This window comes from Nicotiana tabacum, chromosome 2 (assembly GCF_000715075.1).
Source record: "Nicotiana tabacum cultivar K326 chromosome 2, ASM71507v2, whole genome shotgun sequence".
Taxonomy (NCBI): domain Eukaryota; kingdom Viridiplantae; phylum Streptophyta; class Magnoliopsida; order Solanales; family Solanaceae; genus Nicotiana; species Nicotiana tabacum.
The window spans coordinates 98,690,648-98,762,736 of record NC_134081.1 but is presented as its reverse complement, the minus strand read 5'-3'; the positions used below and the strand labels follow the sequence as shown (position 1 = coordinate 98,762,736).

The 72,089-nt window shown below is 38.8% G+C and overlaps 4 protein-coding genes across 4 annotated transcripts; 1 reads left to right on the top strand and 3 right to left on the bottom strand.

Moving 5' to 3' along the window:
• Nucleotides 1-19,243: 19,243 nt before the first annotated feature.
• On the bottom strand, nt 19,244-21,853 carry LOC107816720 (F-box protein At3g07870-like). The gene is made up of 2 exons (XM_016642465.2): nt 19,940-21,853; nt 19,244-19,623 (listed from the first exon to the last, which is right to left on the bottom strand). Exons 1-2 carry the CDS (start codon nt 20,635-20,637, stop codon nt 19,593-19,595), a joined length of 729 nt encoding a protein of 242 aa, XP_016497951.1. The 5' UTR covers nt 20,638-21,853; the 3' UTR covers nt 19,244-19,592.
• Nucleotides 21,854-32,508: 10,655 nt separating this feature from the next.
• Nucleotides 32,509-37,655, bottom strand: LOC107826468 (cytochrome P450 CYP72A219-like). The gene is made up of 5 exons (NM_001326167.1): nt 37,272-37,655; nt 35,387-35,604; nt 34,943-35,187; nt 34,403-34,787; nt 32,509-33,086 (listed from the first exon to the last, which is right to left on the bottom strand). Exons 1-5 carry the CDS (start codon nt 37,552-37,554, stop codon nt 32,661-32,663), a joined length of 1,557 nt encoding a protein of 518 aa, NP_001313096.1. The 5' UTR covers nt 37,555-37,655; the 3' UTR covers nt 32,509-32,660.
• Nucleotides 37,656-45,995: 8,340 nt separating this feature from the next.
• LOC142167778 (uncharacterized) lies at nt 45,996-47,731 on the top strand. Its single transcript, XM_075227629.1, has 3 exons — nt 45,996-46,313; nt 46,669-46,728; nt 47,663-47,731. The coding sequence occupies exons 1-3, from the start codon at nt 45,996-45,998 to the stop codon at nt 47,729-47,731; spliced, it is 447 nt and encodes a 148-aa protein (XP_075083730.1).
• A 4,116-nt stretch (nt 47,732-51,847) lies between these two features.
• Nucleotides 51,848-57,139, bottom strand: LOC107797749 (cytochrome P450 CYP72A219). Its single transcript, XM_016620674.2, has 5 exons — nt 56,667-57,139; nt 53,958-54,175; nt 53,520-53,764; nt 52,985-53,369; nt 51,848-52,471 (listed from the first exon to the last, which is right to left on the bottom strand). The coding sequence occupies exons 1-5, from the start codon at nt 56,947-56,949 to the stop codon at nt 52,046-52,048; spliced, it is 1,557 nt and encodes a 518-aa protein (XP_016476160.1). The 5' UTR covers nt 56,950-57,139; the 3' UTR covers nt 51,848-52,045.
• Between the last annotated feature and the right edge of the window lie 14,950 nt (nt 57,140-72,089).

The following is a 72,089-nucleotide window of genomic DNA, read 5'->3' as shown; positions in this document are numbered from 1 at the left end:
GGCACCGGGATTTATTTATTCATAATCGTGTTATGCCCTGGGCTCTTATGATTCAAGGACTTACTGCTAAGCTTTAAGTTATGATGTTCCCCTATTTGTAACATTTGTTGTGAACTTTTTGAGCCATGTTTGAGGCTACATAGAGGTTTAATCCCTAAACGAAATTGATAAATTCTTTTAAATGACAAAATTGTCGAATTTAGCTACGATAGAACACTTTGCACATGTCTACACTTTAGCATGTCATTTATACCAGTCCAAGAGTATTTAAATTATATTTCATTCATCACAGACATGTATATTTGCTTAACTACTCATGTATGATATGTTTGGATTGGAAGCCTGTGACTATACCGGGAGGATCTATATATTGATACTATTGGCACATGAGTTGTTCGTGCAATACGTGAGTTGTCCGTACGGATCCATAAATTGTCGTACTTCCGGGTATGGTGTTTGCTGATTTTGGGAGCTTTTATCAGTTCGGAGACTATCAAGGTAGCTGCTTTGGCGTCCGCAGACCTTGAGTTTCCTCTTTTATCCTTTAGTTTTATTTTTGTTGTGTTATCTTCCTAGACAGTGTTTCAGACCAAGTTTTTGTATAGAAGCTCATGCACTTAGTGACACCCGTATTTTTGGGAAAGTTGTATTAGTATTTATGGGATTTTTCTCTTAAACATATTTTATTATGTTTTCAAATTAATGAATCGCGTGATTTATTGTGGTTGTCGACTTGCCTAGTATTGCGATAGGCGCCATCACGACATATGAGATTTTGGATCGTGACACTACTCAACAACATTAGAGTTCATACAAGCAATGCTGATGTAGTCTCTTGGCCAGCAGAATAGAATAACTTGCATTATCCAATGACTTCTTCAATGCTCATTCCAAAGTTCTTGTGTCCACTTTGTTCAATTTTTTTAAAGTTAGATTCCAACAATATACCAAGTAAATCCTCACTATTTGCCCCTCTTGCTTTCATTGCCTTCACTCTTTTCTCAATAATGCCTCTCATTGAGGCCTGAACATCATTTTCAATTTCCTTCATTCTTCTGTTCCTCTTTGTTGGCAAAAACTTATGAAATGGTTTAACAAAAAAGAAATCTAGAAAGGGAAAGCGATATGCATCAACAAGTTATCTAACATAAGAGTGAGAGTTAATCATGTTGCACTTCCTAATGAACATTGAATTGGTGTACTATGACGATACTTAAAGCAAATGAATTTACCTCCAGCCTAGGATATAAACCGAGTGCACAACTTCTATAAAATTCTGAGCTTGTTCTTTTTGAAGTTCAAATACCCTTCTACCTTCTTCATACCTACTGCCAAAAGTTGTTCGAGAGATCACGTCGCTAGTAAATTGTTGAAGGTGAGGCCATACATCTATTACAAAAATTGGCCAATTCACAAAATATTACTAATATTAGCCAATTCACTATTTGTAGCCAAAAAATGTTAAATTTTTGCTTTCTTTTGAGTGGGTGTTATTAGAATAGATTTGGTATATCTTAAGGAGCTTGAATCTCAGTTTTGAGATGATTTGATGGAGTTTTGAGGTGGTTTGAATTTAAAATTCGAAGTAGAAGATGAACATGAAAAAATAAATCTGTATCATATATGTATCATATTTGTATCAAATGTGTATCACGTATATATTCATATATACCTATATGTAAGTTACATGCGTGATACATGTTTGATACATGTGTCACAGAAGACTTTTTTGAACTCGATTTAATTACGAATTTTGATACAAAACCAGTCCAAATCACCTCCAATCTTCCTCAAATTTTGTATATTGACTCATCTATATGTTTTCAATGAATTTCAATCATACCCATTGAAAAAATATCATTTTTAGCTTAGATTTTTGGAATCCTTAATACATATTTTTCTGTATTTCATCACCCGATTTGCTACCTCATCCGTAAAATTTCATCACCTTGTTTGCTATCTCTTCCATGAAGTTTTCTTTTCGTATTGCATCTAATGTTTATGATCACGCTTAAAAATATGGAAGGAGATCTTTGTGTGTGATTCTTGGAGAGAAAGAATCTTATTTATTTGACTTTTTAAATTTTTATATGTGTTTGGCTAGTTTTGGTAAGTCTATGATTAATGGCTAGAGGTTGATAAGTTGGAACTTATTTGGGACATTTATGTAAGATTCTCATAGAAATACTACAGTCCAACCCCAATCTACGGATCCGGCCCAAGTCAACCCTGTGACTTGATTTGTTACAGATGGTTTTAGTGTGTCCTTTATAGTCTATTCACATGACTTTATATCGTAAATACATATAAAGATATTTTGTACAGAAGGTTCCATATGGTTCATATTTCTAATTACACATAATGAAATAATATCTCTCTTCGTTCTTCTCAATTTTGGGGTTCTCACCCAATTTCAATTCTCAAATTCCCTCGATTTTATATATGATGTTATCGGGATGAGGTTTGAGGAAGTGAAGAAACATGATGTGACAAGTCATATCTCTAGCATACAAGGCAAAATGCATAATTTATTTTTTGATTATTGATTAACCTATTTGGTATATCAGTAGTATTTGTTGTCTAAGATCATTACAGAAATTAAGCTTGTAAGGATCACATACATGATAGAGTTCCATGCTAAGATTGTGGAAGAAGTTGAAGCCCCAAAACAAGCACCAATTAAGTCCAGTCCAGACAAGCAGTTGAAAATCTGAAAACTAATTTGGAATTGCTATTCTATATAAGTTACCATGTTTTCTTAAAATAAGACCTATACATTTTTTGGCGCAATAAGCTTCTAATTTTATTTTTTTAGTGTATGAAAAATATTCGTTCACAAATCAATTGTCTTAGACTTGAGCTTATAAATTATTTTATTTACATATACATACACACGTTATTTGTAAGACATCAAGGCAGTTGGTAATGGAAACATAATGAACAAAAGATGTTAATAATCCAATGTGATAGTAACCATTGAGCCATGCAAGTTGATTTTTAATGGTACATTTTTCTTTAATGCAATTATTCCCCGAAGGTATACAACATACATGATAGGAACTTAGGGTCCACCAAACTATATAGAGAATTAGGTTCTCTATCAGTTTTTACAGAACGCACACACACAACAGTAAATAAATGACATAATAGAGTTTTACGTAGAAAACTCCCAGCTCACGGGATTAAAAACCACGGCCTCCGCTTGTAGGATTTCAACTTCACTACTTAGCAAACTTCAGATTACAAACTGTTGTAACCTAGGAATTAGCCTCTTAATCCCTCACTAACTTGTAACAACTCTATTACAAGCCCCTTTGTAATAACTCTATTACAAAGCTTACAACTCGACTAACTCTAGCCAAGACATAAACATATGGTTTATTATTTTACAAGGGTTTCATACACAATGCTTCTAACTAAGCTAAGTAGGAATTACAAGTACATTATTTTGACAAACATGCTACACAACTAAGGACATATGATGACTTAATGCAGGAAATTGGTCCTTCGTTATATTGCTCTTTGTTCTTGACGCCTTGAATGTCACTTGCAGGTTGGCAATACACTTTAGAGAAAGCTTGATGAATTCTAAAGTGTGCAAGTGTTGTTTTGCCTTTCCTTCATGTTAATATTACATAAGTGACATCACTTGAATGATGTAAGAATGTTTGGTACAAAAGCACTCCCCATAAAGTGACTGCTCCACTGTTTGTACTATTGTGTGTGTGCAGAGGAACAATTGCAGTCACTTTACACCTATGGGGAGTTGACTGGTACTGTCAGCAAGGAATTGATATCGATCTGTTCCATCTGTTATTTCTTGGACTCTGAAAGTTGGAGCATGTCCCAGACTTGAGACTTGTTGATCTTTGAGCACTCAGAGGATGTGGAACAGATTCCCCATCTGGTTTTTAATATTAAGTTTGTCAGATCATCAAAACATAGCACAACACATAACTTATCAATTTTTTCCTTTTTGATGATGACAAACTTGTAATTGAAATTCCCCCCTGAGCATGTGTTGTTCCTCCTCTTGTTCCCCCTAAATTAATTAATTCCCCCTAAGCATGTTCTTGTTCCCCATCAATTACTTTTCCCCATTTTGGCATCATAAAAAGATTAGGCACAAGCAATAAGAAAAAAGAAGTCTAGCCTGGTTAACTCATTCCACATGTGTGCATACGATCATGGCTAAAAACAGAGTAGAAAAGCAAGATATGCACAGCAAAAGGACAAGAAGTTCATTAATTTTGGAAATAAACAGGGAGTAGTTCCATTGTTACGCAATCACCACAAACTAAAAACAACAACAAAAAAAGGTACCAGTCAGCAAACATAACCAAACATAGGAAATAGAAATAACTTGAACTTGAACTTGACACTGGGAAGGGAATGACTCTAAGGAGCACTGGAAGAGGGAGGAAGAGAGTAAGAGGAAAGAGTTCTAAGGAGGATATCCATTCGACCATTTAAAGACCCTTGCTCATTGAGCAACCTCTCCTTCAGGTCCTCGACCTATTTCCTAAGATCAGCATTTTCTTTGGTCAGGCGAGCAACCTCTGCACTTTGTGAGCTACTGAAACCAGGTGCTTCCTGGGCCTGACTAAGCTGACCTTCAAGGATAACATTCCTTGCCTTCAACTTCCTTATCTCTTCATTAGCGATATTTTGAGCTTTAATCAGTTGAGAGATAGTGGAATTGCTACCAACCCCTCCTTTCTTATCGATGCACTCACACTCTTCCAATGTGGTTTTAGAGAAACTCTGCTTGCAAGTACCCATGGTTCCCTTTCCCAGGGGAACTTTCAAGAACTCAAAAACTTTGGTGAGAAGAAACCTATAGGGCATCCCATGATTACCATCCTTAAAATCCGCTACCTTTTTCATGTGCTCAATCATGATTCCTGGCAGATTTATAGTGGAGTATGCATCCAGAGCCTCCATGAGGAATAAATTTGCTCGTGATGTAATAGAACGTCTTTCTGCACAAGGGAGCAACACTTTGTTCACCATTTTGAATAACAGCTGGTATACTGGAAGGAGGGCCTTCTTGTGCACCCGTTCCCCCTACTAGACTGCATTATCATTCAGAATGGCATTTCTAAAGTTTGAAGAGAAAGTCCCTTCAATTGAGGATATACCATCAGTAGGCACTCCCAAGATGGTTCCCAATACAGCCGCATCAATCACAAAGTCAACCCCAATTACCTTCAAGCAGATGTTATCATTCTCAACAGTGAACAGATCGGCATAGAAACTGCGTACCTCGGCCTCATACACTTTGGGACTCTCATGTGTGAACAAAGGTGTCCACTGTTAAAATTCACAAATTTCAACCAGTTGTCGCATTCCCGTCAGGTCAAGAATGTCAGGGGCAAAGGTTCTGCCCCAAAGCACCTTCTTTTTTCTCAGATTTTCCCGTCAAACATATTTGGTCACACTAACCTTGGCCTTTTTCGAGGAACCAGGTTCCTCATTGGCGCCAGCCTTTCTCTTTACTGATTTTCTTACACTTTTTCCTTTCTCAACAGATTTCTCAGAAGCCTTCTCAGACACATTCTTCTGAGACACCTTTTCAGCACACTATTCAGCTACTTTCTCATCAGACTTGTCCACCGCAATGTTTCTAACTTCCATCATACTCACATATGACTTATTACCAGATTTTGGAACAATAGGTTTTTTGGAGGATTAACGGATCAAGGGACTGGGTTCCTCATCCACCTCATCATTAACATTTACCACAAGATATGTAGGTACTACCTCATCATATACTAACTTCCCACCCTTCATCAACCTCCCCTCTTCTTTTCTTTCTTACTTTTCTTCAGCACTAACTCAAGAGCTTCCTTCTTTTGCAGTCTAGTAGTGAGCATTTTAGGAGTGGGTGGTTGGGGAGTTTCCTTTTTACTCCTATCACTAATGAAATTCGCAATAGCCATATTATCATAGTCGTCTTCACTCCTTTTGTTTTCCTCCTTAGACAAAGATCTCATCTCGGGAGGAACAATGGCCAATGGCTCAGCATAGAAATGAGGAGAGGGAACGGGATCAGTACTGACCTGGGTTATTTAGAAGAACAGGGAGTTTCATCCCAAGTAGGAGCATAGGGCTCCTCTTGTGTGGAGGGATCAGGTCCCTCAGGAAGTTCCCCAGTAGTACTGTCTCGTGCCAGATTTTCGACAGGCACCAGTTCCCTTCCCTCCACCAGTAGACTATCACCTTCCCCCTCAGACCCATTTGTTTCAGACACACCTTCATACCTACCAACTACACAACCCTCAGCAGCATTGACAACATATTCTCTATGGCCTCTTGTTCCTGCAAACCCAAAGTAAACTCAGAAGACATAGAAAGAGCATTACCTGTAGAATCGGCGACATTCAAATCAAGGAATTGGGCAGTCTTTGCCAATTCATCATTGTTACAACCCACTCCTTGCATATCAGAACTTTCTTCCACTGGTCGACTAGAGATTTCCTGGTGTTCTTTTTCCGCCACTGTATCTACTTCTACCAATTTTTCTGACGATACACAATGAGAGGTCGCTCACACAATCTTCTTGGGATTCAAAGTTTTGCGACTCCGGTGAGAACCAGTACTTGATTAGGTTGGGGAAGAAGTAGTAGGTATGGTTGTGACTCTTTCTTAGGGAGCCTAGGGTCGTAGACTCTGTTACTATTTTGATGACAGACGAATACATAGTGGGGGCGATGCTTGGAGCATTTTTGGCTTCAATATTCTCAAACATAGTGGAGTGTAGTAAGGGTTTATAGAAGAAGAAGTTGTTTGGTTGTTGAAGAAAAAGGGAATTTTGGGATGTTAACAGTTGTAAGAATGACAGTGTTTGGATTTATTAAAAAGTGGGTGAGGGACCGGTTGGGAAAGGGTATTAAATTTTCTAGGTAGACGGGTCGTTTCGAAACGGGTATGACTATTGGGTTCCAAAAAGAAAAAAAGAGCAAGCTGACACTTTAATGACGTGGCATCCTTTTTAGCCGTTCAAAAAATTATGCATGGAGTGCAGAAGGAACCACTAACCTGTGTCACGGGAACCAGGTTCCCTGATAGATTTTGTAAATGTGAGCCTCATCCTTTTGTAAAACTGCCATATATTAGCTCCTTGTTTGCTCTGTAATTGCCATACGTGTCTACCTATAACGGTATAGAACTAAGTTAGACCTTGCCAAAAAAAACCTTTTAGCAGTTTTACCTGTACATTTCTTTCATAGCCAATTATCGAGGGACCAGGTCCTCAGCTTGACTTTATCAACCCAAGTGTAAAGCGATTCTTCTCAAAGTGCTCTCTACTTAGTGCATTGGTAAATATATCTGTAATTTGATCTTCTGTACTGTAAAACATCATGCAAATAAGCCCTTTTTCAACATTATCTCTGAGGAAATGATGTTGCACGTCAGTGTGCTTTGTTCTCTTATGTTGAACTGGATTCTTTGGCATGTTGAGAGCACTGGTATTGTCACATAGTAAGGGTACAAAATCAGAAAGCATACCAAAATCTTCAAGTTGCTGCTTGATCCACAATAGTTGAGAACATCAAGAGGCAGCCCCCACATACTCAGCTTCTGCAGTAGAAAGAGCCACTGAGTTTTTTTTTCTTGTACTCCATGAAATTAGACACGAACCCAGAAGTGTTCCATTCCATAAGTACTTTTCCTATCCACCAGATAACCAGCATAATCAGTAGCATACCCGATCAAGTCAAAATTGTCTCCTGATGGATAGTAGAGAGCCAGGTCCTGCGTTCCTTTGAGATACCCAAGGATTCTTTTGGCAGCCTTCAGATGAGATTCCTTTGGATTAGATTGAAACCTGGCAAACAGTCTCATACTGAAAATGATATATGGTCTGCTTGTTATGAGATACCATAGTGATCCAATGACACATATGTACATAGTCTTGTTCACAGGGGAACTAGGTTTATCTATATCCAAATGAGTGGTAGTGGCAATAAGAGTATCAATAATATTTGAGATTTCCATTTTAAACCTCTTCTGAAGCTCTTTGATGTACTTTTGCTGACTTATCATTGTGCCTTTAGAAGTTATCTTGACTTGCAAACCCAAGAAGAAATTCAATTCTCCCATCATGCTTATTTCAAAATCGCTTCCTATGAGGGTTGCAAACTCTTCACACAGAGAATCATTTGTTGCACCAAAGATGATGTCATCAACATAAACTTGCACAATAAGTCGGTTCCTTCCCCGTTTCTTCAGAAATAAAGTGTTGTCAATTTATCCCCCTGTAAAGCCATTTTCTAGAAGAAATTTGGACAACATTTCATACCATGCACGAGGAGCCTGCTTTAGCCTGTATAAGGCCTGGTCGAGTTTAAAAACATGCCCAGGATGCTCATGACATTCGAATCCAGGTAGTTACTTGACGAAGACTTATTCTTTTAGAAAGCCATTCAGAAAGGCAGTTTTGACATCCATTTGGAACAATTTGAATTCCATATGAGATGCAAAGGCAATAAGAATTCTGATAGCCTTCATTCGACCAACTGGAGCAAAAGTTTCATCATAGTCAATCCCTTCTTCTTTATTGTACCCTTGAACTACTAGCCTTGCCTTATTCCTTGTTGTGTTCCCAAACTTATCAAGTTTGTTTCTAAATACCCACCTAGTTCCTATGACAGTTTTGTCAGCAGGTCGAGGAACCAGGTGCCACACGTTGTTTCTCTCAAATTGATGAAGTTCATCTTGCATAGCAGTAATCCAGTCAGCATATTTCAATGCTTCCTTGATATTTTTGGGATCAACTTGAGAAAGAAATGTAGAGAAGGCTAGTGAGTTTCTTGACTTTGATCTAGTTTGAATCCCGGAGTCAAGAGGAGTGATCACATTTTGAAGAGGATGCGAACTTTTGTGATTCCATTTAGATACTTGAATCTCATTGCGAGAGGATCCAGGTACTTTTGATTGTGATCCTTGGTTGACGTGAGATCCGCTTCTCAGCTCAGCATCTGGAGTTCACTGGACAGTATCTACCATCCTGTTCTCAACTTCAGTTGTTGTGATTGAGGGACCAGGTTCCTCCACATCAGTTGGAGATACAGTTGCACCATCATCATTTGACTCTGACATGACTCATCATGTCAGCCATTCCATTTTCCATGTCAATGACTTCTCCAGGAACAGTTAACTTTTATCCGTCTTGATCCATTTTATCATGTGAATCTTTCCCACACAGGTGGTGAGATTCATTAAAGACTACATGTATGCTTTCCTCAACACATTGAGTTCTTTTGTTGTATACTTTGTAAGCTTTGCTTTGTGGTGAATAGCCTAGAAAGTTTCCTTCATCACTTTCGGCATCAAATTTTCCAAGTGCTTCCTTACCATTGTTGAGAACAAAATATTTGCAGCTAAATGTCCTCAAATGTGTTAGCTTGGGCTTCCTTCCGTTCAGTAGTTCATATGGGGTTTTGTTCATGAGGGACCTGATCATGCACCTATTCACCAAGTAACATGCAGTGTTGACTGCTTCTGCCCAGAAACTCTTCGCAATGCCACAGTCAAACAACATTGTTCTTGCCATGTCTTCAAGAGTCCTATTCTTCCTTTCCACAACACCATTTTGTTGAGGTATTCTTGGAGCTGAAAAATTAAGACTTATGCCATTTTCAACACAGAATTCGTCGCATTTGGCACTGTCAAATTCTGTGCCGTGATCAGATCTTATACACGCCACATTATGGCTCATTTTCACCTGGATCTTCTTCACAAATGCAGCAAATACTGGAAAGGTTTCATCCTTGGTTCTGAGAAATAGGGTCCAAGTGAATCTGGAGTAATCGCCCACTATAACAAAGATGTACTTCTTTCCTCCTCTACTTGGCACCCTCATAGGTCCACGCAAATCCATATGGAGGAGATCAAGTGGCCTTGAGATACTCACTTTCTTTTTGGGCTTGAAAGAAGACCTAACTTATTTTCCTTTTACACATGCATCACACATCTTGTGATCTTTGAAACTTGACATCGGCAGACCGTGAACCAAGTCCTTCCTGGCCAATTTGTTCAGCAATGTAAAGCTTGCATGGCCCAATCTTCTGTGCCATAGCTCAACATTATCATCAACAGCACTCAAACAAGTGAGATCCTTATTTTGCAAGGACTCAAAGTCTGCAACATAGATATTTTGGTATCTTTTAGCCACCAGAACCACCTCACCAGTCACAAGATTTGTGACCGTGCATGTTTTTTACACAAATTCTACTTTTTTTCCCTTGTCACAGATTTGGGAAACACTCAGCAGACTGTACTTCAAGTCGCTCACATAGTACACATTTTCAATTGAGTGAGCAAGAGACTTCCCAATCCTTCCAACTCCCAGAATGTATCGTTTTTTGCCATTTCCAAAGGACACACTCCCTCCTTGCAGGGCTTTGAGTGAAAGGAAATCATTTGTGCTTTCAGTCATGTGTTTAGAGAAGCCACTATCCATGTACCATTTTTGGCTGATTCCTTTCATTGCTTCCTGCACAAGAAAATCAAGGGTTAGATTTATGAACCCAAATAAGTTTGGGTCCCTTGTAGTGAGAAAAATGGTGAATCGGACTTCTTCTTGTCTAGGCAGGCAATATACATTTTTTAGTGGAGGGACCACGTTCCTTAGCAGTAGTTACCTTTTCAACAAACACCTTGTTTTTCTGTTGGGACTGAATTCTAGCCTTACATTTTTCTTTAAAGTGACGAGTGTTTCCACAGTGAGTACAAAGCCAGTTATCAGGGGCAGTAACATACTTGTTATGTGGATTGTAGGGAGTCTTTTCTCTTTGGAAACCGACTCTGTGCCTGTTCCCTCCATTGCTTGTATATATGGCAGCAATTGCATCAAAGGACCAGGTCCACTTCAGAGATTTTTTGAGGTCACTTTTAACTCTGCCTAGGTCTTCTTGAAGTTGCCTGTTTCTTTCAAGTCTGCACACAGACTAGATTTCACAGTTTGGAGTTCATTTTCAAGCTTAATGTGTGCCTCACTTGCAACTTCCTTTCCCTTTTGGGTGATCTCATGCCTACCTCCCCTTTTTATTTCCTCAATTGTTTCCTTTAGGTCCACGACTAGTACTAATAAGTCATCTCTCTCATGCTCTATGCTAGCAATCATTTCAGTTAGAGATTCTTTACAATTTTTTAAACACTCAATGGTCTCTTTTGAATAGACAACGACAATCACTAGATCATCCCTCTAATGTTCTATTTCTCATAATTCCACAGTTAATGTATTTTTATCATTTATAAGACTATGATAAGTATCAATTAAAATATTTGCCAAAAATATAAGCTTTTTCTAAGAGTAGGACTTCAAATTTCTTTGAACGTCTAGAAAGTTTACCTCATCATCATCATCATCTTCTTCATCATCGTTCGATTTTGCCATCAGGGCAAAGATAGAGCCATATTCAGTTGCTTCACTCTCTACTGCCATCATGGCATTGTCACCTTGTTCATCATCCTCTCCAGATTCACTAGATGAGTCTCCCCATGCAGTAAGAGCATGCTTCACAACATTGTCAGCGGCATCTTTTCTCTTGAATCGTTTGTCAGGAACCGGGTTCCTCTTGACTGTTTTGTATGTGCTGTGTTTGTAATGATATTGCTTGAGGAGGGGGAAATCCTTGATGAAATGTCCTGGCTTCCCACACTTATGACATAGGTCATAGCCTCTTGGCTTGCTAGAGCTGCCCCTTTTTGGAATACCTCCATTTCTGGGAACCATTTTCTGAAATCTCTTTGTCAGGTAAGCCATATCGGCATCCTCACCACTTGAGTCATTTTTGTCTGTCTTGAGGACTAGGTTCTTCTCCCTTTTGGGCTCTGTTCTCTCATTATCCTTCTTCTTCTTCATTTCATAAGTTTTCAGATTGCCAATGAGTTCATCAATGGTCAGCTTCTGCAGATCCTTTTCCTCTGTAATAGCATTTACTTTACTTTCCCAGGATCCAGGTAATACGCTGAGTATTTTTTTGACAAGCTTGTTTCGTGGAATGATTTCTCCCAGAGAATGGAGCTCATTGATGATAGAAGTGAAGCAAGTGTGCATGTCCTTAATGGACTCATCGTCCTTCATCCTGAATAGATCATACTTAGTGGTTAGCATATCAATCTTCGACTGTTTGACTTGAGTAGTCCTTTCGTGTGCTATTTGGAGAGCTTCTCAGATCTCCTTGGTTGATTGGCAGGCAGAAATCTGATTGTATTCATCTGGTCCAATACTACAGACGAGGATCTTTTTGGCTCGGAATTTCTTCTCTATAGCTTTTCTGTCAGCATCGTTGTATTCTTTCCTAGTCTTGGGAATTGACACTTCTGGTTCTCCAATGGTCTACATAGGAACAAAAGGACCTTCGCAGATGACATCCCAAAGTTCTGAGTCTTCATCCATGATAAAATAATGCATCCTTGTCTTCCACCATCCATAGTATTGGCCATTAAATCGTGATGGTTTGTAGGTTGATTGACCTTCTTCAAAGTTTGGTGGAGCAGCCATGAGTATCCTTTCTAGGTGTTAGCCTGATAGAAAGAACCTGCTCTGATACCAATTGATAGAAACTTAGGGTCCACTAAACTATATAGAGAACCATGTTCTCTATCAGTTTCCACAGAACGCACACACACAACAGTAAGTAAATGACACAATAGAGTTTTACGTTGAAAACTCACAACCCACGGGATTAAAAACCACGACCTACCTTTGTAGGATTTCAGCTTCACTACTAAGCAAACTTCAGATTACAAACTGTTGTAACCTAGGAATTAGCCTCTTAATCCTTCACTAACTTGTAACAACTCTATTACAAGCCCTTTTGTAATAACTCTATTACAAAGCTTACAACTCGACTAACTCTAGCCAAGACATAAGCATATGGTTTATGATTTTATAAGGGTTTCCTACACAATGCTTCTAAATAAGCTAAGTAGGAATTACAAGTACATTGTTTTGACAAAGATGCTACACAACTAAGGACATATGATGACTCAATGCAGGAAACTGGTCCTTCGTTATGTTGCTCTTTGTTCTTGATTCCTTGAATGTCACTTTCTGGTTGGCAATACACTTGAGAGAAAGCTTGTTGAATTCTGAAGTGTGCAAATGTTGTTTTGCCTTTCCTTCATGTTAATATTGCATAAGTGACATCACTTGAATGATGTAAGCATGTTTGGTACAAAGGCATTCCCCATAAAGTGACTGCTCCACTGTTTGCACTGTTGCGTATATGCAGAAGAACAATTGCAGTCACTTTACAGCTGTGAGGAATTGACTGGTATTGTCAGCAAGGGAACTGATATCGATCTATTCCCTCTGTTATTTCTTGGACTCTGAAAGTTGGAGCATGTCCCAGACTTGAGACTTGTTGATCTTTGAGCACTCAGAGGATGTGGAACAGGTTCCCCATCTGGTTCTTAACATTAAGTTTGTCAGATCATCAAAACATATCAGGACACATAACTTATCAATACATAATTGTGTTATGTAATTTTTAAACGGGCGAGTTTGGTATGTGCAGGTAGTTTTATTCCCCCGCCTGAGTAGTCCTGTAAAAGTCCCAATAGAATTAATCCCAATGAAGTCTGCAGAAGTGTATTGGTTCCAAATAAGGCACCTAAATTCTTTTTGAAATTTTTACTATGTTTATCATGAGAATTGAGGGCAATAAGCTAATGCCTAGCGGGGGCTGAAGCCTCTAAAAGAGAACCCGTTAACTAAGAAAAGTTTAGGAACAAGCTGAAATTCAGAAATCAACATAACCGAAAAGGAACTCTAGTCCAGAAGACCAGAATGTCTGCTCCTTTTCATTGCCAGATGTTTTCTAGTAAGAAAAATTCAGAGTTATTTTTTTAACTCTTTACTGTTGTGAATAAACTGTCCATCACGCCAATTCTAATGGCCAAGTTGGAGACCTAAATTCAGATAAGAAAAACATTAAAACCCTCACCTCCTACGCCGAATCATTAGCTGTGACTTAGGTTTTGGTCAGGAAAGCAGGTCAACGCTTCTTAAAACTACGTACTATAACTAGAATTCAGACAAATAGCTAGTCTGGAGTTTTAACTACTAATGCTAAACTTCAGATCAGTGGTTTTAAACTTCCAGTGAGCTTAGAATTGGGCAAATTTAGCATCCTCTTCCGTGCTCAACCAGGGGATATGTAAGCCTTGTCCAAGGGATTTCTTGGTCAAAATGTCCACAGCCTCTTGGGTCTTCTTGAGCTTTTTTGTGATGGGTTCATTTGGTGCATATAGCATATAAATTTCAAAATAAGTATAAAATCAACCCATCTTTCTACAGGACTTAAAAACATGGGCACGTAAGTGGAATCTCAATTGCGGCTTAAGAATACAACTACTTGCTGAGAGTAACTAGTATTACCACTGCTCCTGCTATTGTGTCCAATGGTGCAAATCTTCGTTATCCTACATGCTGATTCGGTATGTAAAATGCTTATATATGCTATTCATGGCATTCAGCTCCTGGTTAGATGAAGTTATCTCTGAGAACTAGCAAAATAAAAGCTATGTTAGGAGAACTGCCAAAAAAGGAAAGAAGCCTGACGAATTTCCTATTATAACAAAACAAAAAAAAAAAAATTGCTCAATGCAAATGGATGTTGATGGCAACTGGAATTAAAGTGTTCAGCCAAGACAACTAGTGGATACTACAACAAATATGACTTTTAACCACGAAATTATTAGCTACAACAAAAAAAATTATCACTAATTGTTTATTTTCTGTGACAAAAGTTACACTTCGTATACAAATACACGAGTCACATAGTTTTAGTGACGAAACGTGAATTTTGTAGCAAAGTTTTGTCTACAAAAGTTTCGAGTCCAAAAATATGTTGGCGCCATGTTTTTAGGCAACCTTTAGCTAAGAAGTAAAATTATTAATGACGAATTATATTTGTCATTGATCGACAAATTTATTAGTGACAAAAAAATTTTCAGCCTTGAAAAATAGTTACATTTAGACACGAAAATTTTTCGCCACCACCATTGTCTTTGCTAGTTCTTTCTCCAGCTTCTCCTTCTATGTGACTCAATTGATCTCTCCAGCAGTTTTATAAAATTTCCCACCTACAGTACTGTTAATCATACGTACTTTGTTTGGAGAAAAATCTGAGTGATCTTTTGCTTGTTGGTTTGGCTGATGAAATTGGATTGCGAATAATGTTGGTCTTACTGCTAGTCTTGCCATTGCAAGACTTTCCATTCCAATAAGGTAAAAAGGGTGCTTGGAGGATTTTATGAAATGAAATCAGGATTGTTAGGATTTTAAAAGTTTGTTAAAAGTAAAACTTTCAACTAGTATGACAGGTTATTGGCTATTCAAAGCTTCCAAATTAGCTCCTCAGTACATATTATGTAAGTGTCTAGTAGCTTATAATTTACTCTAGTTTTGTTATATTGTGTGATAAACCCTTTTCATTCTTCTCTTTGTTTAAAATCCCAGATTCAGCCGTTGTTCCACCTCTGGTTTATGCCTTCATGGGGGGTGGATCTACCTTACGAGGTAGGGTACCACGGCACCCGCTCGTTTCGCTAAAATTCTTACTATGTACATAATATCTCTGTGAAGAAACGTATATATGGATAGAGTAGCACCCAAAAGTCACAAAGTGGAAGCGGGTGCCATTGGTTCAGCCTTTCCCTTTGAAAGCTTTCTTTGGCCTCATGAATGCAAGTTCGATTCCTTGTTGGAGCAGCTCCTTTGATTTTTCATTTTTTTTTACTTATTAAGATTTTCTTTATTTTCAGTTGAGCCCTAGGGCCTCATCTATTTTCCTTCTTTTTCGGCTCTTTCCCTCATTTTCTTCCTTTTATTACTTGCTAAGTCTCTCTTCTTCATTTTTTAAATTTTCAGTCCTCATTTTGTTTCTATCATTATACCTTACTTTATGAACAATTATTTTTCTATAGGTAATTTGAATTGATTTTAATTAGCATATATTTTTTTTTTATTTTTAATGAAACGATATTAATTTATATATTGAAATATAATTTGAGCAATATCTTCTATTGGGTTTTGAAAAATAATTAAATGCCTTGATTGATAGTTGTTTTTTGAGTCGAATATCATAGGTTGAAGGTTTTTCTTTGAAAATAATTGTCATATAACTCAACAATTAAGATGGAAAAAAAAATAAAGAACAATACAAGTAAATTAATCTAGTCAAACAAAGAATATATAGTGTAGTTAAGCTACTCTTTAAGCAAATATTTATATTGGAGGCGCTATTTCATGAAATGTTATTTTTCTTTTGAATTTTTGTTTAGAATGTGTTTAAATTAGGCGTTAAAAATTTGAACTAAAATCGAACTTATTTGCTTTGTGAATGAAAGGCCTATTCAAATAAACCAAAAACTAAGCGAACCGACCCATTATTCATAATCTGTCTTTGTAGCTACTGACATGTATACTGTATACATAACATGGTGACACCCGCAACCTTCGAATCCTGGATCCGTCTCTGTGGGCAGCTCAAGAAAAATAGGCAGTGATTAACCTACATTGTAAGTCAATTATTCCTTATATTCACAGAAGTGTATGCTTTTCTGTGAAAAGATAGACTAATGGAATTTATGTCTTCAATACAATTAAACTGTTTTTCCATTTTATTCATTAATCTTTTTTATTTAAAAAAAAAAAAAATTTCTTTTTTTTAAAACAAAGTTCATTATTGTCATTTCAGGTCATATGCTATGATGTTCAGAAATTTGACATGTGGAAGACTTCACTATGATAAAGAGTTAGAGAAACTGTTACGCGTAATGTATCGTCTAGTATCGTAGTAGCTATTATTAGTTGTTGGACACAAAGTGACACTAGTAACTATTAGATCAGAATAGTTTAATTTTTTTTGTTGTTGATACATTTAATGAAATGTATTAGTATTATTTTTGAATGTAAATAGGCATAACTGCTTTAGAAATATTGGGAAAGTCCCTTATTCATTTTTATTGCCAATAAAAAAGTTGTTAAATATAATATTTGTCGTAGAACAGCCTTCTTTTAATAATATATTTCATTATTTGAATACGAATTAACATTGTATTTTATGACAATTGTAAGTGTCACTAATTATGACACTTTATGACGACAATTTTGTTTTGTCGCTAAAAGCAATATTTTTAGGGACGACAGGATAGTTTTCAACTACAAAATTGTAAATCATTTTTGCGAAAGCAAAGTCGTCACTCAATTAGGGACAAAATATTTTTTTGTATATAAAATATAGTCTTTAGTGGCGAAATAACATTTTTCCAGCTACGAAATACATGTAACTTTAGAGATAATTAACATTGTCACTAATTGAACTAAATAATTAGTGATAAGGTAGTTTCGTCTGTATTAATAATTTTTTTAGTGACGAAAATATATTAACACCTAAAAATTTTCAATACTTTTTCTGACAAACAAATTCGTAAATACTATGCATTTGGCGGCGAAAAAAGAGTTCCGTATTTAATCTACCTTTTTTAGCGACAACACACTTAGTTGTTTTTGTTGTATACTTTTAGCGACTCACTTTTAAGGACGAATAGTTGACAAAAAACAATTTCTTCGCAAAAAGGTTTTTCGTGACGAAATTTGATTTTTTAGTGACAGAAATAATTTGTCACTGATAACCAGGTTTGTTGTAGTGTACTCCTGGCTGTAAAGGGGAATTGAAAGGGGAAAGAACCAGAGGAGCATTAGCCAATCACACCCTATATTGCTGTAAAATCAACAAAAATATTAGATATTCTGAAAAAGCACTTGATCAAGAAAACTAAAGTCTGATCATAAAGGGGGGCCTTCAGCATTACTACTGATCATCCTACTACAGAGAAATTTGGCTAGCAACTGTAAACTAAATAATTTAGTTCTATGTTGGTGTCGGGAACTAAGGCTTTGGCATGACGAATGGGAGGAGACTCATATTTATAGAAGGAACTCACTGACCTGTTCAACTTTGCCATGAATACTGATGAAAAAGTTGCATCTCATAAATGAAAATATGGTTGATAACTAGCAATTTGAAGAATTATAGAGAATGAAAGGTAGAAATAATGTTACCACTATTGAATAGATTGGAAGGAGCACAGATCACACAAGAGATGCCTGACTCTATTAAGGGGAAGCATAAGAGGAATGGAAAATTGTTAGCTAAAAGTCAGGCTATGCAACACTTATCTATGTTGATATACTGTCACTTCCCTGGCCTTGGAAATTTAATTGGTAGAGGAAAGCCCCTTCTAAGGTGAATGGGTTGTGTCAGATTTGCAGCCCGTGGTGCTTGCTTAACGTAGTGTAATTAGGAAAAACGCAGTTTCAATATTAGCAATAGGTGGTTTTTGCATGAGAATGAAGCAGAAGATGTAGATCACCATCCCCTGCATTGACCTGACCGAACAAATCATACATGTCCATCAATCTATTTGAAACGGAATGGTTAATGCAAAAGTCAGTAAAGGAGTTACTTTGGTGTCCGCCTAGAAGGAAGCTGGTTAAATATAGAAGAAGCATGTGGTCTAGTACCACCATCCTATCTTGCCATCAAAGGTACTCTGAAGGAAGCGCGCAACATACACACGAGCTGAAACAGAAATATACACTTTTGGCTGTTTCCCCTGAAACTTTCAAATGTACATTTTTGGCTGTTTCCCCTGAAACAGTTGTCATGCTTAGTGGTGGGAAGGAAGCAGCCCTAGCCTTAGAAGTCAAATGAAACTTCCCCTGAAACATGTCATGGAAAGTTTGTTACATTACCTACATTTAAAAAGGGCCTGCACTTTTGCTTGTACGTAGTTGCACCTACTTGGTGCAGTTTCTCATCAATCAATTGCTCGACTTATCAAAACGAGAAAAATCAGCTTTGTCATACATGTTGACTCAATATTACACCTAAGTATCTGCCGTGTAAATCTCTGTCAAAAACAATTACATGCCATTCATGGCATTTAGCTAAGACTTTGTAGTAGTTTTCATAAGCGAGTGCCTTCATAAACGGCTAGCTAACGGCTAACAAAGAAAGCAACCCAACACATTTTCTATCATGAAGCAAAAATACTTCGGCAAATAGTGGTTGCAAACACTTTCTAGTATATCAAAGGAACCCAAAATGTAAATAGATGTCGATGTCAACTAGAAATGAAGGTTTCAGCTAAGACAAATAGTAAACTCCTAGTAGGAAGACGTAGAAGAGAATAGGAAGATGAAAGAATTAGCAAAGCATTAGCGAATCCTGCTTTTAAGATCAGAAAATTACAGAAGGAAGAAATTCTGACATGACATATGATCAACATCAAGAAAATAAAATTCTATTCATAAGAGTGGTCTTTAGTATCATTACTACTAAGCCTACGGCCCTACTACAACATAGAAATTTGGCAGATAATGTAATCACCAGATAGTTGCAAAAACACAAGGTCTGGAAGTATGATGAGCCCAAAAACATCTACCTACAGTAGTCAAGACAGTAGATTTACAGCCTCTATTTTAATCAAAGAGTTTTAATACCCAAGAGCATAGCAAATTGCCACGCACTCCTAGCTCCTCCAAGAAACTTTGACCTTCCAATAAATTAAAGGAGGCTCCCAATGTCAGCCTGAAACCTGCAAAACAATGTCAAGTTGCAAGAAACTAATAAGATTTTAATACAAGAAGTAGCTGCATTATGTTAAGAATATTAGCACCTAAACTTTAGTGAACTCTATCCAAAACTTTATAGGATTAAAGGAGTTGAAAAATAGTATGAGCAAAAGAATCTTTTCTAGATTTGTGTTTGTCTCATATAGAATATGCCAACTCAAAAAATAGAATCAGCCATTATGTTTGTCATGCATGTAGCAAAAACCTCAACACAGCCACAGGGTATAGATCAACTAGAACATAGCTAAGGGCTACAAGTAGACTAGGAACTGAACTTGCCTGTTCTTCCGTTTTATCATGCGCAGCCTCTTTACTTTCATTTTGGACATGTACATCAATCCACCGAATTTGAAGGGAGATAGAATACACAGTCCTCTTCTAGTGTTTCCTTTACGAACTTTCCTCCCACCCTTAGCCTCCCTCTTGCATAAATTGGATTCTTTGCAAGTGTCTCCAGTAAAATAATCTGTTCGCTTACCAAGTAAAATAAGGCTCATTTTGTAAGTATTAACATAAAGTGCATTCCGATAAGTTAAATAGTTAGCATTATGAATGCCAAGATTCTTAATTTTTTCAGCTTCAGGATCATATGAAACCAAGAGTCCATTGTCCGCTCTCCACAAAAATTCACCATTTTCCCTTGAAGCTATTGGCTTTACTAAGAAATGAGCAACCTGATGCTGACGACCATCATTTAACAACGAGAAAATTTCATCAACAACACTAATGTTGAATGACACGTCTCTTAAACTGATGCTGAACTGTTTCACCCATGATTCTGGGTCACCATACTCTTTCATCATCCAAATATCAATTGTTTTGTCATTTCCAAAGGAACTTTCAGCCAAACAAAGTGATTCATCTGAGACAAAAAGGACAAATCCCTCACCATGAAAACCAAAAAATTTCTCATTTAAACAACCCGGCACCATCATTTCCCAGAACGTCTCCTCATGCATATCAAATAGAACAATCATATATCGACCAAATCGTTTTTGTTGAGAAGCAACCCAATGACACGCTCCATTCACATAGACCCCCGGTGTCTGCCTAAAGAATTTATAAGATGGAGAAACAGGGGTAATGTCTTGCCAAACACCAGTGCTCAACTTATAAAGTTCAACATGAGGTGGAACCCTATCAACATTATCCCCAGTATGTACTATCCGTACCACCTTGTAGTCATTAGTAACACTATCGAACCCAAACCCTAACGTATGATCAAAGGGACCATGTGTCTCAAATGTAAAAATTGGTTCAGGGAGTTTTACTGACTTTCTGATAGATGGGTTCCAAATATAGTAAAGGTCCCTATAACAACTTAGGTCATCGGAAAGGCACAAAAGCCCATTACAACTATCCACAATATTAAAGTGACTGTAACTCTCAAATGGAAAATCAAACTGGGCATACTGATCAAAATTTTCATTGTCATAGAATAAAGCATAATTTTCTTTTACTGATTTTCCAGAGCAATGTCGTACTAGCAAGTAATCATCTTGGTTGTTGAGGTGTACGGAAATAAAATTAGGGCTAGTAATAAGAGAATACCATATGACTTACAAACACTTGTACACTGAATGATGGACTTGGTGGGAAGCTTTAGAAAAATTTTAATTAACACTTCTTCTGGCACATACTCAGACATAGTTGGATATCTGAAAATCACTTCTGAAAATCGGTTCGGGGAGTTTTACTGACTTTCTGATGGATGGATTCCAAATATAGTAACGGTCCCTATAACCCCACAGGTCGTCGGAAAGGCACAAAAGCCCATTACAACTACCCACAATATTAAAGTGAGTTTCACACTCAAATGGAAAATCAAATTGGGCATACTGATCAAAATTTTCATTGTCACAGAACAAAGCATAAAATTCTTTTAGTGGTTCTCCGGAGCAATGTCGTACTAGCAAGTAATCATCTTGGTAATTGAGGTAAGTGGAAATGAAATTAGGGCTAGTAATAAGAGAGTACCATGATTTGCAGACACTTGTACACTGAATGATAGACTTGGTGGGAAGCTTTAGAAAAATTTCAATCAATACTTCTTGCGGCAAATACTCAGACATGTTGAAAATCACTTCTAAAGCTTGATTTCCTTTCTCCTACTGCAGACCCCTAAAGAGCCTCAAGGCTTAGCTCAAATGTGTATTTCTAATTTCTGGTATCTGCTCTCATTCTCTGCAAAACCCTTTTTAAACCTTAGCAAGAGCTTGAATTCGTCCGCATATATGTTTTAACCCTAAAACTTTGTTTAATTCCATTATGGTACCTTGGAATTTAAAAACAACAATAACAACAACAACAACCCAGTATAATACTTATACCTACCATGAGTTAGAAAGGTTGTTTCCAATAGAAACTCGGCATCCTTCCCTCCAAGAACTCCCCACCTTGCTCTTGGGGTGACTCGAACTCACAAACTCTTTGGTTGGAAGTGAAGGTTGCTAACCATCAAAGCAACCCCTCTTGAAAGTGGGATTTAAAAACAATAAAATAAAAAAAAGCAGCACATTTGGTAATTTGGTAGATATAGAGAACGTGTACGTAGTCAATACAAAATATATAGCCAAAATTCTATTGTCCGTATCTTCTCGATTTCTCTTTGGTATGGATATAATTAGGTTAATTAATTATAATAATTTATTTTAAAACGTCAGTAAGTCACATTGCTATTAGGATGTCTTATTTGTTATGTGTATGATAATAGTAACAAATTTTAATATATAACACATAAAGTATAAATTAAGAGTATTATATGTTTATCGAGTATATACTACAAGTGCTTGTATATACTAAGGGTGTCAAACGGACCGGGCTGGCCCGGTTTTTCAGAACGGCCCTGACCGGTTTTAGATCGGACCGGCTCGGTGGTAAGGGGGTCGGACAGGGCTAGGTTGGGACGAAAATCGGTCTGTGCCAAGGAAAATTTTAATATCGGGTAACCGAACCGGTCCAACCTAGTAAGGTCTTGTCAATAGTGATCTGGTTAACCGCGCCGGTTCAACGGTTAGTTCAATTTATATTTTAATAGTCTTGATCGTTGGCAACGGTCAGCTGCCATTTTGACCGTTGACTAACGGCTAATTCGCAAGAATACACCTTTTGGGCTTTTTGTTTTCAAAAATAACACTTTTACTAATTACTAATTTAGCCCTTTGAAAAACTATAAATAGATCCCCCCGTGTTCTTCATTTCTTCACTCATTTCTCAATTCTCAAACCCAAATTCTCACTTGTCATTCTCTCATTCTTCACCTAAATTGCTATCAACTATTTGGCTCTCATTTTTTTTTGGAATTTTATCTATGGTATTGAACAATTGAAGTTTATTCGTGGTAACGTCGGAGTCGCGAAATTCAATTTCAAGACTTCAAAAATCATCAAATGTTCAATTTATTGCAGAATTCGGTGCACTCATTCCAACTCTTTCTCTTATATAATATTTTATTTGCATATTTAATTTTTATTAGTATTTAAATTTTTACAATATGTTTAATGCTGCAAAATGAGTTTGTAATAAGGTTGCTAATCAGGGTAATCAGATAAATAGAAAAAGAGGCGCTACTTCAACTTCTGGTAGTAATTTAAATGACTTTACACATGTTTCTGAAGCAACACTTGATAATAATATAGATTAGGACAAATACATACGCAGCCCCTTAAAGTTGTCACGAAATTTCACTTAGACACTTCAACTAGAACGGTTACCTTGTTGACACTTATAGTATATAAACAATGTTCCTATTGAACACAAAATTGACATTTTCAAACAAATACAAGTGTGTGCATCTCACTTTTCGGGGACTCTTTCGACGTGGCAAGTCAAACCAATTAAAAAATTATAAATCAACAAAAAAATAAGAGACGTGTCAGAAATTAAAAAGAAGGCCAACAAAGAAAAGATTTTTCCATAACCTTTCTTAGTCATCTTCTTCCTTAGGATACATACTGTATTCCCGTCAAACTCTTCTCTCCGATTGAAGCCAGCAAATTTGTTTATTGTTGGTGTTAGCATTCTTATTTTCTTAAAGAAACATTAAAATCTTTTAGAAAAATAAAAATTATCATTTCCCCTTTTCTTATCCCTTCTTCCCTGGATTTTTTTGATTGATTAGAAGTTTTCTTCTCTATCTTTTATGGAAATTAAAGCTTGGTTTAGAACTTTGTCAATCTTTAGATCTGCTGTTATACTATTTCCGAACCAGAACCTCCCTCCCCTCGTCATCTTCTTAAAGGAAAATTTAATATCTTTTGATCAAATACCAGCAAAAATCGACAATCAAATGAATCACAACAACAATAGTACCTCAACATATATTATAAATAAATTAGTAAGAAATATTTTTCACCAAAAAGATCTGAAGCCAGACCCAAATACGACTCGTCCTACCATGAACCCAACGGGTGTCTCCGGCGAAACTAGGTGGTGGGGATAACGAAAGGATACATTTTGAGTTTCAGATCAATGCCGAAAAATATTTTAATAGCTTTTTATTTTCATCCCAAAATAAGGTAGAAGGATTCATCATTGGCCATAATAAAAAGAGCTAAAGGAATCAAATAGCTCTTCTCCATTTTCTTTCTATTCGTTGTCTATTTCTCTATTAGTTCTCTTTTAAGCAGTAGAGTGGTCACGAAAGGAAGAACTTGATAGTTGGGTTTTGTTGAAAAATAACTAGGAGAAGAGAGAGAGAGAAGAGGATTCCGTTATTCACGCGCCTAGCTCAAAGTGAGAACCACTCCTTGTGCCACATATGCATGAGGTGTTCACTAAGAACATTGTTCATATACTTTAAGTGTCTAATAGGTACCACTTCTAGTTGAAGTGTCTAAGTAAAATTTCGTGATAACTTTAAGGAGCTAAGTATGTATTTGGCCTATAGATTATGAACAATTACAGGAAGATTACGGTATAGAAGATAATGAATTAGAAATTGAAGATGAGACACCACCTACACCTAGTAGTATTGGAGTTGGTAGCAGGGGTAGTGGTCGCGGCACTAGTAGTAGACCACATGTGGTTCCGACTACTAGTCATCGGAGAAGGAGAAGTAAAGCTTGGAAATATTTTTGAGGAAATAGAGAATTCTGATAGAGTTAGATGCAAAATTTATAAAGATGTTTAAAATAAGACTGGAGGAAGTTTAGGGGGGATTGGGATACTTAGTAGACATATGAGGCTCATCCCATAGAATGGGGCTCTGATTTATCTGAAAATCAAGGAACTCTATTTTCTAGTACTGGAGGACTTATAAAATATGATAAAATGAAGGATCGTGAGAAGTTAGCAAATACGATTGCTTTGGGTTGTCTCTTTTTTCTTTTGTTTCTTCATCGTCTCTTATTATATATAATCAAAGGATTTATAATCCTTTATTTAAAGGTATCCCTAGAAGTACTTGTAGATCTAATATCTTTAGACTTCATGAACAATATCATACATATATATGTTATTTATTTGATCACTTTCCTTGTAGAATTTCTCTAACTTCTGATATCGGCCATGCTGTTAATAGAAATGATTATTCGACAATTACATATCATTGGATAGATGATAATTATTATCTGCAAAAACGTATTATCGCTTTTAAATATGATAAAAATCAAAGTCATACAGATATTTTTATAAGTACTACTATTTGCGAAGTTGTTGCATTTTACAATCTTAATGAAAAAGTATTGTGTATGTCTTTTGTTAATGCTTCTAACAATAATACCGTTATTTCAATATTAAAACTGCATTTGTAACCACCACTTGAAGAACTTTTTTCATGTTAGGTGTTGATCACATCCAACTATACCTTGTAAAAAAGATTTAGCGATCGTTGTAAATATATTCCGGTTAATAAGTCCAGAGTCGAATATCATAGGGAATTAACCTATTAAACACACCTACTAGACTCTCACAAATTGACGCAATCAATCTTCAGAAATATTTAAGTAAGAAATTTGATGTTTACTAACTAAATATCACGTAATGAAAATGCAATAATTAATAACTAACTATGAAAGAGTTGTAGACAATAATTGGAATGATCTAAGGTTATGATTTCCCCTATTGTCGGAATCCTTTTGGGGTCCTATCTTTACCCTTTTGGGTTTAGGAACTTGCACTTTTGCCAAACACCTCCACACTTTAAAATAATTCAAGTTGGGCTTCCTTCCTTTCCATTTTTCATATGGAATGGATTGTGTTTTTCTATGGGGCACTCGATTTAATATTCGATTAGCCGTAAGAATGGCTTCCCCCCACAAGTTCTGTGGCAAACCAGAACTTATCAACAACGCGTTCATCATTTCCTTTAATGTGCGATTCTTTCTTTCCGCAATCCCATTAGATTGGGGCATGTAAGGGAATGTTGTTTGATGAATAATTCCATATTCTAAACATATTTCTTCAAAAGGAGATTCATATTCACCACCCCTATCACTTCTTATCATTTTTACTTTCTTGTTAAGTTGCGTTTCAACTTCATTTTTGTATTGCCTGAATGCGTCTATTGCTTAATCTTTACAATTCAGTAAGTAAACATAGCAATATCGAGTACCATCGTCAATAAAAGTTATGAAATACTTCTTTCCACCGCGAGATGGTATTGACTTCATGTCACAAATATCTGTGTGAATTAAGTCTAAAGGATTTGAATTCCTTTCAACTGACTTATAAGGATGTTTAACATACTTAGATTCCACACATGTTTGACATTTTGATTTTTCGCATTCAAACTTAGGCAGTACTTCCAAGTTAATCATTTTCCGCAAGGTTTTATAATTGACATGACCCAAACGTACATGCCATAAATTATTTGACTCAAGTAAGTAAGAAGAAGCTGAAATATTATTATTGTTTTCCACAACTATTACATTCAGATTGAAAAGGCCCTCGGTGAGGTAATATTTCCCTACAAATATTTCATTCTTACTTATTACAACCTTGTTTGACACAAAAACGCACTTAAAACCGTGCTTAACAAGAAGTCCAGTAGAGACTAAATTCTTTCTCATTTCGGGAACATGAAGGACATTGTTCAAAGTCATGACCTTGCCAGAAGTCATTTTCAGAAATATCTTTCCATATCCTTCAACTTTTGCTGTTGAAGCATTTCCCATATAAACTGTCTCTCCGGGTCCAGCAGGAGTATAAGTAGCAAAAGCTTCTCTAACTGCACAAACATGGCGAGTGGCTCCTGAATCAAACCACCACAGTTTAGGATTTCCCACCAAGTTACATTCAGAAAGCATGGCACACAAGTTATCAACATCATCATGCTTTACTACCATGTTTGCTTGACCCCTTTTCTTGTCTTTCTTCGGAGCACGACACTCCGTAGATTTGTGTCCGATTTTTCCACAGTTGTAGCAGTTTCCACTGAACCGCTTCTTGCTTGGGTTGTATTTCGGACCAGAAGCCTTCTTCCTCTTTTTGTTATCTTCAACAATATTTGCTCCCATTATTGTTGAATTTCCACGGCCTCTCCTTTCCGCAACTTTATTGTCCTCTACGATTCTCAACCGAACAATGAGATCTTCAAGGGTCATTTCCTTTCGTTTGTGTTTCAAATAATTTTTGAAGTCCTTCCACAACGGAGACAACTTCTCAATCATTGCTGCTACTTGGAATGCTTCATTGATGACAAGACCTTCAGCAAGTAGATCATGAATAATTACTTGCAATTCCTGGACTTGGGTAATAACAGACTTGCCATCTACCATTTTGTAGTCCAAAAATTTTGCGGCAACGAATTTCTTCATCCCGGCATCTTCAGTTTTATATTTCTTTTCAAGCGTATTCCACAATTATTTTGACGTCTTCACGCCACTGTATACATTATACAAATTATCATCTAGTCCGCTAAGAATATAATTCTTGCATTAAAAATCAGAATGCTTCCACGCTTCAATCCCGATAAAGCGTTCCTTCTCTGGAGTTTTATCTGGCAGATCAAGAACATCTTCCTTGATGAACTTCTGTAGACATAACGTAGTTAAGTAAAAGAACATCTTCTACTTCCAGCGCTTGAAATCAATCCCGGAAAATTTTTCGGGTTTTTCTGCCGGTGCCAATGCCAGTGTTCGACTTGTCGATGCGTTGCCAGTCACCGTCGAAACAGCTTGGTTTTCGCTTTCAGTCGTCATTTTTTCTATAAAAATAAATGACACAAACAAACGTTTAATACACGTTTTCAAACTGGAATAAAAATTACGTAGATTTTAATCTCCAACAAAACGCCACAAAGGCTTTACTCTCCAAAATGGGAGTACACAAAACCACAAAGGTTTTAGTTTGCAGAATAATAAGAATAACACAAATACAGAAATAAATATTAAATTCCTTAAGATTGTTAGTCCCGTCAATATTGCTGTATTTGTAAAAAATAATTCTGTAAAATATAATTTATCATAATGAAACAGTAATTAATTCGAGCCCACTGAATTCACAGTGTTTCCTTAAGGAATTTAATCCCCTCCAAGTACCCAAGGTTATGGATTATTTCCTCCCAGGATAGAACGAATCACACACTAGTGTAGCGGTACTCCAAACCCTAGTGTTTCAGCGAACACAAAGTTCGGTAGCAAATCACACTTACAGTTGCTTTGTTTGAAGTTAAAACAATGCAGAACAAAGGAGTAGAAACTCAGAAAAATCGTATGGAAATGCTGAGAGGAAGGAGTGCAATGTATAGCCAAAGTTGAGCGTTTTCAGTTTTGTGTTGTTGTTGTGTCTTGTTTCAACAACTGCTGCTCATATTTATAGCAGTCAGCTTTGAAGATGAACGACCCTCCACCCTCTATGGTGGAGCATGAACTAGCTTGTTTGTGGAGCAAGCACTTGGCCATGGTGGGAAGAGCATTAGGCAGCTGCTATTGCAGCTGGTGGTCAATACACGGATTGAAACATATCTGTTACAAATCTGGATAATCTTACGTTAATATTTATTATTAACAAATAAATTTGGTCCAAAAAATTAATCAATCAATCGATCATTTGACCAAATCTGAATCCGAATCCGAATCCGAATCTGAATCTGAAGCCGAAGCCAAAGCCGAAGCCGAAGCCGTAGCCGTATCCGAAGCCGAAGCCGAGCGAGCGACGACGACGACGACGGTGCGAGGCTTGCTTTCTTCTTAACTCTTTAAGAGCTACAAGAAGAGCAATTATATATATACCCACCAAAAATCTTTTTCTCTTCCAATATGGGACAATGTCTCATTGTCAAGAGGGGGAACCTTAAAACTTTACTCAAAAAATTTTTTATTTTCCCCTCCATTTCCCATTCACCCTCATTTTAAGACTATTTCATCTTAAATAACAAAAAACCTCAACAATCCCCCACATGAATGGGGAATGGCTATATCACGGAAGTGTGCATGGAAAAACTGTGTGATTTGCAAGCAAGGATTAATCGCATCTGGATAAGTAGGTTTCCCTTTGAACTTTCCGTAGTGAACTTATGTCGGATATACTCGGTCAATCGGTAGATTTGATATCTTTGAACCGTCGATCTTTGGTGTATACCTAGACAGCCATGAGTCACACAACCGACCCTTAACCGTCTTTGGCTCTCATTGTTGTGTTTGTTTCAGCCATGAACACCGCCTGGTTTCATAAGTGCGTAGAGAACTAGCCTTACAAAGTTCTCCTTGAAGCGGCTAACACTTCACACTTACATAGGTGATTCCTAAACATGTCATCCTCTAGTACACTTTTTGATATACCCCGTATCAAATTTAGAAATCATTAAAAAACCTTAATGTTTTATCCTTGGTACTGAACATTGTCTCATCACGAGAACGGACTAAAATTTTATTTGACAATGTTGAACCTTCATTAATGACTTTGTTTGATCTCCTTGAACCTAGATCTTGGGATCTCCAGTCTTCTAGATAGAGTTACCGCCACAATGACTTGTTCTCGGCCATAGCCCCATTCCCCTTGATGATTTCTCAACTACCTCTCTAGTTAGGCCTTTTGTAAGTGGATCCGACACATTATCACTTGACTTTACATAGTCAATCATGATAATTCCTCTAGAGAGTAATTGCCTAACGGTTTTATGTCTTCGTCGTATATGACGAGATTTACCGTTATACATAACGCTCCCAGCCCTTCCAATTGCTGCTTGACTATCACAATGTATGCATATTGGTGCCAACGGTTTGGGCCAAAATGGAATGTCTTCCAAGAAATTCCGGAGCCATTCAGCTTCTTCACCGGCTTTATCTAAGGCTATGAATTCAGCCTCCATTGTAGAGCGGGCAATACATGTTTGTTTAGACGACTTCCAAGATACCGCTCCTCCACCAATAGTGAATATATATCCACTCGTGGACTTAGAATTAATTGAACTGGTGATCCAATTTGTATCACAGTATCCCTCAATCACCGCAGGGAATTTACTGTAGTGCAAGTCAAAGTTTTGGGTATGTTCTAAATATCCCAAAACTCGTTTCATTGCCATCCAATGAGATTGGCCTGGATTGCTCGTATATCGACTCAGTTTACTTATAGCACAAGCTATATCTGGTCGTGTACAATTCATGATATACATTAAGCATCCCAACACACGAGCATAATCCAATTGTGATATGCTTTGGCCTTTATTCTTTGCTAATGCAAGATTCACGTCAATTGGAGTCTTTGCAACTTTAAAGCCCAAGTGCTTGAATTTTTCAAGTACTGTCTTAATATAATGAGATTGTGACAATGCCAGACCTTGAGGAGTCTTATGGATCTTAATTCCCAGAATTAAATCAGCAACTCCCAAGTCTTTCATATCAAACTTGCTATTGAGCATACGCTTAGTAGCATTTATGTTGGCAATGTCATTACTCATTATCAGCATATCATCCACATATAGGCAAACAATGACTATGTGATTTGGAACATTTTTAATGTACACACATTTATCACATTCATTTATCTTAAAACCATTTGACAATATTATTTGGTCAAATTTTGCATGCCATTGTTTGGGTGCTTATTTTAGTCCGTAAAGAGACTTAACAAGTCTGCATACTTTCTTTTCTTTACCTGGAACCACAAACCCTTCAGGTTGTTCCATGTAAATTTCTTCCTCCAACTCTCCATTTAAGAAGGTCGTCTTAACATCCATTTGATGAATTTCAAGACCATACACTGCAGCTAATGCTACTAACATCCGTATGGACGTAATTCTTGTAACTGGAGAGTATGTATCAAAGTAGTCTAGACCTTCTCGTTGTCTATACCCTTTGACTACGAGTCTTGCCTTGAATTTATCAATAGTGCCATCATCTTTGATTTTTCTCTTAAAAATCCATTTAGAACCCAAAGGTTTATTTCCAGGAGGAAGATCAACCAATTCCCATGTATGGTTGTTCAATATGGATTCTATTTCACTATTGACTGCCTCTTTCCAAAACAATAATTCCGAAGAAGTCATAGCTTGTTTAATTGTTTGAGGCTCATTCTCCAATAAGAAAGTCACAAAATCTGGTCCAAATGAGGTAGACGTTTACTACACCTTGGATCCTCCTGATTACATATACTGTCTTTTGTTTCTTCCCGAGGTCATTTAGATCCTTCACCAAACGACTCACATTCCTTTTTATACGGATATATATTTTTAAAGAACTGAGCATTATCTGATTCTATAACCGTATTATTATGAATGTCGGGATTTTCTGATTTATGAACCAGAAATCGATATGCTTTACTATTTGTCGCATATCCTATGAAAACACAATCAACGGTTTTCGGTCCTATCTTTACCCTTTTGGATTTAGGAACTTGCACTTTTGCCAAACACCCCCACACTTTAAAATAATTCAAGTTGGGCTTCCTTCCTTTCCATTTTTCATATGGAATGGATTGTGTTTTGCTATGGGGCACTCGATTTAATATTCGATTAGCCGTAAGAATGGCTTCCCCATAAGTTCTGTGGCAAACCAGAACTTATCAACAACGCGTTCATCATCTCCTTTCAACTGGTATTGACTTCATGTCACAAATATCTGTGTGAATTAAGTCTAAAGGATTTGGTCTAAAAAATTACCAAATCCGAAGCCGTAGCCGTAGCCGAAGCCGAGCGACGACAACGGCGCGAGGCTTGCTTTCTTCTTAACTCTTTAAGAGCTACAAGAAGAGCAATTATATATATACCCACCAAAAATCTTTTCCTCTTCCAATATGGGACAATGTCTCATTGTCAAGAGGGGGAACCTTAAAATTTTACTCAATTTTTTTTATTTTTCCCTCCATTTCCCATTTTAAGACTATTTCATCTTAAATAACAAAAAACCTCAACAATTTTTACATATGAGAACAATGTAGTTCCGGCCTAAAAGAAACTCCCAAAAGTTTAAGTATGAAAGCTGCAAAATGGATATAGTTTAGGAAGTTTTTGATGTATTAAATCTTCCCAAAAAGGTATTCGCTCATGAATCTTTTTGTTCCTTTTTATTCACTCATCTACAAATAGTAAAATTATTTGAAAAAGCAGATAGAAGTTGAATTGCGTAAAAGAATCATTATACTGTCTTTGCAATCTAATTGGCTATAATCAGAGTGGATGTACCATTAAAGCTACGGTTTTAGCCGAATAGCCGAACCAGGAGCTTTGGCTCAGAGTTCGTTTGTGTTAAGAAGACTATTAAATAAGTTTCGGACCCAGTAACTCAAATGAATAGTGCATTCGATTGACATTTTGAACTTATAAACGTCACACAATGAATCCGTTTCTCACTATAATAAATTAGTACTCTTTTCTAAGCTCACGATATCAAGCTTACAATAATAAGTAACTTGTCGTAAGTGTATTTCACTTGAAGATGTAAAAATTTCATACACTATACGCGCACAGATCTTAAAACTCTAAAATAAACAGTATACTTGTCCAATTACAACAATCTACAACCCACGAATGCAAATGAAGTTCCATTTGGCAGTTCTACAAGCCTTAATTAAACATTTTGGACTCTCTGACATATAACAAGACACTGCTTAAAGTAACAAACTATATTTTGTGCAGAATTAGTGGAGCACCATGTTGGGGTTGCATAGTTAATATGGACTGAGGAGCATGTGCATAAGATGGAGACAGTTCGAATGAGAAGCGTTGTAGGATCATAGCCAAAGCAGTCTTTGCTTCTAACATGGCAAAATTTTGTCCGATGCATATTCTGGGACCCCAAGTAAATGGAAAAAAAGTGACTTGACCCTTTGTTGCACTTGAGACTCCATCTCTAAATCTTTCTGGATTGAACTTCTTTGCATCTTTACCCCATATCTCTTCATCGTGGTGTAATAAGATCACTGGTAATGAGAGTAGCACACCTTCTGGCAGAGATACATTTCCTAATATAGCATCCTCATTAGGCCGCCGGATTAGTGACACTACTGGGGAGTATAGCCTTAAAGACTCATACAAGATCATTGTCACCTGCAGCAAAAGGTACTCCATCAGTTATATATATCATGAAAAAAGACTTGACATAAGATTTGTGCCCAAACTATTCCTAGTGAAGTACTCATTTAGCTCGGGACCAGCCTGCAAATGAGAAAACCACATTTCATCTCCCTTTCTTTGGGGGTGGGGTGGGGGGCGAGTTGTCCCTAATGATCATAAGAGGATCTAGAGTTTTAAGTACATGGTTGAACAGTACTACAGCACTCATTACACTTTTGTCAAAATGAGAGTGAACTTAGTTTAATTATATTTTTTTCCTATAAATTGTTTGAGTTAAAGCAGAAACAATGGATGTGGACAAACCCACTGCCTATATACTGCATCTGCGCCTGCTCATGCTTGGATGGATCCACTAACATCAAGAAAGCAAGGATATAGAGTTGATTTCCCTAGGGGAAACATCGCTATATCTATTCCACTATCAAGCATAGATTAAAATGCAATTCTTGTCTAATCAAGTCCGAAGGTCTCAAAGTGGAGATATTTTCTATGATTTGAGTTTTAGAAGAAATCTACAAGATTGGGAGGTGCCAGAGTTCCAAAACTTGATTGACTTGCTCCATAAACAAAGCATACCGCGGGATATCCACGATGAATGGAAGTGAGGAGGCGGGGAACAATGAAATATTTTCGTTAAAGTCATACTATGAGAAGCTCTTGGTTAAGGAAGAGGTTGACTTTCCACGTAACTTGATTTGGATCCCTAAAGTACCAAGGCAGCTGTGTCTTTTCACTTGGTTAGCAATAAAAGGGGTGATTTTGACGGCTGAAAAATTGAGAAAGAGGAAGGTCACTTATGTGAGTTGGTGCTACATGTGCAAGGCTAACGTGGGACATCTTCTTCTATATCGTCAGGTAGTTACAAGGCTATGGTGGGAAATCCTGAGGTGGTTTGGTATTGGATGGGTGATGCCTGACACTATAAAGGAGTTAATGTTCAGCTGGAATAGTGGAAAATGAAGGAGAAATCGTAGGGCATGGAATGTGACTCCTCTCGCACTCATGTTGGTAGTTTGGAGATACCGAAATAGGAGAGCTTTTGAGGGTGTAAAAATGAATTTTGTACGGTTGAGGAGTGGCCTCTTATCCCTTTTACTTTTTGGTGCACTCATGAGATTCCTTTGTGTATTGAAGATTGGGTGTCGTTTGTAGAAACCATCTCTTTTTGTAGGTTTTCTTCTTTTTGGTATACTAAATTTATTACTTTATAAAAAAAAGCACCATCTAATTGCAATAACAGCCATAAATCCCATGGCTGAGTAATTGAACCAACAAACGAGGACACTTACAACTTTTAGACGATTCAATCCGTCAAAATCTGGTTTCTGATTACCAAAGACTTGAAACACCTCTTCTCTGGCTCGGCTCTGCCAATCTTGATGCCTACTCAACAATATTAGAGTCCACACAAGCAACACTGATGTAGTTTCTTGGCCAGCAACATAGAATAACTTGCATTCTTGAATGACTTCTTCAATGCTCATCGCAGAATCCTTGTGTCTATGCTGTTCAGCTTCTGTAAAATTAGATTCCAACAATATACCAAGTAGATCCTCATTACTCGCCTCTCCTGCTTTCATTGCCTTCACTCTTTTATCAATAATGCCTCTTATCGAGGCCCGAACATCCTTTTCAACTTCCTTCATTCTTCTGTTCCTCTTTGTTGGCAAAAACCTGTGAAATAGTTTAATAATTAAGTAATCTGAAAAAGGGAAAGCAATATGCATCAACAAAATAATCAAACATTAGAGTGAGAGTTAACCGTGTTGCACTTCCCGATGAACTTTGAGTAGGAGTAATATGACTATTGTTAAAGCAAATCAAATTACCTCCAGCCTGGTATATAAACCGAGCGTATAGCTTCTACAAAATACTGAGCTTGTTCCTTCTGAAGTTCAAATATCCTTTTACCTTCTTCAAAGTTACTGCCAAAAGCTGTCCGAGAGATCACATCGCTACTTAATTGTTCAAGGTGAGGCCATACATCTATCTCATGTGAGCCCTTAATTGAAACAATATCTTCCCATTTGCACAGCATCTCAGTGCAGCTCAAGCAAAAAGCTGGAAGCATATGCTGTTTAAGAAATGGTTAAGAGAAAAAACTCAATGAACGGACAGTTCTTCAAAATGTATCGACTTTGTAATCAGGAACACAAGATGGTTCCAAAAACATACCTCAAAAAAGAATCATAATTAAGTTGCTGTTTCAATGAAAAGAAGAGTAAAGAAAACATAAAAATACAACTTAAACCGAATCCATTGCAGTTACAAACCTTTAGCTTCTCTAGATGGAAAGCTGGATTGATGATTTTTCTATGTTTGGCCCATTTGTCTTCCTCTAGGCTTACTAGTCCTTGTACTAATAGCTTGGTAACTGGATTTCCATGAGGCTTTTGATACAGATAGTATTTGGAAAATATTTCCTTTATAAGCTCAGGGTCCATGATAAGAACCAGTGGTTTCGGACCTAACCATACAAAGGATTTTTTACCTGCAAGCAGATGTTTCCATATTAACTACTCCAAACTGAAGATGAATATCTATCCAACATAAAAATGAAACTATCAGGGCTTTTGAAAGATTAAAAAAGCGAGCAGGACAGAAGAAGGCACAATGCAAGATCTTCAAAATCCATGTTCCAAAACCTAACCTTGCAATTAAAATAAGGGCCAGTTTAATTGGTTACACTCCTCTTATGATGTCTTATAGCGATCTTTATAGCTTCTCTTTTGAATGCACTCACTGGTATAACAATGTTGGGAAGGAAGCAATTGCTGCGTCAATAATAGGAGGCTTTGTTTTTATCAGGAAATACCAAGAGTGGCTCTTTTGTTAAAAGATTAGTGAACCTAAATGCAGAAGAAGAAGATCAAGCTAATGTGGAAAATGCAACATAACTGGATCTTCTCAGTTGGCTCATGTTACATAGAGTTAAACAAGGTCCCCGGAAGCAATCATACTTGGCCTTGGAAGCAACTATGAAAAACTAAAGCACCCTATTAGTTAGCATGTTTCATGTGGCTGCTTACACATGAAGACACGCCTAACCCAATGTAATCTACAACGAAGGGGGATGATGATTTGCAGTAAGTGCTACTTGTCTAATATGGTCGAGGAGAGCAGCAATCATTTCTTTCCGCAGTGCACGATGGCTAGTCAATTCTGGAACTTATTTTTCAATTTGTTCAATCTTTCGTTTGTCATGCCTAATACAATGACAGATTTACTGATCAGGGGATTAAAAAGTCAGTGAAGATAACATGGAACACAGTACCAGCTTGCATAGGATCAGAGTTCAGTTAATCATGCAATTGTTTATCTTCTTTTAAGTTTAGTGCCTAAGAACAAAGTTGAGGTGGGTTGTACCGACTAAACCCCCATACTTTGGGGATTCAAGATCCAACTTCATGTCTTCAGCAAGTAAGACAGAGAATGTGATAAGTAGAATTAGTGGAGGGATAAACAAATTGAAATCTTGACACAACTGGTCTTTATCTATTTCAGCTGGACAATTTTATAAGAGATTCAAGTTATTCAGTCAACTAAGTGGTTATGAGTAAAGCATCCAAGAAGTGGATTGAGAACCATGCAGTCTCATGCTCAAATCGCAGCAGAGACAAAAATGCTATGTGACTTATTACCCGATACAGGTACCCTGTGAAATTGGGAAAAAATCAGAAATAGCTTGATTTACAATTGGTAACTGAAAAATAGTCACAGTTTTAAAAGTAATCGAAATTTAGCCATTTTTTCATATAAAGATAAATGTGAACAAAAATATCCTTAAAAATAGGAAAAAATTCCAGTATATTATACTGCAATTTCGAATTTTTTACATATGAGATTACAAATGTGCTAGAATTCCAACATAATATACTACAAGTTTATAAGCAAGAGCTCCATAATTTAGCACATTATGCTGTAACTTTCCGTGTTTCAACAAGGGTATTTTTGTCTAGATTTTATCTCCGCATAAAATAATGGCTATTTTTTCAATGACTTTGCAAACGCTAGCTATTTTTCGATTACTCACTCCGAAAACTGGTTAACCTATGTAAAATTAGACGAGAGGCGCACAAACTGTCCCGAACAATATGGTTAGAAAATAAAAGAGTGGTCATGAGTGAAGAAAATGAACGAGGGATTTGTGAAACATACCATATTTCTTGATGGTGTCAAGAAAGAAAGGCACCAATCTTGGTGCAATATCATCAGAAAGATTCATGGGTTTGGAATTAGCTTCCTTAATCATACCAGAAAGCTCCTTCATATCCCCATACAAAATCTTGTAGGAGTTGCCTTTGAGACCTTGTTTCCTCAATAGTTTTTCCAGCTTCTTTGGTCTGAACCAAACCCAATTCAGTACTCTCCAAATACACACCACTAGAGTAATTATTATGGCAGCACAAGATGCTGTTATTATGATTTGAACAGTCTCCATTTTCACTCACTATTTGTGCCCCAGTATAGAATAGCTACTTGATTTTTTTTTTCTCTTTCTACAACTTGCATATTATATATTACTCCCGCATCCACTGATTGTTTGGTTCTGACAACTTTGAAAAGAAAGTTATAATTCTTTCTTAATATCTGAAAAAAAATTAAATATTGTGAACCACAAACAAAACCAAAAAATCGATCGAAGGGAGTATCTACCAAGTTCGTGAATCATGTGGGATAAAACCAAAAGGTCTCCATCAATGACTAGCAAATCCGACAAAATAACAGAATTCAACCACTACCTCTATTTAATTTTATGTGAATGTGAACCTCATTTATGAAAAGATAAAAAGATAATGAAATTATGATCTTAAATACTTTTGTAGTTATAAAATTATGATATTAACAGTAAAATAAAATTTTAAAATAAATTATTTCTAACTATAACAGTATCTTTTTTTCTCCACAAATTTACAAAAGGGATGTTAATTGCGATGTGGTACACTGGGAGAAAAGAAGAAGAAAAGTAAGAGGAAAAAACTTTAGTAGATATGAAGAGCGTGTCTGTAGTCTGTAGAAGATCTTTTTCTTTTTTCCCTTTTGAGGTTCATACTAGTTAGAGAGTTAGTAAACTAAGTGAAATTTTTTTATAGAAGAAATTCAAGACACGAACACTTTTTTGGGGCTCAATTTCTTACTAAATGAAGAAATTTTTAAAATGCCCAAAAGAGTTAATACATCAAAATTCTCCTATACATACATGTTTTGCAATTTTCATACTTAAACTATGGAGAATTTCTTAAACTATGGAGAGTTTCTATTACCCATGAATTACATTGTTCTTTATTAACATAGCAGACAAGGTGAGATGCTCTGATGGTAAGCACCCTCCACTTCCAACCAAGAGGTTGTGAGTTCGATTCATTCCAAGAGCAAGGTGGGGAGTTCTTGGAGGGAAGGATGCCGAGTTTCTATTGAAAACAGCCTCTCTACCCCAGGGTAGGGGTAAGGTCTGCGTACACACTACCCTCTCTAGACCCCACTAGTGGAATTATACTGGGAGGAAAGGATGCCGAGTTTCTATTGGAAACAGCCTCTCTACCCCAGGGTAGGGGTAAGGTCTGCGTATACACTACCCTCTCCAGACCCCACTAGTGAAATTATACTGGGTTGTTATTGTTGTTGTTGTTGTTTATTAACATAGCCCCCCACCCCCAAGGAAAATGATGTGTTGTCTGCAGGGGCGGATCCACCTCTCAACCTACGGGTTCACGTGAACCTAGTAAATTTTGTTCAAACAATGTAAATGTGTTCGAAAAATTTACTAAATATTTATAAATAATTGAATGTGTACCCAGTTACTATTAAAAATTTAATCGGAATCGTTGCAGAAACCCATAAGCATTAAATCTTGGATCTGTCTCTAGTTGCATGAGTCTCACCCTCCAAAAATCCCTTTTAAAACTGCCATGTGGCAATACACTTGAAATAAAGCTTCTTTTTTTTAAACATATGAGAACAATGTAGTATAGAGGATTATAGAAGCCTCCATAGTTTAAGTATGAAACTTGCAAAACGAGCACATTTAGGAGAGTTTTGGTATATTAACTCTTCCCAAAAAGAATTTGCTCATGAATCTTTTTCTACCTTTTATTCCATTTTATGCACTTATCTACTAGTAGTAAAATTATTTGAAAAAGTAGATGAAGCTGAATTTTGTAAAGAATTATTATACTATCTTTGCAATTTATTTGGTATAATGAGGGACGGATGCACCATTAAAGCTACGGGTTTAGCTGAATCAATAGTTTTGGCTCAGACTCTATATAAGTATTAAAAAATCTACTAAATTACCAGTTACTCAAATAATTAGTGCATTCACTTACATTTTGAACTCATAAACTTCAAATAATATATCCACCTCTGGCTATAATAAGTTGGTACTCTTTTTCTAAGCTCATAATATCGAGCTTACTGATGTGTGGCTATAATTCCATAATTTCGTACATTATGTGCCTTGCATTTTACATGCTTTAATGATAAATTATACTTTATTTGCGCATAATGGAGTCTATTTTATGTGTAGGTGAATTGGAGATGAAAGTAGAGCAAAAGGGATACTTAAACGTTGAAAGTGTGCTCGAGAACAGTAAAAAGGAAAGACCTGGCGAGGCCAGCCAAAGGCCAGGCTGAACTAGGTTTTAGCCTGGCGAGGCCAGCCAAATTCCAGGCGTTAGGCTGGCCACGCCAGGCCTGAGGCCAGGTCTAGTCCGAGTTTTGAAGACTTAATTCGTTCCGGGTTTGACTAGGACTTGGCCTACACGTTTAGGGTTTCTTCTACACATATAAATAGACCTAAAAACACTACTTGGAGGGACGTTTTTGGCAGCCAAAGGCAAGAATAGCTGGTGGAATCACCCTTTGGGAGTTAGAATCATCATTTCTACATCTTTTCATCGTTACTCTGTATTTTAATTATGTAAAATATTTGGGATATCGTTACTATGAGTATGAGTAGCTAAATTCCTAATCTAGGATTTTGATGGAACCTATTGAAGGATAATTTTCTTGTTACGTTAATATAGATTTGCCGTAGTATTTTCTCTATTTGTTCAACTATATTATTCTTGTGGTTGATTGAAGGGCCCTCAATTAGCTGTGCCTATTTAGTATGTATTACTCAGGAGAGAGTGCATATTTAGGTAGTTGTTGAATAACATCACTCCTAAACGTATATGAGGGATCAATACGGAGGTTTAAAAGTGGGTTTAGGGATAACAAAACCTTGATGCGATCTGAGTGAGCTGTACTTAATGCCAGCTAGCGTAATTCGGGAGAATATACCTAGTAAATTTTGGTAATTACTCTGGAGAGAGTTACGACAATTAGAGTGCTCATGGTCGATAGAGAAGACTTAGGCAAATTTATAGAAAACGTAGCAGAAAAGATTCCGACAATAGGGAAAATCACAACCTTAGATCATTTCAATTCTTGTTTACAACCCATTCGTAGTTAGTTGTTAATTATTACATTTTCATTACGTAATATTTAGTTAATAAAACCCAATCTGTTACTTAAATATTTTTGAAGATTGATTGTGTGAATTTGTGCGAGTCTAGTAGCTGTGTTTGATAGGTTAATTCCTTGTGGGATTCGACTCCGGACTTATTAGTCGGAATATATTTGCAATGACCGCTTAGTCCTTTATATAAGGCATAGTTGGGCGTGATCAAATTTTGGCGCCATTGCCGGGGAATTAACGGTGTTATTAATTGCAACTAAAAGAAGTGCTAGAATTCTTAGTGTAGTCAATTTTCTCCATTCTAAACCAAATACATTGAAATTTTAACATTTGTAGTCTTGGGTGTTACAGGTGCATGCCTAGGAACTCCTCAAGAACTGGTGAATTGCTTGAAGCGTTATCAGATCCCGAGAAAGTTTTCAAGGCACTAAATCGTGCAAACAAGAAAAGCAAACAGCAACGAAACTCGACAGAACAAATCGAACCAAACATGGCTGACGGAATAGAAAATCCAATCAACATCAGAAACAATGAGAATGAACCAAACATTCGGGGTGTGGTGCCTCTTGTACCAGAAACAACATTATACGATTGGGCACAGCCCACTGCTGCCAATCTGGCAACCGCAATTGCAGTCCCTCAGATACAAGCAGAACCATTTCAAATCACAAATAACATGCTATATTTGTTGCAGAACAAGGGACTGTTCTCAGGGTCACACATTGAAGATCCTCAGCAGCACTTGATGAATTTACTGTCAATATGTTTAACGCAAAGGCAACCTAACGTAACACCATACGCAATAAAGCTTTTGTTGTTCCCATTCTCGCTGACAGGAGAAGCTCAGACTTGGCTTAATTCACTCCCCATAAATTCCATCACTACTTGGGAGGAATTAGTCAAGAAATTTTTGAACAAATTCTATCCACCAAATAAAACTGCCCAACAGATTGATGATATATTGAGCTACAGGCAGAGACCAACAGAATCACTAAAAGAAATGTGGGAGAGGTTCAAGGGCATGCTGGTTAAGTGTCCACATCATGGTATTCCAGATCAGATGTTGGGGCAGAGATTCTACATGGGACTGGCTGACAGCTTAAAGGCTAATGTTGATGCTTCAGCAGGTAGAGCATTTCTGAGTAAAACATTCGCAGAATGCAAGATCCTACTTGATAAGATGGCACAAAACTCTGGACGGATGACAAGAGCCTCCACGATCACTCCGGTAGTTCACTCAGTGGCGTTGGACCCAAACAACTCCATAGCTGAGAATGTGGCCACTCTAATGACACAAATGAGTATCCTCACCAAAAAGATTGATGAATCAGGCCAGAAGCAGCAGGTTCACATAGTTGACACAACTAATGGGGGCTTATGTACACCATGCATTAACCAACTATATGTTTGCTCGTGGAGTGCGGAAGGTGACAACCAGCAATATCAGGAAGATATGAATTATGTAGCCAACTATGGGGGACAGAGGCAAGGTGGTCAGAATTGGGGTCAACATAATCAAAAATATAGACCAGCGTAGCAGCAGTACAATAACAACAACAATCTTGGAGCTATGTGACCACTGGGTCAAGTTGCGCCTTACCAAAGGCAACAGGGCTACATCCAGCAAAATCAGCAGCTGACTTATCAACAACCTCAACAACAATAGATTATGAGACCAGATGATAGGTTTACTAAACTTGAGGGAATGCTGGACAACAACAATTGATTGGGTCCACGGGAAAAATACAACAGAGGGTAGACTCGCATGAATCAGCGATAAAGGGTATTGAGATTCAATTAGGACAAATTTCTATGGCCCTAAACAATCGTCCCCAAGGGATATTACCTGCAGATACACAAGTCAATCCAAAAGAATAGGGCCCGAAACAGCTTATGGTAGTGAGTCTACGAAATGGTAGAGACCTAGATCTGGAGCAAGAGATGGCTCGCAAAAGCCGGCCTACTGAAACACCTGTGCCTGTACCCATCAAGATAGATGACTCAACAGGGTTAACAGAGGTGACGGTACAACATGCGCCAGCTAAAACAAGCAAAGAAAAAGAAGTCGTGAAGGAAACTAAGTCAGAGCAAGAGAAGGCAGCAGAAACAGTGCCAGAGCAGGTTTAAAATCAAATCACAGGAAAGAAGTGGCCTCCAGCACCCTTCCCCTAAATATTGGCCAAATATCAAAAAGATGAGCAATATAAGAAATTCTTGGAGATGTTGAAGCAAATTCAGGTAAACATTCCATTGATTGACGCCTTAAAGGAAATGTCGGGTTATGCAAAAATGATGAAGGACTTGATGTCTCGTAAGTTCGACTTTTAAGACTTGGCCACGGTTACACTGACTCAGACATGTAGTGCTGTTGTGACAAGACCCATAGCTGAGAAGTTATCTGATCCAGGGAGTTTCACAATCCCATGCACAATAGGCAACTATGCATTTGCTAAGGCACTTTGTGATTTGGGGGCAAGCATAAACTTGATGCCCTTGACTATCTACAAAAGGTTAGGCATTGGAAGAGCTAGACCCACGTCTATGTTATTACAGCTGGCCGACCGGACAGTGAAGAGGCCCTCTGGTATCCTTGATGATGTATTAGTACAGGTGGGGAAGTTTGTTTTCCCAGCAAATTTTGTCATTTTAGACTGCCGGGTTGACGAGGATATTCCCATAATTTTGGGAAGGCCATTCTTGGCCACTGGGAGAGCCCTAATTGATTGTGAAACTGGAGAGCTAAAGATGATATTGAACGATGAAGAGATAACGTTTAATGTGCAGAAATCTATGTGGCGACCCAGTGAGTTTGCTAACTTCTCTCTGATAGAAGCTGTGGATGTGATCTTGGAGGAGGAAGATGAGACTCTGAATGCAAAAGACCCTCTAGCAGCATGCCTCGTGAACTTAGAAGAAATGAATGGTGAAAACTTAGCAGAGTGGGTTTTGGCCCTTGAGGGGCGAGGGTACTGGAAAAGAGAGCTCGAATTCGAGACCTTACACTTAGAAGAAAGAAAAACACCTCCAGCTAAGCCGTCAATTGAAGAACCACCACAGTTGGAACTAAAATCGTTACTTCTCACCTCAGGTACGCTTTCTTGGGACCTAAATCCACTTTACCTGTTATTATCTCATCCAGTTTGTTAGATGTGCAGGCAGAATAGCTTTTACAGGTGTTAATGGAATGCAAGACTGCAATGGGCCGGACCATTGCATATATTAGGGTGATCAACCCGACATTTTGTATGCATAAGATTCAATTGGAAGATGAGCACAACCCTTCCAGAGAACATCAAAGAAGGCTAAACCCTAACATGAAAGAAGTGGTGAAGAAAGAAGTGATCAAGTGGTTAGATGCGGAAATCATCTTCCCAATCTCTGACAACAACTAGGTTAGCCCACTTCAGTGTGTGCCAAAGAAGGGTGGAATGACTGTAGTGCCCAGTGAGAATAATGAGTTAATCTCAACTCGTACAGTTACAGGTTAGCGAATTTGTATGGATTATAGAAAACTGAACACAGCCACCCAGAAAGACCATTTTCCTTTACCATTCATTGACCAAATGTTGGATAGACTGGCAGGGAGGTCTCACTTCTGCTTTTTGGATGGGTACTCGGGGTACAATCAGATTTCAATAGCCCTTGAGGATAGAGAGAAGACATCATTCACTTGCCCGTATGTCATCTTTGCCTTACGGAGAATGCCGTTTGGCCTATGCAATGCACCGGCCACCTTTCAGAGGTGTATGTTAGCCATTTTCACTGAAATGGTTGAAGATATTATGGAAGTCTTTATGGATGATTTCTCTGTGGTAGGGGATTCATTTATAGACTCTCTACATAATTTAAGAAGAGTGTTGAAAAGGTGTGTGGAGACAAATTTAGTGCTGAACTGGGAGAAGTGCCATTTTATGGTACAAGAAGGTATAGTACTAGGGCATCGAGTGTCCAGTAAGGGTATTGAGGTTAACCATGCTAAGGTTGAGGTGATTGAGAAGTTGTCACTGCCTACTTCAGTTAAGGCAGTAAGAAGTTTCCTCGGGCACGCCGGGTTCTACAGGCGATTTATAAAGGATTTCTCTAAAATTGCTAACCCCTTATGTAAACTCCTTGAAAAGGATCATTCTTTTGTGATTTTTGATGACTGCAGGTTAGCATTTGAGGAGCTGAAGAGGAGACTGGTGACTGCACGAATCATCGTTGCACCTAACTGGGAGCAACCATTTGAGCTCATATGTGATGCGAGTGACTATGCTATAGGAGCAGTCCTGGGGCAGCGGAAGGACAAACTGGTGCACCCAATTTACTATGCAAGCAGAACGCTAAGTGGTGCACAACTCAATTATACCGTGACTGAGAAAGAGATATTGGATGTGGTGTTTGCATTAGACAAATTTAGGTCTTATTTGATTAGTTCAAAAGTGATTGTTTATACTGACCATGCAGCACTTAGGTACCTGATAGCAAAGAAGGAGTCAAAGCCACGCTTGATCCGTTGGGTTCTTTTGCTACAAGAATTTGATTTGGAGATCCGCGATAGAAAAAGGGCAGATAACCAAGTGGCAGACCACCTTTCAAGGTTGGAGGGAGCTGAAAAGAAAGTCGAGGTAGAAGATATAACTGAGACATTCCCAGATGAACAATTACTAGCAGTGACATTGGAGGAAGCGCCATGGTATGCAGACATTGCAAACTACCTGGCAAGCGGTAATGTCCCCTATGATCTTTCCTCTGTTCAAAAGAAAAAGTTCTTTCATGACTGTCACATGTATTATTGGGATGAGCCTTACCTGTTCAGGATTTGTGTTGATAACATGATCCGGAGATGTATCCCTGAGATAGACCAATCTTCTGTTTTGTAGGCTTGTCATGCATCACCATATGGTGGCCACTTTGGAGGAGTAAGGATCGCCGCGAAAGTGCTGGAATCGGGCTTCTACTGGGCGACAATGTTCAAATATGCACACTTATGGGTGAAAGGTTGTGACGAATGCCAACGAACTAGGAATATTTCCCGCCGACATGAGATGCCTATGAACCCAATTCAAGAGGTAAAAGTGTTTGACGTGTGGGGAATCGATTTCATGGGGCCTTTCATTAGCCCATATAGTAACAAATACATACTCGTAACTGTGGACTACGTTTCAAAATGGGTGAAGGCTGCAGCGCTCCCGACAAATGAAGCTAAGGGGGTAATTGGTTTTTTGAGATAGAACATATTCACCCGATTTGTCACTCCAAGGGCGATAATCAGTGACGGAGGCACTCACTTCTGCAATCGAGCCTTCACAAAGCTGTTAGAAAAGTATGGTGTACATCACAAAGTTTCCACCCCATATCATCCACAAACGAGTGGGCAAGTAGAAGTGTCGAACAAAGAGATAAAAAGTGTTTTGACAAAGACCGTGAATGCTACAAGAATGGATTGGGCAAGAAAGTTAGATGATGCACTCTGGGCCTATCGTATCGCTTTCAAAACTCCGATTGGTATGATGCCATATAATTGGGTATTTGGGAAGGCATGTCACCTACCAGTGGAGTTGGAGCATAGAGCTTTATGGGCACTACGACAGTTGAATCTCGATATAGAATCTGCGGGCACATATAGAGTCACAGAGCTGCAAGAGCTTGATGAATTTCGTTACCACGCTTTTGAGAGCATAAGATTATACAAGGAGAGAATGAAAATAATGCACGATAAAAATATTCTTGAGCGGAGTTTTAAACCCGGAGATAAGGTATTGCTATACAACTCAAGGTTGAGGTTATTCCCGGGTAAGTTAAAGTCACGATGGTCAGGACCATTTAGTGTGGTGGAGATTCACCCCACCGGAGCCATAAAGATTGTTGCATCAAATGACTCTCGCACTTTTAGAATCAATGGGCACAGGTTAAAACATTATTTGGGCATGGAAGATGCAAAAGTAGTGTTGGTGACTCATTTGCTTGAGCCACCAAGGTTAAGCGAGCATTAAGTGCAATTATCTGCGTCGTGCCACGACGTTAAATCAGGCGCTCGTTGGGAGGCAACCCAATTCGTAGTTGATTTTTAGTGTAGTTAGAATTTTTCCTTTTTTTTTGTTTTGTTTTTAGGTACTAACAAGTTTGCAGGCGAGTTTGGGCAAGTCGAACAGGGTTTTAGCATCACCTGACGTACACCAGGCGCTGGGGCAGGCGACGCCTGGCTAACGCCAGGTTCTGCTTGGCCTTAGGCTGGCGACGCCTGGCTAACGCCATGTACTGGGCCAGGCAATGCCAGGTAAGTTATTTCGGCCCAGTTTAAGTTATTTTAATCGAACCTCCTCACATTACACGCCCTAAACACTGAACACAATACAAACAACCCTAACCTCAAACACACATCAAGCTTTAAAAGAAACAAATTTCACAAGCACACATATCATCTCATCAGCGTTGCTCTTAACTAAACACACTGCATAAATTGCCCTCACCCACAAACACTCAACAACACATTGCCATAGTGGTCTCCCCCATCCCCATTGAAGTCAAATTTAGTCTTGCTATTCTTTCACACTCATCAGAAATTCTCAGGCAGCTCCCTCCTCTCAAACGCTTCAAAGGTATGATTTGATCTCTTTCCTTTGTAATTTCGAGAGAGGTACATGTGTACAATTACACACAAAAATTGGTGGTTGTTCTTCATTATGGTATTGAGTTTGTGTGCCCCAACCCCATGAAACCCCATAGGAATGGTGTTGCGATTATGAAAACATGTGGTAGTACGGAACCCCCAAGACGATTTGGGAGGATGAGGCAATCCCTCATCTCCATAAGAACTACCATGGCACTAATGCATGTTAAGTGTTTGATATAATGCCTCAATGGCATTCCTTGTCCCCATTGGAGCTCGAGTCTCCAGGATTAATAGACTAGTGTTATGAAGTCATACACCACGTTAAAATCTTAAGTGTGGGGTGGCTCGCGGGTAGTCCATGTGTTGTTCTTTGATTCTAATATTAAGAAAATACGAGGTGAAGTCTGAGTAACCTCGGAAAGTCGAAAAAAAAAGTTTATTATGTGTGTAGTGTGTAATGCAGTTTTATCTGACTACTGCTTATTTGTTTAGGAACAAAGATGCCTCCCAGAAAAGGCACAGGCAAAGCCAAGGCTACTTCCACTGCGCCGGCTAAAGTAAAGGCAACCTCAGCACCTCCCCTAAAGAAGAGAAAAGGGGGAAGCTACCTTCCAATCTAAGTGGAGTACAAGCTGTGGCAGCTATAGTAGCTATGCGTCAACAACCACAAGGCCACCGGGAGTTTGGCATCAACAGCATACCACCGCATACTAAGGATTGGTACAGGCATTGTAGGCCTAAACATGTACACCCAGAAGCAGCTATCAATGAACGCAGCTTGAAAGCAAAGTATCAGGCAATTTGGAGGGGCATTCAGGATATGGGGTTGAGCTATGTATTCAAGAACACAGGGAACACTAATCTCAACTTAGTCCAATAATTCTATGCAGGGTTTGATCCGCAGAGTACTGAACAGCTGGTGCCGATTCGTGGACGATTGATAGAATTTTCACCCACGGCCATATGTAACTTTTTAGGTGCTCCGGATGTTCCTGTGGAGACATTGGACCACTTCATTCGCCGGCCTACATACAGAGAGTTGAGACACATGCTTTATGGTGCCGATTCTACGGCAGCATGGGTCCGGGATAAGATAACTAATCGGCACAAGAGGTTTCCCAAGAAGGAGATAAGGGCGGAGGCTCAAGTGTGGCTTAAACTGATAAATGAACGACTCCTACCGTGCAATCATGACACACTCATTAGCCGTGAGAGGACCTGTGTACTCTACTTCCTCATGACGGGTCAAAGGGTAAATGTGGTTCATCTGATCCGCTACCAGATGTCTGTAGTCAGAACGAGTAAAAAGATCGATCAAATGCCAATTGCCAATTTTCTAACTCAGTACTTAAGACACGAGGAGGTTGAGGAGGAGCTAGAGTTTGACCACACCATTGATCAGCCCCTACGATAAACGGACATCACTAGCCTCCGGCTGAAAGAAGAGACTGCCATAACATCGTTGACAAGTACCGAGCGCAACGCTCGTGATGATAGTTTTATGGCCCATCTCTATCTAATGATGGATTTGCAGCTAAGGATAGGAGGTCTACAGGCCACATCTGAGGAGAGGACTGAATTGGAGCACCGGTACCCGCTCAATGCTCATGCCCAACAGCTGGTTGGGTTAAGAGATGGATACTGACTCCCGAATGATGAGGATATCAATACATCGGAGCAGTCTGAAGCTGAGCCAGAGCAGTCAGATGGTGAGGGAGATGATGATGAGGAGGAGGACGACGAACATGATGAGGAGTGGAGAGCGTCAGAGGATGAAGATGTTGCTTGATCAGGGAGTTTCTTTACACCCTACTCATTTTTTGTGTTTTGTCATTTTGTGCATGCACTGAGGACAATGCATGATCTAAGTGTGGGGTGGGGACTTGTACATGGTTAATTTTAGTTATTTAGTTATTTAGTGTTAATTGTTTTAGTATGTGTTTTAGTAGTTTAATAATTGATTTGGCTATGTGTTTTAGTTATTTAGTGCCGTTAAAAATAAAAATAAAATAAAAATTGGACTCATCCCGACGATGAATCTCCTAGACAGTTTTCTTGAGGGAAGTAAGTCAAAAGAAAATACCAAAAAGATTTTTTTTGTGTGTAGGTAGTGTAGTAAATCCCCATTGGTTTTTCTTTGGGTCGCGATTCTTTTCCAGTGGTTTTTAGTTGAACCGGGTGTAGTTAGTTTTAATTTTTAGGAGTAGTAACCACGAAACTATGCATTTAATTGTAGCAATATCTCTTAGCTTTGTTATGCCTTGAGAATAGTTAGTACTATGGTTGTGACGCTTAGGCTCGATTTTTGACTCTCGCATAAGTACCTTAAATCGTAGATTCCTAATTTTGCATAACTGCTTTGACTGGAGTGTCGCGATGAAACCAATCCTGAGTGAGTTATGTGCCATGTGTGTGTGAGTTTTGTATGTATTCTGTGCATTGCATTTGATTTCTAGAACTTGCCCCGTGTGTGTGCAAAGCGAAATAGTAGCCTTGTTCAGTCTGAGAAGTGATATAGGCGTTTCTTTGTTAAGCCAGATATATATAGTTTACCCACCTAAAAGTTATGTAACGTAGTTAACCCCTTTGAGCCTGTAATCCTGTTTCTTTGGCAACCACACTACAAGCCTTACCCAATTATTTGAATTAACCATCTATTTGAATCTTTTTACCTCTAATGAGCACTTGAATTGTTATGAACTTTGTAAAAGTTAAAGTGTGGGGTGGTTGATTTGGTTTTTTGCGTGAAACTAATGAAATAAGGAGAAAGGTGAACTGTTTTGAAAAAGTAAGAGCCGCCTGAATTGAAAAAGAAAGAAAGAAAAAAAAAATAATAGTTGTATTGATGGGAAAAAGAATATTCTTTGATAAGTGGCGACTCTTAATGTAATTATACTTAAAGAAATATGGGGTAATATAAATTGAAGTAAAGGTGGAATGTTTGGTTTGGCATAAGTATGGGATGTGTGTTAAAGTATATGTATTAAAGTGCTTAAGGGAGGTGTAGTCACTCATATCCAAATGTATCCTACCCGACCCGCAGCCTACATTACAACTAATGAAAGTCCTTGTTGATCTTAGACTGAATGAACTCGATTAGTAGAGTATTACACTACGGGAAAGCCTATAGTGTATCATTTGTGGCATATGAATGTTATTTCTGATAGAGAATGAATTTTGTCTATCTTGAGTTCCTATGTTCTTAAAATTCATTGTGTGTGGAACTAAGCTCTTTGATTGGGTGAGGGCACATGATTCATAAAGGAAAGGTAATGTTGTTGACATCCATGTCAGAGTAAGTAAGTGAATTTTGAATAAGGCATGGTATTTGTGAGTCGAATCTTGAGGTGAGGATGTCACACTTGTGTGCTTAAACTATTTTTAAAAATTTTGGTGTAATGAGTTAGGAGAATTGCTTAAAAAGGTCGTATCTATAAGTGTAGTTTGATTGCTCGAGGACGAGCAATGTTTAAGTGTGGGATATTGATGTGTGGTTATAATTCCATAGTTTCGTATATTATGTGCCTTATATTTTACATGCTTTAATGATAAATTACACTTTATTTGCGCATAATGAAGTCTATTTTATGTGTAGGTGAATTGGAGATGAAAGTAGAGCAAAAGGGATACTTAAACGTTGAAAGTGTGCTCGAGAACAGTGAAAAGGAGAGACCTGGCGAGGCCAGCCAAATTCCAGGCGTTAGGCTGGCGACGCCAGGCCTGAGGCCAAGTCCAATCCGAGTTTTGAAGACTTAATTCGTTTCGGGTTTGACTAGGGCTTGGCCTACACGTTTAGGGTTTCTTCTACACATATAAATAGACCTAAAAACACCACTTGGAGGGACGTTTTTGGCAGCCAGAGGCAAGAATAGCTGGTGGAATCACCCCTTGGGAGTTAGAATCATCATTTCTACATCTTTTCATCGTTACTCTGTATTTTAATTATACAAAATATTTGGGATATCGTTACTATGAGTATGAGTAGATAAATTCCTAATCTAGGGTTTTGATGGAACCTATTGAAGGATGATTTTCTTGTTACATTAATATAGATTTGCCGTAGTATTTTCTCTATTTGTTCAACTATATTATTCTTGTGGTTGATTGAAGGGCCCTCAGTTAGCTATGCCTATTTAGTATGTATTACTCGGGAGAGAGTGCATATTTAGGTAGTTGTTGAACAACATCACTCCTAAACGTATATAAAGGATCAATACGAAGGTTTAAAGGTGGGTTTAGGGATAACGAAACCTTGATGTGATCTGAGTGAGCTGTACTTAATGCCAGCTAGCGTAATTCGGGAGAATACGCCTAGTAAATTGTGGTAATTACTCGGGAGAGAGTTATGACAGTTAGAGTGCTCATGGTCGATAGAGAAGACTTAGGCAAATTTGTAGAAAACGTAGCAGAAAAAATTCCGACAATAGGGAAAATCACAACCTTAAATCATTCCAATTCTTGTTTACAACCCGTTCGTAATTAGTTGTTAATTATTACATTTTCATTACGTAATATTTAGTTAATAAAACCCAATATGTTACTTAAATATTTCTGAAGATTGATTGTGTGAATTTGTGTGAGTTCCGGACTTATTAGCCAGAATATATTTGCAACGACCGCTTAGTCCTTTTTATAAGGCATAGTTGGGCGTGATCACTTACTATGATAAGTTACTTGTTGCACGTAAATTTTACTTAATGATGTAAAAATTCCATGGACACAGAACTTAAAACTCTAAGATAAACAATCTGCTATTCCAATTACAACAATCTACAGTGCACGAGTGCAAATGCATTCCCATTTTGCAGTTCTACAAGCCTTAACATTTTGGACTCATGCTTAACATAAAACGAGACACTACTTACAAGTAATAAACTATATTTTATGCAAAATAAGTGGAGCACCATACTGGGGTTGCAAAGTTATTATGGACTGAGGAGCATGTGCATAAGATGGAGACAGTTCAAAGGAGAAGCGTTGTAGGATCATAGCCAAAGTAGTCTTTGCTTCTAACATGGCAAAATTTTGTCCAATGCATATTCTGGGACCCCAAGTAAATGGGAAAAAAGTGACTTGACCCTTTGTTGCACTTGAGACTCCATCTCTGAATCTCTCTGGCTTGAACTTCTTTGCATCTTTACCCCATATCTCTTCGTCGTGATGCAATAAGATCACTGGTAAGGAGATTAACACACCTGCTGGTAGAGATACATCTCCTAATACAGTGTCTTCCTTAGGCCTTCGGGTAAGTGTCACTACTGGGGGATAGAGCCTTAAAGACTCGTACAAGATCATTGTAACCTGCAGCAAGAAGTTCTCCTCCATCAATACATAGCATGAAAAATGACTTGTTATAGGTTTAAATTTTTGTGTCAAAACTAATTCCTATCAGTGAAGTACTTATCTAGCTTGCAGCTAGTCCGTATATGAGCAAACTACTTTTCATCCCCTTTCTTGACGAACTGAGTTGTCTCTCATGTTCATAAGAGGATCTAGAGTTTTAAGTACGTGGTTGCTTAGTACCAGCGCACCATTACTCCAGTGTCAAAATGAGTATGAAATTAGTATGACTATACCTTTTAATTAAAAAAATTGTTTTAGAGTTTAAGCTGAAGCAATGGTGCGGAGGCACCCACAGCCAATATAATCTGCCCATGCTCATGGCTATAGAGTTGACTTGCAACATGGCTATATCCAGTGTAGTATCAAACATTAGAAGCAACATCTAATTCATTTCTAATTTAAGCACTGCATAATAGCAATAACAGGTAAATCCATGGCTGAGAAATTGAACCGACTAACTAGAACACTTACAATTTTTAGACGATTTAATCCATCAAAATCTGGTTTCTGATTCCCAAAGACTTGCAACACCTCTTCTCTGGCCAGTGCTTGCCAATCCTGATGCCTGCTCAGCAATATTAGAGTCCATACAAGCAACACTGATGTAGTTTCTTGGCCAGCAAAATAGAATAACTTGCATTCTTGAATGACTTCTTCAATGCTCATTCCAAAATCCTTGTTTCCATGCTGTTCAATTTCTTTAAAATTAGATTCCAGCAATATACCAAGCAGATCCTCATTATTCACCTCTCCTGCTTTCATTGACTTTACTCTTTTATCAATAATACCTCTAACTAAGGCTTGAACATCCTTTTCAATTTCCTTCATTCTTCTGTTCCTCTTTGTTGGCAAAAACCTGTCAAACAGTTTAATAAGCAAGAAATCAAGAAGGGAAAGAGATATGCATCAACAAATATCAAACATATATAAGAGCAGGAGTTAATCATGTTGCACTGCCCAGTGAAATTTGTAAAGGAGTACTATGGCGATAGTTAAAGCAAATCACCTCCAGCCTGGAATATAAACGGAGCGTATAGCTTCCATAAGAAATTGAGCTTGTTCCTTTTGAAGTTCAAATATCCTTCTACCTGCTTCATAGCTACTGCCAAAGGCTGTCCGAGAGATCACATCACTAGTTAATTGTTGAAGGCCAGGCCATATATCTATCTCATGTGAGCCCTCAACTGCAACAATGTCTTCCCATTTGCTCAGCATCTCAGTACAGCTCAAACAAAAAGCTGGAAGCATATGCTGTTTAAGAAATGGTTAAGAGAAAGTCAATGAAGGGACACTTATTCAAAATGTTCCGACTTTGTAATTAGGAATACAAAATGGTTCCAAACAAGTACCTCAAAAAAGAATCACAATCAAGAGTAAGTTTCTGTTACGATGAAAGAAAAGATAAAAATGAACTGCTTACGGAGAATCCATTGCAATTACAAACCTTTAGCTTCTCCAGGTGGAAGGCAGGAGTGACGATTTTTCTATGTTTGGCCCATTTGTCTTCCTCTTGGCTTACAAGTCCTTGTGCCAGTAACTTGGTTAATGGATTTGAATGAGGCTTTTGATACAGATAGTTTTTGGAGAATACTTCCTTTATAAGCTCGGGGTCCATGACAAAAACCAGCGGTTTTGGACCCAACCATACAAAGGATTTTTTCCCTGCAAGCAGATTTTTCCCTTTTAACTACTCCAAATTGAAGATGAATATCTATCCACCATAAAAAATGAAAGTAACAGGGGCTTTTGAAAGATGAACAGAACAGGAAGGAAGAAGACACCAAGCAACTTCATCAAAGCCCATGTTCCAAAGTCTAACCTTCCAAGAAAATATTGGCAGCTTTCGCGATAAGAATAAGGGCCGGTTAAATTTGGATAACAATTATAGCTGATATAATAAGTGTTTCTCTTTAAATCAGTTTCATTAGTAACAATCATTTGCTAACGGCAAGCTGTTCCTTCAAAGCAATTGATTATTTTGGAGTTATCACATAATCCTTTATCTAAATGAACAGAAAGTATTTGATAATCTAGACCAAACAGGATAAATGTTTCACTTGTTTTATTCTGGAAAAGTTCAACAAACCCCACACAGCAAAATTGTACCTAGGCTAATGTCAAGGCCCGTAATGTCAAGGCCTGTCGAATGCACCGATGTTTCATGCATGACAAGAGGTCCACAAGGTAATAAAGGTGGTGGATAAGCAAAACAAGACACCGAAAAGGAGCTTGGAGCAAGCACGTGGCAAGATGAACGCCAATAGTGTGACTTGTGGGTGTGGCCAACCATCGGGACATGCGGAGATGTGCAAGTGCGTCATGGAACACATTAACAGGTGTCTTGGAGCAACATGCCTCATAATTTTGAGGAAGCTCATTGGACCACGAGAAAGAGAAGATAAAACTACGCCAAGTACACTGGGCGCACTACATTGCCAGTGTGGAAAGTTCTATAATGTTCCGGAAGGATCCCCAAGCTCCTAGAAGACTCAAAAACTCAAAAAGTATCCAAGAGGCTCCAGACATATCAAGGGAATCCAGCAATAGGGCAGCAAGGCCATTGGAAGCAACCTACCAACTTGCGGTAAATTCTACAAAGACCTAAGAGGAGTCATCCTTGGATAAATGGGGCTGCCCAATGCCCACCGACTTTAGGGAGGTTTTCTAACGACTTTGAGGGTTCTTGAAATCTGCAAGGAAGCCTAAAAATAGGGAAGACTCCTCCTTGATAGCCATGAGCGGCCAGCTACATAATCCAACATACTACACACCAAAACCCTTGTTCTAATGTCCTAGTCTTGTGTTCTTGTGTAGTCTTCCTTGTAGCCTTGTAAGTAGGGGCGGGAAACGGGCGAGTCGGGTTGGATATGGGACGGGTCAAAAATGGGTAATGAAAAAACGGACAAATTATTCGACCCGACCCATATTTAATACGGATAAAAAACGGGTTAACCGGCAGATAATATGAGTAACTATATTATCTATGGCTACTTGAATATGATCACATTTGGGAGAATTCCTAGTTTCCCAAACTTGAGGAACCCCCAATTTGAACTTTTACAAATGTAAAAGTTAAACACATTAGTTATCCATTTTCTATGGTTCTTATCCATATTTGACCCATTTTTAAAAAGTTCATTATCCAACCCATTTTTTAGTGGATAATATGGGTGGTTCACTATGTTGTTTTAACCATTTTGCCACCACTACTTGTAACTTGTAAGTGTATATATCTTTGTATAATAATCAATAAAAGGGGTGTTTACCTCCTTCCCCAAAGCTTCTCATTTGTCTTGCCTATGCGTCCCAAGAGTTGTTTGGCCAAACACTGACCTTATCCGCTAACGCTTCCAGCAGCACTTGAGGCATACTTTGCGTAGCTGTTGCCTGCTTGAGTCAAGCCACCTTTGAGGAGAAGCTTAACTTAGCATGACTTAGCATCTACCAGGAGGGTAGTTGGGCTAAATGCCGCTTTAGTTAGAGACTATGTCGGTGAAAGTATGGTCAGAGTTCAGTTTAATCAAGCAATCTTTACCTTCCTGTTTGTTTAGGGCCTAATAACAACGCTGAGGGAACTGAAGTGAATAAAACCCCACATAGTTTGGGGATTTAAGTACAAGCTATACAAATTATATATCCAACTTCATCAATTAAGCCAGAGAATTCAACAAAGGGACAATAATGAATGGACCATAACCAGATTCTCTGTTTTGCATCATAACTTTCCCATCCTCACTTTGACTACATACAAGAAACTTTTACCCCAAACACAATATGGAGCTAAGGAAAGGAAGCCTTGACGTAACTGGTAAAATTGCTGCTATGTGACCATAAGACCATGGGTTCGAGCCTTGGAAACTACTCTTGCCAAAATGTGAGGTAAGGCTGCATTCAAGACCCTTGCGGTCGGCTCCTTCCTCGGACCCCGCACATAGCGGTAGTTTAGAAAATTCATCTTCAAAAACTGATCACTTTTTATAACCAAATAATGTTTTTAAAATATTGTTGAAAAACAGTGAAATTTTTTTTATTGCCAAATGGGAGCTTAATCTAGTCCAATGATTAATCCAACTCCGTTGTAAATATTCATTTGAGAAAGAGATCCAAATTATTCAGCCAACTAAATAGTGAGCGAGGGATTAGTGAAACATACCATATTTCTTGATGGTATCAAGAAAGAAAGGGACCAATCTTGGGGCAATATCATCAGAAAGATTCATGGGTTTGGAGTTAGCTTCCTTAATCATACCAGAAAGCTCCTTCATATCCCCATACAAAATCCTGTAGGAATTGCCTTTGAGACCTTGTTTCCTCAGTAGCTTTTCCAGCTTCTTTGGTCTGAACCAAACCCAATTCAGCACTCTCCATATACACACCACTAGAGTAATTATTATGGCAGCACAAGATGCTGTTACTGTGATTTGAACAGTCTCCATTTATTTTCACTACTGTTCTCTTTCTACGCCTTGCACATGATATACCTACCATTTTCGTAAGGGGTAAGAAATCATGGTCGTCATCAGTGACGAGCGAAAGTTGAATCCGACAAACTCACAGATTTCAACTACTACTATAGTTTTCTTTTTTCTTTTTTATAATCGGTAAAGAGCTCGGATATGGTGTCATTTTGAGGGAGTTCGGAACCAAGATGTGATTAATAATATATATATCACTCTTTTAACCTGAACGGTCATTTGCCCAGTTAAATATAGCGCCCTTTTAAAAATACGTTATATATATAAAGCCCTTTTGAAAGGCGTTATATATATTATGTGGGCTCACCAATAATTCTTCTGAGCTTAACTGACATAACAATAATTCAACTGGGTATAGCGCCCATATGTAAGGCGATATACCTCAAATAATTGTACTCCGGGACTGGTTTTTGCCTTATTTAAAGAGGTTAAGGATTTTGTAAAAATTCATTCATAAATATTCTCAAGTCTTCTGAAATATTTCTTCGTTAAGTTGTTTTGCGCGGTGAAATACCACGTTATGTGTTTTGTCTTGTCGAAACGAAAAAGTTGTTGTTCTACAAAAGCTATCTTCTGGAAAAGTTGTATTGTACCCGAAAGAATCATTATCACGCGAAGCATAGCGCGATGAAATATCACGTTATGTGTGTTGTCTTGTTGACCTGAAAAAGTTGTTGTTCTGCAAAAGTTATCTTCTGAAAAAGTTGTATTGTACCCTAAAGAATCATTATCACGCGAAACATAGCGCGGTAAAATACCACGTTATATGTTTTATGTTGCCTATAAATAACTAGCGCATTTTAGTTATTACGTGCACTTAACCAAAACAAATAGAAAAACTTTCCATAAATTTTTTATTTTTCTTGCATTAAGAAATGTTTGGATGCAATGACGTACCAAGGTGTTATTGTGGCAAACGTGCGATTTTGAAGCCATGTTGGTCAAATAGTAATGTTGGGCGCATATGCTGGATATGTCAACAACTTGTAAGTTATTGTTTTGGAAAAAATATTTGTTAATATTTTTTATATAAAATGTTAACTAATAGTTGTGAGCACCTAATTTTTGAAAAAAGAGGTGTGACAATAGTGTTGTGTTATAATCCCCATTAGTAGGACGAAAATCAATATAGATTTGAAGAATGGTATGATGAACCCATTAACTAGGAATACTACAAATCATGTTTGCAGTATGTTTGGAATATGACCGGTGAATACGAATTCCAGATCTTTAAAATGCAACGACAAATTGCGGCAGTGCAGGAGAAATTAAAAGAGACGGAAGAAGAAAAAAATAGGTTGGAAGAGAAATTTAAGTGGTTGAAGGAGAGAATAATGGGCGATAGTGACTAAACAAACACATGTATGTGTTGAGTGTAGTATTTTATCTTTATGTTTTCCGTGTCATGTATTTTCATTAGTTATACCAAATTTAAATTATGTTAAGTTGCTATATTTGTGTTTGTGTTGTAGTATTAAAATAACAAAAAACCCGAAAAATAAAAATATAATGCGCATATAATATAAACAATAAAATTTGTTGCTATTATTTACTGAATGTCATATGTACATAAAATCAAAAAAGTCAATGTGTCCCACATCCTATATGCTTTAAAGCAGACGTTGGCCTGAGGCTCATCCCATCCCGCCTGGCTACACTATCAGGATCATCCTCATCACGTCGCCTCTTTATCGGAGGGTGCGTTGCAGCATGATCGTCAGTAGGGCTGGCAGGCTCGGTAGAAGGGGCCGTCGGTCCAACAGTAATCTATAGAATAATAAGATATTTTAGTATATGAAATATATATTAGTAATGTACGTGTTAAGTCACAAAAATTTAAATTGTCTTACCATGATCTCGGCGGGCTCCTGAATATAATCACAGCCTCAGCCATGTCAGTATCGCACAAAGTGGCCTCCGTGATGGGCGAGGATGATGCCTTAAAAAAAAGGCTTTAGATATTTATGGCTAATCAATGAGATAAAAACAAATATAAATAATAGTAATACAAACAAACTTGCGCCTGTGAAAGATCCTCAGCATCCCTCGATGATGAGCCATAACTCAGTCGGCGCCCACTATCCACATCTCGTGTCGGACGATCATCAGCAACCGTCGATGGCTCTAGAGGACCAGGAAAATACTGATCCCACTCCTGTCGCGTAATGGTCGTGCCGCGATCAACATTGGAGCTAACGGGGTCACCTGCGAAGTCCCTAGAGTAAGCTTAAGGATGAATGACAGCATACCACTAGGAGGATGTCTTGCTCATGGTGGTCACCCGGCTGATCAACTTCAACATCCTCAACATGTGCCTCAACGCTCCCTTGATGGGGACCACCTCCTCGCGGACCCCCACGACCTCGTGGGACACCCCTACCTCGTGGGATACCCTTACCTTTCTGGGCATGCCTGCCACGTCGACCACGTTCTGGATCCACTACTGGCCTATGATAGTACTGCTCTGGCGCCACATAATCAGCCTCGTATCCTAAGCGCTCATCATCTCGGGCTCGCCTCAATGTCCGAAAAGTCAGATTTGTAACTGCCGATCATACTCGTGCAAAGCGGCTGCTCCCTCACCGGTATGCTGCTGCATCTGTAGTCCTAACTGGTAGAACAGATATAGGCCAATAGCCTGCACAACATGTAAAAAATTAATTACGGAACACTAGGTTAACGTTATAAGTAAGTATACCAAATAACATACCAGTGCTTCGTGCCTCCCGGCGTATGGAACGTACCGACCGCCAGCGCGATGAACGGGATTCCCAATGAAAAGTCGGGTAACGTTGCGGTACTAGCCCATATACTCATGATCACCATCCGTCCGGTCGGGTGGAGGGGGGAATCAGGTCATGCCGCTGGTCCCAAGTATTGATCTGCGCCTCTAGCCATGCTACATATGTCTGGTCCACCCTGGAACGATCATCCCGCTAGTAATGTGTCATATGCCAAGCGGGCGGTGGAGGTACAAGCTACGGTCGACCAAACTGGCGAAGGACTCGCTCGGTGGCATGATGCTCGACAATATCGAGACACATCAACGGAACGGAAGAGCTCCACATAATTCGGTCGGTCGAGCAATAATCGGGCAAACCAGCTATTAGCTCATCGTTGTATGGCCTCCAAATGAACTATTAAGTAAAAACAGGAACCATGAGTATACGCAACATATATAAAGCCAGGCCAAGTAAACTTAAGTATACATTTACCTATGTGCCCTTCAGCAAATTCAACAAATCCCTGCAATAGGGGAGATTATGTCGAGCCTCGTACTCGCGTCCATATCCTTTCCTATCAACCCACCTCCTAGCTAAAGGGAGAAATAGAGGTGGTGCATCCAGAGCGAAGGGTGGTAGAGGTGGCTGCAACTGCAAGAACCGCTCCGAGGCCCAAACCTAATATACAATGTGGACGTAAAATTTAAGGCATATATTTACTAGGTATGTTATAATGAAGAGAGTATTTGACTATGTTTTCACCTGCAGTAGCGGAAAAATCTGGCAACGTCTCGTTGGGTGCCCATGCTCGCCCGGCACATCTGCATGTACAAGTAACCAAGAACAGCAGCACCCCAGATGTAATCATGTAAATCATCTAGCCGCTCAGGATGATGAAGAAATCTCAAGCTGACTAGGTTTCCCGAAGTGTTCGGGAACAATACCCCTCCAAACATAAGCAGCAACATCAACCTCGTGTACCGGTTAATATGAAGCTCCAGTGTATAATCCGTAATGTCAGCATGCATCGCCTCCAGATGCAGCCGGACGGGCGTCAACTGCAGACGGCTAGCCCCAACCAATGCAGCCTCATTCGCTGGCTGGAAATCGGTGAGCCGTTGCAACATCTCCAGGTACTGCAAACCCGTATACTCTCTGATGGCATGCGGCAAAGTAACAGGATGTCCATCAACCGACATCCCATACAGAACCTCCACGTCCTGAAGCGTGATAGTGGCCTCGCCAATGGGCAAATGGAATGTGTGCGTCTCTGGTCGCCACCGCTCTATCAAAGTTGTGATCAACGACCAATCCAGCTGCAGCCGGCCGATCTCAACAATCCTATAAAAACCCATATCCTGAAGGCGTCTGACTATACGGGGATGGAGATGGTGAGTCCTAAGAAAGTCCCACATATCGTCTACTCTTCTGGCGCGGAACGTCTGGGCCAATAATTGTCCCTCCCATATGTAGGAAGACCTATGCTCGGCTTGTAGCAACAGTAGCTCTAGCGAGGCAGGTCCGGGATGCAAAGGCGGAACCTCCAAGACGACTACTGTAAATTGAACAATATTAATTACATTATTTTTCTTTTTCATTGCTTAAATATATTGCAATACCTTTAATATTAAATTTTATTCGATATTTTTACTATATTGTTAATTAGGTTGATACATTTTCAATATTAAAATTTATATTTTATATGTTAGTTTTATTATTTTATATGTTTGTTTTTTGTGTTTGAACTATCAACTTTTTCAGATATTTTTGGATTTAACGGATAATTAAATGATTAATTTCAATAACTACAAAGATACTACGCTAAAGGGAACTACATTTTACGACGCTAAAAGGGGCACTACATTACAAATACGAGCACTACATTAGGCCACAAGATACCACTACAGGGAACTAAAGTAACAATTTATCTATTTTACTAGTCTTTTAGGAAATAAATAATCTAAACCAGATAAAAATAATAAATAAATTTAATCACAATACAATCATGTAAATACATATACCACAGTAAAAAGTAACTAATTAATATTTCTTTTAACAACTAATAACAATTTCTCTATTTTACTAATATTTTTAACACATTAATACTATTGTCCGGATAAAAAATAATAAATTAGTTAAATCGCAAAACAATCACAAAATAACATTGAGCACATTAAAGACAACTAATATGTATTTTTTTATTTGAGTTTTAATAAAAACTAAGTCGGAATACCTCGATTTAAAGTTTTTGAAAAGTTGAAGATTTGGTGATTTGGAGCCGAAACGAGCAACCCACTACGAGATAACGCCTTAGCTAGGACGTGGGACCGTGAATCTATACTTTTTGTGGGACCGGTGAGATCTACTCGAGCTTTTTTTCATCAACAATGGGGGAGGGGGGTTTGTATTTGTTTAATTGGGGGGGGGGGAGACGAGACTGGTTTGGTGGGGAAGGGGACTGGACGGCTTTTTATGAGGGTATAACGCGTTATATTAAGACGCTATACTATAGCGTCTTAATATTAGGCGCTATACCTTCACGCTCTTTTCAGGTTCAAATATAGTGCCTTTTAAAAGGGCGTTATACTTAACTGGGCAAACGGCCGTTAAGGTATAGCGCCCTTTAAAATGGTGTTATATATATTATGGTCACCAGTTATTTTTTCTATATATTTTGGTTCTTTGAGTTCAAAAGAACCACATTTTTGTTCCGGACTCCATTTTCAGGTATTGATGTCATTTTCAGGTCTTTCGTAACTTTTCATAAAACGATTTATAAAATTATACTACTCATCTAATTGACTGTATGTGTCCTAGATTTTGTTCGTATATTATAATGGTACACTTCTATTTTTTTTTATTATTTTGTCATTTGTCTTTGCAGTCTATCGTCTAGCATTGGCTAACCAGTTTTCGGACCGATAATCGAAAAATTATCAGCATTTGCAAAGTTATTGAAAAATAGCCATGATTTTATGTGAAGATAAAATATGGACAAAAATACCCTAGCTGAAACACGAAAAGTTCCAGCATAATATGTTAGATTATGGAGCTCCTACGTATAAAGTATAAACTTCAAGCATATTATGTTGGAACTCCAACACATTATGCTGAAATATCATATGTAAATAATTTGAACTGCAGCATATTATGTTGGATTTTTTTCGGATTTTTAAGGGTATTTTTGTTCAGATTTTATCTTTACATGAAAAAGTGGCTAAATTTCGATTACTTTTAAAAGCTATTTTTCAATTACCAATTATAAATCGGGCTATTTCTGATTTTTCTCTGAAGTAATAGACCATTGTGAGGATGAACCTTCTATTAAAAAATGACATAAATATAATATTTTTTAGAATGGTCTTTAAATTTGACCCCGCTTGTCCTACGGGCAGAATTTCAAGGTTAAAAATATTGGCAAGGGGCAACACGTTCTGCCCCTTAAAGTTGAAGTTGAACTTGAAGTTTAGAGCAAGCATGGAAAAAAATTCAAAACTGTCACGACCCCAAATTCTCTCCGTAGAATGTCGTGATCGCACCTAGTCTCTAAGAATGGGTAAGCCTAACAATATGCGGAAACATTAAATAAAACTTAGAATCTCAAAACTCGAACAATTTCATAAATAGAATCTATAAACACAATGCGTACAACTCCTCAAAACCTGGTGAAATATAAGTCACAAGCTCTAGGTACAGTGCTGGACAACCCAATACATCACTGTCTATAAAAGTATAAAGAAATAAGGAAGAACATGATAGAAGGGGACTCTGAGGCCTGCGGACGCGGGCATGCGTACCTTGAAGTCTCCAATAGCAAGCTCAACGTGCTAGTGCTGGGACAGATAATATATACCTGGATCTGCACAAAAACATGTGCAGAAGCGAATTTGAGTACACCACAATGGTACCCAGTAAGTGCCAAGCCTAACCTCGGTAAAGTAGTAACGAGGTCAGGTCAAGGCCCTACTAGAGATAATAAGAAACAAGAGAGAAGATATATTTATACAATGATAATGGAAAATAAAGTGAAACAATAAAGAATTTACGGAAAATTAACAACACGAAATCAAGGCAGTTAATACAACACGAAGGAAAACAAGGATTTTTGTGCCTCGTAGTCTCAAATCATAAAAGTAACATACAGTCTTTCCTTATAAAACTAACTCACCTCATGTGTTTCAACACCCAGACATTATACCACCGCATGGGTATCAATAGTAACATCGGTATGATAGAAACCTCATGCAAATAGTAACAACAACACGGCAGAAACCTCGTGCAAACAACCAAACAATCCTCTCAACAATAATACGAATGCCAAAATATAACAACTCAATAAAAATGATATTTCACAACTTACACTCTGCCTCAATAGAAACCATGACTTTTGCAACTCAATACCAAACTCAACAACAAAATACTCCAAGAACAACAATTTCAAGTAAGGGTTCAACAGTTAAATAATGAATACGGAATAAAAGAAAACAAGTAATTCAACTAAACATGTAGGGCAATTTGCAAATAAGAGATACAACAAGTAGACATGTGAAATTAGACTAAACATGATGTCTATAACATATTGAAGTAACTAAATTAAAGAATGAAAGGAAACTACATAGAAAAAATCCAGAAATTTTATATTTAGCCCGTGTACGCACTCGTCACCTCCTGCACACGGCTTTCACATTTCACAATCATCACAACAATACCAAATCCTAAGGGAAATTTTTTTCACACAAGGTTAGACAAGTCACTTGCCTCAGACCATGCTATATCAATCAACTAGAAGGTCTTTCCCTCGTTTTTTCAACTCCGAACGGCTCGAATCTAACCAAAATAATTTCATACTATAAATATAACTATAGAAAACTACTTTAACTAGTGAAATTATGATCTTAGCAAAGAATTGAAAAATCGTCCCAAAAAGTCAACTTGGGCTCGCGTCTCGGAACTAGACCAAAATTATAAAATCCAAATACCCATTCGATACTGAGTCCAACCATACAAGAATTATCCAAATCCGACCTCATTTCGCCTTTCAAAATCCAAAAACTTAGTCTAAGAACTTCTAGACTTGTTTCCAAATTTTTCCAACTCAAATCCTTAATTACATGCTAATAATAATGATATATTAGTATAATTTAACCAAAATGGAGTCAAGAACTCTTACCCCAACAATTCCTCTGAAGATCCTTCAAAATATCGCCTCAAACAGAGCTCCCAAAAGCCCAAAATGAATTATGAACACAAACCCTCGAATTTTCCCTTTTCTGCCCAGCGACTTCCGCTTTTGCAGCCTTTGGGTCGCTTCTGCGACGCTGCACCTGCAAAAAACCATCGCAAGTGAGGATTCCACTTAAGTACAGGAGTTCCACTTCTAAGAACCATGGCTCGCACCTGCGAGCCCGCTTCAGCGGAGAAAGAGACCACACATGCGGTCCTGCCCAAAGCCCCTCCTCCAGTTCCGCTTCTGTGGAGGAAATGGCCGTGCCTATAGAGGCGCACCTGCGCCTAGGTGTCCGCAGTTGTGAGCCCAGCCCTGGGCTCTCATTTCACTTATGCGCTTCACCTTCCACACCTGCAGTCAACCCTCTGCAGGTGCGATGACACCAGCAGGCCTAGGACTTCAGCAATAAAGCTAAGTCCAAAAATTGTCTGAATTCGATCCGAACCATACCCGGGGACCTCGAGACCCTGTCCGAATATACCAAAAAGTTCCAAAACACATAACGGACCTAGTCGAGGCCATAAATCATATCAAACAACACAAATTCTACGAATCACAACTCAAATTCAAGACTATGAACTATGAACTTTCGAATTCCAAAACGCACGCCGATACATACCAAAACAACTCTGATTGATACCAAAATTTGCACACAAGTCATAAATGACATTACAGACCTATTCCAACTTCCAGAATTGGGATCTGACCCTGATATCAAAAAGTCCACTCCCGGTCAAACTTTCCAAAAATCTTCCAACCTTCCAACTTTTGCCAATTTATGCCGAAATGACCTATGAACCTCCAAATCAACATCCGAACATGCTCCTAAGACCAAAATCACCGTACGAAGATATTGGAACCGTCAAATCTCCATTCCGGAGTCATCTTCATATAAGTCAAACTACGGTCAACTCCTACGACTTAAACTTCCAACTTAGGGACTATGTGTCCCATATCACTCTGAAACTATACCGAAATCAAAACCAAACACCCCGACGAGTTACATAACCATAATATAGCATAGGGTAAGCATAATTTAGGGGATCGGGGCTAAAATACTCAAAACGACCGGCCGGGTCGTTACATCCTCCTGCTCTTAAAATAAACGTCCGTCCTCGAACGAGTTTAGAGACATACCTGAAGTGGTAAAGAGATGAGGATAATAGCTACGCATATCATGCTCGGCCTCCCAAGTTACCTCCTCGACTGGCTGATCCCTCCACTGAACCTTTATTGAAGTAATGTTCTTCGACCTCAACTTTCGAACCTGCCTATCCAAAATGGCCACCGGCTCCTCAACATAAGATAAATCCTTGCCCAACTGGACTGAGCTAAAATCTAACACATGAGACTTATCGTCGTGATACTTCCGGAGCATAGAAATGTGGTATACTGTATGAACTGCAGCTAGACTAGGGGGTAGTGCAAGTCTGTGGGCCACCTTTTCAACCCTCTCAAGAATCTCTAAAGGTCCGATATACCTAGGCTCTGCTTGTACTTCTTCCCGAACCTCGTAACACCCTTCATGGGAGAAAGCCGGAGCAAGACCCGCTCCCCAACCATGAATGCAATGTCGCGAACCTTTTGATTCGCATAACTCTTCTGTCTAGATTGGGCTGTACGAAGTTGATCTTGAATCAATTTAACCTTTTCCAAAGCATCCTGAACCAAGTCTGTACCCAATGGCCTAGCCTCACCATTATGCCCGCCATTGTCTAGTGCGCCTCTTGCATGGGGTGCTTTCAGTGGTCAGTCCAGCCGATCAGGCCCGAGCCAGCCACATCAGCCACGTCCTCCGAGACCTTATTTTGAGTGTGGTGACACTCGTCATATGGTGAGGGATTGCCCTAGACTCAGGAGGGGTGCACCTCCACCGACTACTCAGGCTCCGTGTATTCCACCGGGTCCTCAGGCTTCTCATTCCATGGTCTCTACACCAACTGCCACTCCACCTGCACAGTCAGCTAGAGGTGGAGGTCGAGCAGGTAGAGGTCGCCCTAGAGGGGGAGGCCAGGCTAGATATTATGCTCTTCCTGCTAGGACGGAGGCAGTTGCATCAGACTCAGTCATCACAGGTATTGTTCCGGTCTGTCATAGAGATACATCAGTCTTATTTGATCTAGGCTCCACTTATTCCTATGTGTCTTCTTATTTTGATCCATATTTGGGTGTATCCCATGATTTTTTGAGTTCTCTTCTCTATGTGTCCACACATGTGGGAGATTCTATTATTGTTGACCATGTGTATCAGTCGTGTTTAGATGTTCTTGGTGTTTTTGCGATCAGAGCCGGTATATTGTTGCTCATTATGGTAGATTTTGATATTATTTTGGGCACGGATTGGTTATTGCCCTATCATGCTATTCTCGATTGTCACGCCAAGACTGTGACGCTGGCTATGCCAGGATTACTATGGATAGAGTGGATAGGTGCATTAGATTATGTTCCTAGTAGGGTTATCTCATTTCTAAAGGCTCAACATATGGTTGAGAAGGGGTGTAATGCTTATGTAGATTTCGTGAGGGATGTCAGTGTTGATACTCCTACCATTGAGTCAGTTCCGGTAGTGAGGGATTATCCAAATGTATATCCGGTGGATCTTCCGGGCATGCCGCCCGACATGGATGTCGATTTTGGCATTGATTTATTACCGGGCACTTAGACCATTTCTATTCCACCTTATCGTATGTCCCCAGTAGAGAGAGTTAAAGGAGCAGTTGCAAGAGTTGCTTTATAAGGGCTTGGGGTGTGTCGCCTTGGGTTGCTCCTGTCTTATTTGTAAAGAAGAAGGATGGTTCTATGCGTATGTGTATTGATTATCGCTGGTCAAACAAGGTTACAGTGAAGAACATGTATCCATTTCCATGTATTGATGGCCTATTTTATCAACTACAGGGTGCTAGATTGTTCTCTAGGATTCACTTGCATTCAGGCTATCATTATTTGAAGATTAGGGGGCCAGATATCCCGAAGACTATCTTCAGGACTCGGTATGGTCATTACGAGTTCTTTGTGATGTCTTTTGGGCTGACCAACGTCCTAACAACATTAATACACTTGATGAACAGTGTATTTCAGCCATATCTTGACTCATTCATCATTGTGTTTATTGACGACATTCTGTTATACTCCCGGAGACAGGAGGATCATGAGCAGCACTTGAGGATCATGCGTCAGACCTTGAGAGAAAAGAAGTATATGCAAAATTTTCAAAGTGTGAATTCTAGCTTGATTCGGTGGCATTTTTGGGTCATGTAGTGTCGAGTGAGGGAATCAAGGTGGATCCGAAGAATATTGAAGTCGTGCAGAGTTGGACCAAACCGTCTTAAACTACAGATATCCAAAGTTTTCTTGGTTTGGCGGGGTATTACCGTCGATTTCTAGAGGGTTTCTCGTCTATTACAGCACCTATGACTAGATTGACCCAGAAGGGTGCTCCGTTTAGGTGGACAAAGGAGTGTGAGGAGAGCTTTCAAAAGTTCAAGGAAGCTTTGACTACAGCCCCAGTGTTGGTGTTGCCTTCGGGCTTAGGGTCATATACTATGTACTATGATACGTCGCGTATTGGTCTCGGTGCGGTGTTGATGCAGGACGGTAGGGTGATTGCCTACGCGTCTAGAAAACTGAAGGTGCATGAGAAGAACTATCATGTCCACAACCTTGAGTTAGCAGCTGTTGTTCATGCCTTGAATATCTGGCGACACTATTTGTACGGTGTCCCTTGTGAGGTCTATACCGATCACCGGAGTCTACAACATCTGTTCAAATAGAAGGATCTTAACTTGCGACAACGGAGGTGGTTAGAGTTGCTTAAAGACTATGATGTCACCATTCTATATCATCCCGGGAAGGCCAATATGGTGGCCGATACCTTGAGTCACAAGGCGGAATGTTTGGGAAGCTTAGCATATCTACCGGTAGCAGAGAGGCCATTAGCCTTGGATGTTCAGGACTTGGCCAACCAATTTGTTAGATTGGATGTTTCTGAGCCGAGCCGAGTTTTGGCTTGTGTGGTTTCTCGGTCTTCTCTTTATGATCGTATCATAGAGAGTCAGTATGACGACCCTCATCTGCTTGTCCTCAAGGACACGGTTCAGCACGGCGATGCCAAGGAGGTCACTATTGGGGATGACAGTGTATTACGGATGCAAGGCGGGCAATGTGTGCCCAATGTAGATGGATTGCATGAGTTGATTCTCTAGGAGGCTCATAGTTCGCGGTACTCCATTAATCCGGGTGCCGCCAAGATGTATCAGGACTTTAAGGCAGCATTATTGGTAGAGGAGAATGAAGAAGGACATAGTGAAGTATGAAGCTCAGTGCCTAAACTGTCAGCAGGTGAAGTATGAGCATCAACGGCCAGGTGGATTGCTTCAGAAGCTAGAAATTCCATAGTGGAAATGGGAGTAGATTACTATGGATTTTGTTGTTGGGCTCCCTCAGACTCAGAGGAAGTTCGATGCAGTTTGGGTGATTGTGGATAGGTTGACCAAGTCAGCTCATTTCATTCCAGTGGTGACTACTTATTCTTTAGAGCAGCTAGCTCAGGTTTATATTTGTGAGATTGTCAGGCTTCATGGCGTGCTAGTATCTATCATCTATGAATGGGGTACGCAGTTTACATCGCGGTTCTGGAGAGCCGTGCAACATGAGTTAGGTATTCGGGTTGAGTTGAGCACAACATTTCACCCTCAGACGGATGAATAGTCTGAGCACACTATTCAGATATTGGAGGATATGCTTCGTGCGTGTGTGATGGAGTTTGGGGGTTCTTGGGATCAGTTCTTTCCACTTACGGAGTTTTCCTACAATAACAGTTATCAGTCGAGCATTCAAATGGACCTGTATGAGGCTTTGTATGGTAGGCAGTGCCGGTCTCCGGAGGGTTGGTTTGAGCGCGTAGGAGTGGCCAGAATACCACTTGAGGCTGGAAGTGCTGAATGAATATGGCGGCTCACATATCCCCTACCATAGCAGACTGCAACTGGGGCACGGGCACCATTATATGTGCCAGAATCTCAAGGCCTCTTGGCCTCCCTCTTCCCTCTTTCTCAGGACCACATACCCTCAATATCTCCTAGCGATCCCCACTACCTTCTGGTATACGATGTCCATCTCCAACTCTCGGGCCATGCTAAATTTGATGCCGGGGTTTAGCCCCTCGATAAATCGATGGACTCACTCTCTAACAGTAGCAACCAAGGCTGGTGCATGCCTAGCCAAATCATTGAACCAGACCGCTTCAACACGGTCATAGAACCTTGGCCCAATTGCTCAAACTCTGCGCGCCATGCATCTCTGAGACTCTAGGGAACAAACTCCCTCAAGAACATATCCGACAACTGAGTCCAAGTGAGTGTAGTTGCCTCGGCTGGACTACCTAACTCATATGCTCACAAATACTGATAAGATGCTCCCTTAAGCTGGAAGTACTAAAAGCAACCCCACTAGACTCCACAATGCCCATAGTACGGAGGATATGGTGGCACTCCTCAAGAAAACAATAGTCATCCTCTAAAGCCAAGTTGCTGAAAGTAGGAGAGTGGTACTTCTTTTACCTCTCGAGCCTGAGATGCTCCCCCTCAAAAACTGTGGCCATAACCTCGGGCTGAACTGGGGCGGCCGACTATACAAGTATGACCTCTAGGACCTGGTCAGCCTAGACCCGATGCTCTGGGGTACGGGCGGTGGGAGTCTGTTCTCCTCCCCTGACCTGAGATGTGGCAGGAGTAAGTGGGATCAACCCAACCTGAGCTAAAGTGCCAAACATGCTCATAAACTGTGCGAGAGTATCCTGAAGTGGTAGTGCAATAACATGCGTCTTAGGTGCCAACTCTCCAACTGGAGCTACTGGTGGCTCCTCTGTAGCAGCTTGTGCAGCTGTTCTAGTTGTACCACATGGACGTCCTCGGCCTCTACCCTAGCCTGGGCCCCAGCCTCTCACTACTCTAGGAGGGGGCGCGAGTGTCTGGTCATCTGATTCGGTTGTACATGTCCTCACCATCTGTGAGAGTATAGAAAGACGAAAATTTAGAATTCCAAAGTTAACAATTTTACACGTTAAGGAATCAAAGAAGTAAAGATTTTCCTAACAGTTCCATAACCTCTCGAAGATAAGTACAGAAATCTCTATACCGATCCGCGAGACTCTACTAAACCTGCTTGTGACTCATAACACCTATGAACCTAGAGCTCTGATACCAACTTGTCACGACCTTAAATTCTCTCCGTAGAATGTCGTGACAGTACCTAGTCTCTAAGACTAGGTAAGCCTAACAATATGCAAAAACATTAAATAAAACTTAGAATTTCAAAACTCCAACAATTTCATAAATAGAATCTATAAACACAATGCGTACAACTCCCCAAAACCTGGTGAAATATAAGTCTGAAACTCTAGATACAGTGCTGGACAACCCTATACATCATTGTCTATAAAAGTATAAAGAAATAAGAAAGAACATGATAGAAGGGGAATCTGAGGCCTGTGGACGCGGGCAGGTGTACCTTGAAGTCTCCAATAGCAAACTCAGTGCGCTAGTGCGATGTGCACAAAAACATGTGCAGAAGCGTAGTATGAGTACACCACAACATTACCCAGTAAGTGCCAAGCCTAACCGCGGAAGAGTAGTGACGAGGTCAGGTTAATGCTCTACTGGAGATAATAAGAAACAAGACGGAAGATATAATAATATAATGATTGTCACGACCCAAAATCCGCTATAGGTCGTGATGGAGCCTAATGTCGTTGTTAGGCAAGACAACAGTGATTAATCAACTTAGTTATTCATTTTATTATTTTCAAAATCATGAATCCCATTAAATAAGTAGAGTAAAACCTGGTACTCGTAGCAAATCCGTGATTTTATTTTTCGATTTTCGTATAAAATATAAATTACAAGGTGAAATTTTTATATTACGTGAACTACAATAATGAACATCCAGTAGGAACCCCCAAAACCTGGTGTCACAAGTGCATGAGCATCTACTAAGGAGTACAATAATAATACAACATATGTCTGGAACACAAGATAGATAGGAGAATATAAATAAATCTGATAGAGACTCTATATGCTATGGATCGTAACATGGAATGCAGCTCACCGTAAAGTCCCCGCAATAGCTGTGCCTTTGCGCCTAAAAGACCACCA

What these genes read in the sequence shown, in the direction of transcription:
- LOC142167778 (XM_075227629.1), top strand. Translation starts at nt 45,996, where the DNA reads ATGGATTGGGCAAGAAAGTTAGATGATGCACTCTGGGCCTATCGTATC. An exon ending in GTTTTAAACCCGGAGATAAG is followed by an intron (nt 46,314 to 46,668) that starts GTATTGCTATAC and finishes TTTTGTTTTTAG; the next exon opens with GTACTAACAAGTTTGCAGGC. An exon ending in GGGTTTTAGCATCACCTGAC is followed by an intron (nt 46,729 to 47,662) that starts GTACACCAGGCG and finishes TTATTTGTTTAG; the next exon opens with GAACAAAGATGCCTCCCAGA.
- LOC107797749 (XM_016620674.2), bottom strand. Translation starts at nt 56,949, where the DNA reads ATGGAGACTGTTCAAATCACAGTAACAGCATCTTGTGCTGCCATAATA. An exon ending in TGATACCATCAAGAAATATG is followed by an intron (nt 54,176 to 56,666) that starts GTATGTTTCACT and finishes ATCTGCTTGCAG; the next exon opens with GGAAAAAATCCTTTGTATGG. An exon ending in GTTTATATTCCAGGCTGGAG is followed by an intron (nt 53,370 to 53,519) that starts GTGATTTGCTTT and finishes ACTGTTTGACAG; the next exon opens with GTTTTTGCCAACAAAGAGGA.
- LOC107826468 (NM_001326167.1), bottom strand. Translation starts at nt 37,554, where the DNA reads ATGGAGACTGTTCAAATCATAATAACAGCATCTTGTGCTGCCATAATA. An exon ending in TCCATCTAGAGAAGCTAAAG is followed by an intron (nt 35,188 to 35,386) that starts GTTTGTAACTGC and finishes TTTCTTAAACAG; the next exon opens with CATATGCTTCCAGCTTTTTG. An exon ending in GATTGAATCGTCTAAAAGTT is followed by an intron (nt 33,087 to 34,402) that starts GTAAGTGTCCTC and finishes CTTTTGCTGCAG; the next exon opens with GTGACAATGATCTTGTATGA.
- LOC107816720 (XM_016642465.2), bottom strand. Translation starts at nt 20,637, where the DNA reads ATGATTGTTCTATTTGATATGCATGAGGAGACGTTCTGGGAAATGATG. An exon ending in ATGATAAAACGGAAGAACAG is followed by an intron (nt 19,624 to 19,939) that starts GCAAGTTCAGTT and finishes ATTGTTTTGCAG; the next exon opens with GTTTCAGGCTGACATTGGGA.